The sequence below is a fragment of the Azolla caroliniana genome, unplaced genomic scaffold (genome assembly GCF_043228905.1).
Source record: "Azolla caroliniana isolate FFs.n. ecotype wild unplaced genomic scaffold, voAzoCaro1.0.p SCAF_3, whole genome shotgun sequence".
Taxonomy (NCBI): domain Eukaryota; kingdom Viridiplantae; phylum Streptophyta; class Polypodiopsida; order Salviniales; family Salviniaceae; genus Azolla; species Azolla caroliniana.
This window is the reverse complement of record NW_028230438.1, coordinates 6336642-6408297: the sequence shown is the minus strand read 5'-3', so window position 1 is coordinate 6408297 and position 71656 is coordinate 6336642. Positions and strand designations below refer to the sequence as shown.

General features: G+C 39.8%; 3 protein-coding genes and 12 non-coding genes across 19 annotated transcripts in view; 13 read left to right on the top strand and 2 right to left on the bottom strand.

Moving 5' to 3' along the window:
- LOC147866056 (ABC transporter C family member 8-like) overlaps positions 1-1595 on the bottom strand; it is an 8034-nt gene extending 6439 nt beyond the window's left edge. Inside the window, exon 1 of the mRNA XM_087316417.1 lies at positions 1-1595. This exon is cut by the window's left edge and continues 90 nt beyond it. Coding sequence (XP_087172543.1) covers positions 1-1536 — 1536 coding nt within the window. The 5' untranslated portion in view covers positions 1537-1595.
- Positions 1596-22285: 20690 nt separating this feature from the next.
- On the top strand, positions 22286-22359 carry TRNAN-GUU (transfer RNA asparagine (anticodon GUU)). Its single transcript has one exon. It is a non-coding gene; the product is annotated as a tRNA-Asn (tRNA).
- An 868-nt stretch (positions 22360-23227) lies between these two features.
- On the top strand, positions 23228-23301 carry TRNAK-UUU (transfer RNA lysine (anticodon UUU)). Its single transcript has one exon. It is a non-coding gene; the product is annotated as a tRNA-Lys (tRNA).
- A 239-nt stretch (positions 23302-23540) lies between these two features.
- Positions 23541-23615, top strand: TRNAN-GUU (transfer RNA asparagine (anticodon GUU)). The gene has a single exon. It is a non-coding gene; the product is annotated as a tRNA-Asn (tRNA).
- Positions 23616-25446: 1831 nt separating this feature from the next.
- TRNAN-GUU (transfer RNA asparagine (anticodon GUU)) lies at positions 25447-25520 on the top strand. Its single transcript has one exon. It is a non-coding gene; the product is annotated as a tRNA-Asn (tRNA).
- Positions 25521-25764: 244 nt separating this feature from the next.
- TRNAN-GUU (transfer RNA asparagine (anticodon GUU)) lies at positions 25765-25838 on the top strand. The gene has a single exon. It is a non-coding gene; the product is annotated as a tRNA-Asn (tRNA).
- A 969-nt stretch (positions 25839-26807) lies between these two features.
- Positions 26808-26881, top strand: TRNAN-GUU (transfer RNA asparagine (anticodon GUU)). Its single transcript has one exon. It is a non-coding gene; the product is annotated as a tRNA-Asn (tRNA).
- A 642-nt stretch (positions 26882-27523) lies between these two features.
- Positions 27524-27597, top strand: TRNAN-GUU (transfer RNA asparagine (anticodon GUU)). The gene has a single exon. It is a non-coding gene; the product is annotated as a tRNA-Asn (tRNA).
- A 1480-nt stretch (positions 27598-29077) lies between these two features.
- TRNAN-GUU (transfer RNA asparagine (anticodon GUU)) lies at positions 29078-29151 on the top strand. The gene has a single exon. It is a non-coding gene; the product is annotated as a tRNA-Asn (tRNA).
- A 342-nt stretch (positions 29152-29493) lies between these two features.
- Positions 29494-29567, top strand: TRNAK-CUU (transfer RNA lysine (anticodon CUU)). Its single transcript has one exon. It is a non-coding gene; the product is annotated as a tRNA-Lys (tRNA).
- Positions 29568-29825: 258 nt separating this feature from the next.
- TRNAS-GCU (transfer RNA serine (anticodon GCU)) lies at positions 29826-29902 on the top strand. The gene is given in 2 exon segments: positions 29826-29863; positions 29867-29902. It is a non-coding gene; the product is annotated as a tRNA-Ser (tRNA).
- A 428-nt stretch (positions 29903-30330) lies between these two features.
- Positions 30331-30404, top strand: TRNAN-GUU (transfer RNA asparagine (anticodon GUU)). Its single transcript has one exon. It is a non-coding gene; the product is annotated as a tRNA-Asn (tRNA).
- A 951-nt stretch (positions 30405-31355) lies between these two features.
- On the top strand, positions 31356-31429 carry TRNAN-GUU (transfer RNA asparagine (anticodon GUU)). Its single transcript has one exon. It is a non-coding gene; the product is annotated as a tRNA-Asn (tRNA).
- A 22593-nt stretch (positions 31430-54022) lies between these two features.
- On the top strand, positions 54023-56785 carry LOC147866043 (oil body-associated protein 2B-like). 2 transcript variants are annotated; one of them, XM_087317486.1, is made up of 6 exons: positions 54023-54216; positions 54606-54776; positions 55330-55465; positions 55735-55817; positions 55908-56022; positions 56294-56785. In XM_087317486.1, exons 2-6 carry the CDS (start codon positions 54624-54626, stop codon positions 56563-56565), a joined length of 759 nt encoding a protein of 252 aa, XP_087173612.1. In that variant the 5' UTR covers positions 54023-54216; positions 54606-54623; the 3' UTR covers positions 56566-56785. The 2 variants fall into 2 exon arrangements, with proteins under 2 accessions (XP_087173612.1, XP_087173611.1); XM_087317485.1 differs by having other exon boundaries at positions 54024-54201; positions 54604-54776.
- A 3807-nt stretch (positions 56786-60592) lies between these two features.
- TERT (telomerase reverse transcriptase) lies at positions 60593-71062 on the bottom strand. 4 transcript variants are annotated; one of them, XM_087316413.1, is made up of 14 exons: positions 70718-71062; positions 69862-69939; positions 69669-69788; positions 68356-68551; positions 66559-67355; positions 65816-65903; positions 65356-65479; positions 64822-64954; positions 64637-64706; positions 64247-64543; positions 62981-64077; positions 62271-62896; positions 61627-61899; positions 60593-60948 (listed from the first exon to the last, which is right to left on the bottom strand). In XM_087316413.1, exons 1-14 carry the CDS (start codon positions 71057-71059, stop codon positions 60672-60674), a joined length of 4518 nt encoding a protein of 1505 aa, XP_087172539.1. In that variant the 5' UTR covers positions 71060-71062; the 3' UTR covers positions 60593-60671. The 4 variants fall into 4 exon arrangements, with proteins under 4 accessions (XP_087172539.1, XP_087172540.1, XP_087172541.1 ...); XM_087316414.1 differs by having other exon boundaries at positions 64253-64543; XM_087316415.1 differs by having other exon boundaries at positions 64286-64543.
- Positions 71063-71656: the final 594 nt, after the last annotated feature.

Genomic DNA, 71656 nt, shown 5'->3' with positions numbered 1-71656 from the left:
CCCTCTTCTGACAACGAGATTAATGTCCCTGAGAGTGGGCTTGGGATCATTCGGATTCCAGCTCAGTGTCGCGCCATCAACACGGATGGCATACTCGGACATCCGATAAGAATCCCTCTCCACCACATTGGCCGGCAATTCATCCTCTTGCAAAAAGGCATCTAGCCTCTTAAAGGCAACATGTGCTTGGATGAGAGCCGACAACACATCGGGGACAGTCCGGATGGGGTCTTGTATGATCCGAAACATCGCCAACACTGTGAACACAATGGTCGCAGTGAGGGTCATCTGGAGTAGAATGCATGTGATAAGTACCACTGATGTGACCACTGTCGGCATGAGCCAGTAGAGAATAGTGGCATAGTTCCGCTTTTGCTGCGTGCCAGAGAGCCATTTGAACTCAACCTCTCTCATTCTTTCAATGAATGCTTTGAACTTCTCCTCCCATGCCTGGAGCTTGATGACTTTCATACCACTTAAGACTTCGCTTGTGGCTCGGAGCCGCTCGTCTTGAGCATCCATGAATTTGCCTTGGCATCGTTGCATAGACATGATGAGAGGGGTGATGAGCATTATGAAGAGGATGATAAGGACTAGTCCAGGGATAGTGGCCAATCCGACGATCAGGAAGAGAATCCCGAGGGAAACAAGGATCTCGAAAGGTACAATCCAAGTCCAATGGAGCCACCAAATGAGCTCCGAGAGGCGGTATGCATCTACGGAGATGTAGTTAACAATCTCACCTGTGGCATGTCTGGCTTTTCCGGCACCGGATAGGCAGAGCTCCTTATGGTAGACGGCGGCCATAACTGCCGATTGTACCTTCAGTCCCAACCGCCGGACCCCAAAGTACCAGTGTCTTTGCGAGAAGTTCTCGACCATCTTCACAAGGAACAGGGAGACAACAAGGATGGGGCCCGCGTGTGGGAACATGACATCCCCCGAAGCATAGCTCACAAAATAGTAGAGGAAGATGGGTCCGGCCACGGTACCTGTGGCTTTCAGGAAGGCAAGGGCACCGGTATACAAGATGTCCGGCCAATAGCAATGCCACAAAGCTCGGGCGACCGAGGGCCTTCTCGAAGAAGAAGAAGAAGAGGATGAAGAAGATTTCCTTTGATTCTCCCAGGCTTGGAAGAACATCTCGACATTCTTGGCGGCTCGATCAACCGGGGGGATGCCGGGGACATCAGAGAGGTCGATGAGGCGGCTGTTTCCGAGCTTTAGCAAGGGTTTCATCCAATGGAAGGTGAGGCGGCCCAAGGCCGATGATTCTTGGTAGTAATTGCGGGACTTATTGGTCGCGATGTCTTCTTCTTCACCATCCACCGTGGCAGAGGCAGAAGAAGAAGAAGCAGCAGCATTGCGATGAATTGCTCCGCGAGACGGATAAGAAGAAGAAGAAGAAGAAGTGCTGGTGATTGCTCCATTGGGAAGAGAAGAAGAAGAGCTAGGGCTTGCTCCATTGGGAAGAGAGGAAGAAGAAGAAGAAGAAGAGGGGAGGAGAGGTTTTGTGAGGTCCCCTCCTTTGGCCATGGCCAAACTGGAGAGGAGGAGGAGGAGAAGAGACCAAAGAATGGGCGAATGAAGCAAAATAACAGACAATGAATGGATTGTTGTGCAGTGAAGTAGAAAGTCACACACAGAGAGACAAGAGATATGTACAGAGGGAAGGGCAGAGGGAGGGAGAGAGGTACAATTGGTCTTCTGTTTTGTGTGTGTGTGTGTGTGGGTGGAGGGGGGGGTGTCACGTGAGGAATTAAATGGAGAGGCACGTGAGGTGCGGCAAGGCAAAGCGTTCAACGTGATTCTGGGTTCACATTATGCGCCCCTCTTCTGCCTGCACGTGACCCTTGCCTTGCTTTGCCTTGCTTTGCTTTTGCTCTCTCTCTCTCTCTCTCTCTGCTCTGCTCTGCTCTGTTCTCTCTCTCTGCTCTCTGTTCCCTCTCTCTCTCTCTCTCTGCTTTGTTCTCTGTTCTCTCTCTATCTACTCTGTTCTCTCTCTCTCTGCGTTTTTCTCTCTCTCTCTCTACTCTGTTCTCTCTGTCTCTGCCTCTCTCTGCTTTGTTCTCTCTCTCTCTCTCTCTCTCTCTACTCTGTTCTCTCTGTCTCTGTCTCTCTCTGCTTTGTTCTCTCTCTCTCTCTACTCTGTTCCTTCTCTCTCTCTCGACTCTGTTCCCTCTCTCTCTACTCTGTTCTCTGTCTCTGTCTCTCTCTGCTTTGTTTTCTATCTCTCTCTCTCTCTCTCTCTACTCTGTTCTCTCTGTCTCTGTCTCTCTCTGCTTTGTTCTCTCTCTCTCTACTCTGTTCTCTCTGTCTCTGTCTCTCTCTGCTTTGTTCTCTCTCTCTTTACTCTGTTCCCTCTGTCTCTCTCTGTCTCTCTCCGTGGAGTGTTCGGGTTTAGGGTTTAAGGTTTATTGCCATGGAGGAGTTTAAAGGTTTATTGCCATGGAGGGGTTTAAAGGTTTATTCCCATGGAGGGGTTCGGGTTTAGGGTTTAAGGTTTATTTCCATGTAGTGTTTAAGGTTTATTTCCACATAGGGGTTTATGGTTTATTTCCATGGAGTTTTTAGGGCTTAGGGTCTGCAAAGATGGGGTTTTAATAACGAGAGGGGCGACGATTGACATCCGGTGTGCAAGAGAGGCGACCGTTATTCTCGATATCGCCTCGTGTGAATCTTTGCCCTAAGAGGGCCGCGACAGACCCAATCTGCTACACATTTTGGGATCGCCCTAAGAGGGTAGTAGCTACTTAAATCTCAAGGAACGAAACAAAAACAAACAAATGAAGGATCTTGACTTTAGATGTGTAAATGCAGTTTCTAAGGTTGTTGCGTGAGGGCTTTTGCTATATCAACATGTTGGTTGATGTGGGTATGGTGGTTGTGTTTTCATGTATGAGTTATTTGTAGCATTTGGGCATCTTTCCATTAATACCAAGGTGAATATTCCAAACAAAAAGAAAAGACACATGAAGAAACGAAACGAGGTGGGTTAATATAATTCTATTTGTTTAACACTCCTCTGATCACGTCTGTCACATGGAGCAACAATCTTTTTATCTTGGAAAACCGAGGTGGATCGCTAACTGTATTTAGCTTCGCAGAATCACCTTCAGTCACGTGATCCATTCCTTAAGAAGTTTGTATAGCAATAAATATTTGTGGCGTTCTAAAAGGCAAGAGAGCTTAGTGTGAATAAAATAGAATCGTGTTGCTGCTTTATGGCTTTCTCCACAACCTTCTTGCTTTACCCTCTTTTAGCCCACATGGAAAATGTAGAAATGTAACTCGAAGCAAACATGAATAACTAGCTAATAGTCAAGCATTTCATCCGTTGTGAGCGAACTAATAAAGAGGGGGGGGGGGGGGTTAGGGAAGATAGACATAGACAATGACACAATGACAGAAACACAAACACAATCCCAAAAAAATAGCAAATAGTTCATCTTTAGATTATTCACACATGAAAATGAGTGTTCATGTGTATTTTATTGTGAAAGAGAATATTAAGTTGGCAATACATCATAAATGGGCCAATGTAAAACCGTCAAGCGAAAGTGTTGCTTCTTGTAGTCGACAAATATCCAGGTCTTGATATCCTAGTTAAGGAAGAAGTAAGTATAGTTTACGAATTAAAGGAAATGGAAATTTTTTTCCATATAAAGAAAACTATATATGAAGCCTTCTTATTAGGTGATAATATGGAAGTAACCTACTTTGAGTTTGAAAATACCAATTCTATACTTTAGTCTTTAACTATAATGCAACGATGTCTCTACACGTGATTGTTAAAACCAATGACTCGTAACAAAGACTTCTTTGGTTCAATTCAGAAATATATGCATGTAAAATTTGTATAATTGATAATCATAAAATATGTGCTCATGAATTCAACGTGCCTCCTCAAGCATTTTTATACATTATGATGTCATAATGTTTCTGAATTTGGGACACCCATATCTTGGAATAGTTGTCACAAATATATCTACGATTTTATCTCGAGTTTTGTTAACACTTTATACAGAGAGAACATAATGTGGACTTCTACTATTGTTTGATCTACACGTGGAAAACATTATTTTCTGCCAACAAAAGTAGAGCTCTCACTATCACATAAACTTTGAATAGGTTTTTATGTAATCATTCTAAGGTCATCAAGGGAGTATATTGCTTCACACAACTTTCACAAGTTCCTTGTCCAAGAATTGTATATTCATTTGCAATTCTGCTTGAAGCAAGCGTTGGTTACTTCCTCAACATTCATGACATGGTTGCATTGCTGAAAAAGCACACCATTCCAGATCTCTTTTTTCTCGATGCTTTATCCAATGCTCAAATCTATATCCCAATATAGCTCAAGAGATCATTTTACCATAGTATGCATTGATCTAAATTTTAGAGTCTTTCACATACTAAAAGATCGCCTCGATTGCAATTGTTTGTCCATGCTTAGATTACTTACATTAATATAAGACAATGATAACAATATATCATTATGTCAAGTTTTAAAATAGTGTAAAAAATCGTTTTTATTACCATTTGATGTTATTTTCTCCCATCTATGATTAAGCATGTGTTCTAAAGGTTTTGAATTCATCTACCTAGTAATGTTATCATTTTCTTTTCCCTTCCAAATATTCATCGCAGTTCCAAATAGATTATTAGGCGTACTTTAAATGTCAATAAGGATTCATACCCAGTCCTATGTGTACACTACCTTTTAAACATATGTATCAATTACTTGTGCATGCAACCATGTGCGTTATTGATATTGTAGTGCTTGCTTGGTTATTGGTAGGAGCACCATAGCGATTGGTGGATCTTTAACTTTGCCATTGTTGCAAGATTTAAATCTAGTTTGTGTCACTCACATGCACAAACAATGAATCAACATTTCTATGTAGACTGATTCCTTTTTAGATAAACAACTACAAATTTATAATAATTATTATATTTTTAAACCCCTGTCATTCGAGAACTTTCATTACATGACCATTACTTTAATAACAAGGTTGGCTTTACATTTTGATATAGTTAATGAAAGCACATCCCAATAGTTGTTTGGCAGAAGGCATGAGGATGATTCCCTTTTGCTCTTTTTGTGTTCCTTCAAACATATTGGAGCAATTTAGTCATCCCTATTGGATTCACCCTTATCCATGAGTCATTCGAATACATTGCCTCCTCCCGAGGTCTTTGTGGAGATGTCAACTCAAATTGTTGCTACATCAATCAATTTGATGTTAAATAGGCACAAGGCCATGTTTTTGTTTGGTATGTACAAGTTTTGCTATGTTGTGGTTGTTGTGGACATGTGTGGTAGTCGGTGACATGTTGGTTGGGGAAAAGGAAGCGTGTTTCATTCTATTTTTTTGTTTGTACAGGACTACACAAATGGTTGATGTGGAAAACGAAGAAACTTGGTGAGGATGAGGATAGCACATTTCTGTAGAGGATGATTGACGATGGTGTAGGGGGATGAAGCATAATTTCATGAGGGGATTAGTAGAGTAAGCTCATTTTGTTTTTTTGGTACAGGTTCTCGGTGGTATAAATCGAGATGGTTGATGTGGTCATTGAAGCAAATTCTCTATTTTTAAGGATGAGTGAATCATGGTGTTGGGGGCTGAAGCAATGTTTTTATGAGGGGATGAGGATAGCACATTCACTCTATTTTCTGTTTGTATAGGACTTCAATGGCCAACGAACAGATAGTTGATGTGGAAAATGAAGAAAATTGTAAAGGATGAGTGACGTTGGTGTCGGGGGAAGAAGTGGAATTTCATGAGGGGATTAAGAGAGTAGTGTCATTAGGTTTTTGTTTGGTATGTACAGGTTTTGCAATGCTATGGCGAGATGGTTGTTGTGGACGTTTGTGGTAGTCGGTGACATGTTGGTTGGGGAAAAGGAAGCATGTTTTCTTTGTGTGATAAGGATGAGTGATGAGATTGTTGGGGGCTGAAGCAGACTTTTATGAGGGGATGACGAAATCAGAAGCATTTTCTTTTGCAGGTGTTTGTTGTATTCGGCGAAGTATATTCCGAATTATTATATCTAGAACACTGCGATTCAGAACTTCAACGGAATGCAATTGAAGGAAACAACTCTAGGGCAGCAGGGAAAGTTTGGCTTGTACATATGCAACACCTACTGATTATGTTGTCTTTGTGCTTCCAAAAGCTTGTGATAAACTGAAAGTTGTGAAAATGGCCAACAAATACATGCACATATGGGGCACATATTTGTGGAAATAGGGTAGGGGAGAGTACTGTTTTTTATTTAATGGATATGTATTCAAAAGTTGTTGGGGTAGATCAAGTCAGAGATGTAGTCCATAAGGTCTCGTTTCGTGATGTGGTGCCATGGAAGGCATTACTAGCACCATTGGTCTTCATGATAATTCGAAGGTTTACAACATATGCAATGTCAAGGGATCATCTCAAATGAATAGCTGACATGTTGGATTGCTTGAAAAAGCAAAAAGAGGAGCAAGGTGAGGATGCGTTGATCAAGTCAAGAAGATGAAACTTCAACAAAATTCTGGAGATGAAGTCACATACATGAACAGTTTGTTATGCTTCCCGTTTGAAAGATAGTCTACTACAATGTTCTTATTACAGGATATGATTCCAATTCAAAACCAGGTTGAATCTTGCATTGGAGCATTAGAAAATGGCAGAGAAATGTAGGTAAAGATTGAGGAGATGGGCAGGCTGAAGAGAAACCAGGTTGTTAGCAATGCATTGCTTGATCTATATGATACATGTGGAGTTTTACAAAAAGTACATGAACTGTTGGATATGCTTCCATTTCGAAAGATAGTCTCCTACAATGTTTTCATTATAGTTCAGTGTTTAAGCCAATGATTACAAGTGATAGAAAGAACATTCTTGTAGGTGTTCACAATTCTTTGTACTTTTATACTATGAGTCTTTGTAGTTTTTATTGGTCTACCATGGCTACAACCTTTATAAGGTTGTTAGTGTAATCATTTTGTCATGGATGTACAAGTTTCTACAAATGAAGAAGATGTTTTTTTGGGAAAAAAAAAAGGCACAAGGCCAAGGATATAACTTTGTTGCGCACAAAACGGTTCAAGTTGTTGTTTGCACTCATTTGCACTAGCCCATTATGCAAAACAAATGTCATTGGGGTGGGAAGTGCTAAAGCAAGAACCAACAATGTGAAGCTTCACTCAAAGATTTGCATATGCGAACACCTAGCATGGAAAGTATCTTTGCTTTCAAAAGCTACATTGGTTTCTTAGCTTCATCCATATGTTCTATTTAACATCATCAATGACTATGTTATTTGGTTGCTTGCCTATTGCATTTAGGTAAAGATAAAGACACAACATAAGGCCATTTTACAAATATTGAACCAAGAAAATACGTTAATTCTCTCAAGTATTTCATCTTGAACTCACGTGCAAACTCACTCCTAGTATCATCATTCATGTGACAAACCATTCAATGCACGACACTTTTATGAAACCATTGACCTAAATTACAATTATTGAAATTCTTTTAGGTCGGCTCTTAAAACCACAAATATTTATTGCCCGTACTTGAAACCATATTTTGTAGGCGCTTTTTTAGACACATCATACACATGATACCTATTTGAACCCATATAATGCTTTCTTTAGCTAAAGTTTCCAATTCAAATTAGCTCCAAGTGAAATTATTGATGTTATCATTCATGTGTTTTTTGTAATGGGTGAAAATATTTCCTCATAATTCAAAACATAATTTTGTGCAACATCAATAATAATATTACTTAATTAGATAAGAGAAAATATATATGAATTACCTCATCAATGTTGTGCTTTGTAATGATTAATGTTTGAATTAGTGAGATTGGCCATGCTTTTGTAGTAATTCACACTATGCTTAGTATTATTGTAGCAAGTGTTACTATAAATTGGATGGGTTGTGATGATATAGAGAATTTGGAAGTTTTGATATACATATTTTGTTATGAGACATTAACATGAATATTGAGTGCCGACTCCAGAGCATAGATAAGTTTGCTACTATAATCCACATGTTATCTTGTAAGTGTGTATGAAACTTAGATGGTACATAGAGTATGAAGATTGACTTGGAGGCTTGTGATTCATAGTCATGGAAAGCAAAATCTCATTACCGAGTCAAAAGATAAAATCTTTGTATAGAGCTCAAATGCTATATTGTGGATGATTATACAATATATATTTCCCAACCTCTCAAAGTGACAAACAATTCTCTACATATGTCTCCAAATGATATTAATCTATCAATAACAACTCCCACTATCTCTCTCACTTTTAATATCTTGAGAGAGTGGGAGAATGTTTAATTTTTTGATTTTGGAGTTTTTGCAAGAGAGCTCTTGAAAGCTAGAAAAGGAGGTGATTGCCACGTATGGTTATTTTGGGATTAAAAGCATCCAAACTATGTTGATAGATAATTTATTTCGAGGTAGTGATTCACAAGGGCACATGGGAGGTCTATGTTGATGAAAGGTGACATGGTCGTCAATCGTAAACTCACCAAATCTAAACTCAAGGCTCTTTCCCCAACACGGTTTTGATTTTATTCCTTCATGCACCCTATATAATTATGAGGTTGATTGTTGTAAAAAACTATATTGTATCTTAATCCATCATTTTAAGCATGCTCTATGTTGTTGGTCGGACAAATAATGGTGAATGTCAATTATCAATGAGCAATATTTCTACATAACTTTCTCTCATATAATGGTTTTCCATCGCTAACAAACACTTAATTGTAACAAAGAGTCTAAGCCACTTATCCGTTGTTGTGGCATGGAGGGTTCAAAGGAGGAAAAGTGGGGAAAAGGGATAGCCACAAGAAATGTAAATATGTAAATATAAACTAAAAAGTATAAAATAATAATAAATTAATTTCTAATGGTAAAAGCTATTGATTGTTTAGGGTATGAATTTTGGCACATGTGTGTAGAATGAAAAAGGGGTAGGTGAGCATTTAATGACGTGAGTAGGCCTCCTCTCACTATTAGAGTTGAGAGCCCATTTTGGGTTTTTGGCATTTTTAGCAAGCTTGCGATAATCTTTTTCTTCATCTTGGGTGTTATGAGCATGGACATATAATATCACACGGTGAGAATGTAACGCAATATTCAACACACGTGGATAAAGTGTGAGGGTTAAACGAGAGTGTGAAGAAGGGGAGTATTAGAGATTAGGTACTAAAGTAAGCATAAAATAAGGATATATCAATGATAGATCTAGAAAGAATAGAGAGAAAAGAGAGAAAGAAGGGTGCCGATCCACCCGACCACCCCCGAGCGAAGGGATCGAGACGGACTCGAGCCTCGATCGGCGTCCCATACCACCGCCTTGGCGTCGAGTCGTACCTGGACGATAGCGCGCTTGCTACAAGAGTCGTTCCACTCACGGACAGAGTCTCGACGTAGTCAATGCATGCCCAAATGAGGGTAGCTAGGCCTCTTATTTATAGTAATTCTCAAGGCCCCCAGCCATGTTCACACTTGGCCTCATGGGTTGTCTCAATCCCGAGGATTAAAAGTAATCCTCCCCTTCTTTAGACTCTTTGTTTAACCCTCACACTTATCCACGTGTATAGAATACTACGACAATTCTCACCACGGGATATTATATGGTCATGCCCGTAACATACTCCCCCTCTTTAAAACATTGCACTCTTGCAATGGAAAGTTAGGGAAGTTAGTTCTTAGAGTCGTTTCGCGTTCCCATGTGGCATCTTTGATTGATTTATCCATCCATTTTATTTTAAATTCTCGGATTTCCTTAGCACGTAATTTTTTTGTTTTAACATCGAGAATTCTTTCTGGTACATGTGGTTTAGAAGATAAATCTTCAGAAGTAACCAGAGTTTCAGTTGTAACTGTATTGTCGCCAGAACCTAGAAGTTCTTTTAGACGACTTACATGAAAGACTGGATGGATTCCAACACCATCGGGAAGAGCGAGACGATAGGCTGATGATCCAATGCGTTTGAGGACTGTAAAAGGTCCACAAAACCGTGGGGCTAACTTAGCGCACTTACCCGTAGACAATGTCTTAGAATTGTGAGGTACACGTAAAAATACCTTCTGTCCAGGGCTGAATACACGAGGTTGCCTGTGATGATCGGCATAAAAACGCGCTCTATCTTGAGCTGTTTTTATATTATCCCGTGCAATATGCAACATATCTTGCATATCCCGAAGAAAGTTTTGCGTACTTCGCAACTCATCATGATGTATATTAACATCAATCGGGGCTCGTGGCTGAAATCCATACATCAACATAAAAGGACTATATCCCGTCGACGTATGCTTGGAGCTGTTATAAGCAAACTCCAAAATTGGGAGATAACGTTCCCATTTTGTTGGTTTTGCACCAACGTATGCTCGAAGCATGTCCTCAATAATTTGATTTACTCGTTCTGTCTGTCCATCGGATTGAGGATGATCCGTGGAGCTCATGCTCAACGTAGTTTCTAACTTCTTAAAGACTTGCGTCCAGAAGTCACTAGTAAACTTCGGATCTCGGTCACTCACGATATCCATCGGTAACCCGTAAAAACGAAATAACTCATCAACGAATTGGTAAGCCAATTCAGGAGCTGTTACCGTGGTTGTAGTAGCAATAAATCTGGCCATTTTAGTTAGTCTGTCAACCACAACCCATATGGCATCATGACCTTTTTGGGTGCGAGGAAGGCTAACAATAAAATCCATGGATATACTTTCCCACTTATTATTGGGAATGTCCAAGGGATGTAAAAGTCCCGCGGCTTTAAGTCGCTCGGCTTTGTTAACCTGACATTGGTGACATTTAGTCACATAGCTATGTATGTCAGGACGCATCTTAGGCCAATAAAATTGAGTGGAGATGAGAACGAGTGTACGATGTATTCCAGGGTGCCCTGCTGAGGGTGCATCATGGCATTCAAAAAGAATTCTCTTTTTGACCTCAGGTAAATCTGGAACACAAACCTTCCCATTACGGTAGAGCAGACCGTTAGCAATGTGGAAGTATTCCTTCGAGGGTGTGGTGGTGTCTGTTCCAGACTCGACTCTTGCCCAGTATTTTGCAAAATAATTGTCATCAGGATACTTTCCTCGAAGGTGATCATAAAGATCTGATGTTATTTCAGTGAAGCTAAGCATGTTAACTTCACGGATGCGACTTAGTGCATCAACGACAGTATTCATGGAACCTTTACGATATCGTATGGAAAAATCAAAGTCCTGGATGAGATCAGCCCATCGTGCCTTACGACCTTTCAGGTCTTGTTGGTCACAAAAATATTTCAAGGACTCGTGGTCCGTAGTTACCACAAAGCGATTTCCATAAAGATAATGGCGCCATGTTTTGAGCGCATGTATAACCGCAAATAATTCCTTTTCTTGAACGGTATACCGACATTGAGCAGAATCAAGTTTCTTACTCTCGAATGCTATTGGTTTACCATCTTGATACAAGACAGCACCTATAGCATAATCGCTTGCGTCGGTTTCAACCTCAAAAAGGTTTTGAAGGATCGGGTAAAAGAAGTGAAGGAGCCTTGCATACCAAGTCCTTGAGTTCCTTAAAGGCGAGGTCTAGTGTAGCATTCCACACAATAGGTTTTGTAGACTTACGCGTTTGACCTTTTAGAAGATCAGTAAACGGCGTCGTCAATTGTGAGTAATTACGAAGAGATTTTCGCAAAAATCCGACAAAACCAAGGAATGATCGAACTTCTTGAATATTCCGAAGAGTGGGCCAAAGCTTGATTTTCTGGATGCGAGAAGGATCAATTTCAACTCCTCGTTCGGTTATGAGATGTCCAAGATAAGTAATTGATTTCTTGAAGAACTCACATTTTGAGATCTTCGCGTAAAATTGTTTGTCACGCAATATTTGTAAAACAAAGCGGACATGTCTAGCATGTTCTTGTAATGTACGGCTATAAACTAAAATATCATCTAAGAAGATAACGACAAATTTTCCAAGTTGTTCTCGGAAAATGTCATTCATTTCTTGTTGAAATGTAGCCGGAGCATTGGTCAAACCAAAAGGCATAACCAAAAACTCATAATGGCCGTAGCGCGTACGAAATGCTGTTTTAGGAACATCGTCCTCACTTATTCGTATTTGATGGTAGCCAGTACGGAGATCAAGTTTCGTAAAATACCGAGCTCCCTGGAGACGGTCAATTAGATCGTCAGCCCGGGGCAATGGGTACGAATTCTTGATCGTCACTTTATTCAAGCGTCGGTAATTAATACACATACGCCATGTGCCCTCTTTCTTTTTAACCAAGAGAACTGGTGCACCCCATGGAGATTTACTATAACGTATATAACCCATTCGTAAATAGTCCTTAAGTTGCTTAGCTACCTCATCCTCTTCAGATCGACTTAGGCGATACGAAGGTATACTAATGGGTGCAATGCCAGGTACAATATCTATACGATGGTCTATATTACGTTTAGGAGGTAAACCATCGGGTAGTTCACTCGGAAAAACATCACGAAAATCGTTTACGATTTCATCAAGTTGTTTTTGTTCAAAATATGTTAATTGACCCGAGACATTATCGATATTGTAAACGTGAATGTCCGGATCAAGTACACAATAAAATAACGTAGAACAAGACAACTCGGATATTGATGGACACGAGGAAACAATCGAGAGGGATTGTTTTGTTACACATTGAATAAAATGCGTACAATCGTTGAGTACAAAAGAAATGGAATGGCGAACCCAATCAATAAATAAAGAAGAGCTTTTATTATAAAACCAGGGATAACCCAGTATTACATCGGTGGTACTAAGATTCATTACATGGAAGTCTACTTCCTCTATATAGGTATCAATAGAAATTCCTAAAGAATGAATCGCCCCGTTGATGTGTTGTACTCTTCCATCAGCCAAGTGCACCGTGTAGGTGTGATCACTTACGGTGGGTTGGATTCCCCATATCTGTACCAAACGATCATTCACAAAATTGTGTGAGCTTCCCGAATCAAATAAAAATTGTACGGGAGATCCATTGATATACCCGTTTGCACGTAGTAAATCATTGGGACCCAATACATAATGAGGGAAAGAACATTGACAATTACTCAAATGATGTGTATAGACCTGAAGGACATTAGGAATCTGACCTTTATGGTCTGTAGCTTTAGGTTTGGCGTCGTGCTCTTTTCGTTGGAGCTTACGACATTGCTCTTTTGTATGACCCTTCTTTTTGCAAAATACGCAAAAAGGATGTTGTCGCTTATAATCGCGATCCATGAATTCGTTGGGTGTCTTGTGTTTCCCAACGAATTGCGACTGCTTAGTCCCGGGCGCTTCGTTGGGTTTGTTATGGTCCTTCTTCGAAGTGCGTTGATAGCGAAGAACTATCTCAACGGCCTCTTCGAAGGATTTTGGATCCTTATCGTGCACTATCCAGTGATAGTCCGAATTGGGGATGCCATTGACAAAACAAGCTATTAACCAATTGTCCCCTTCTAGACCCGATTTTTGGATTTGGGTTCTAGCATGGTGGACATAGTCTTCTAGCGAGGAAAACTTCCTGCTAGAGAGGTTCATTAAAGCTTGTGCTGCCTCGGTTCGAGAGGGAGGTTGTAGAAATTGACCCTTGAAAACTGTGACAAAGTCTGTCCAGGTCTCGGGCAATCTCCCCAAAGTTCGGAGCCCACGCCACCAAGCGGCGGCCTTACCCCCTAGTTCTCGGCCGACATATGCAATCTTCGTACTATCTGGCGTGGGATAGAGCTCAAAATGAGACTCCCATCGGCCCAGCCACGTGCAGATTGCTTCTTCGGTTCTTTCCTTTTTATCTCCCGTAAATGGCTTTACGACAAATGATGGTTCACCCTGACGCTCATCAGGTCTATTAATCTCATTTTGGAGACTAATGACTCGTGCCTCGAGAGCACTTTGAGATTGCCGAAATTCGGTCAACTACTGCGCGGTTGAACTAAGGAAATGTTGTACTTGTAAAATATACGCCTCAATGGACATTGTCCCAGGAGGATTTCCTTGAGGTCTTTCCGCTTGAGCGGAGGGCATCGGGTCGTTATTCTGAGCCATTGAATGATTATTTCTGGCAAAGAAATAAGATAAGGTCAGACAAATAGTCATAACATCTTGTCGTGGTGTAAACATATCATGGGCAAACATTAATCGATATCATGATCTCACGTCAATACCCCTCTAGACGTATGAGATGAGGTTCAAGATCAGGTTACTATGGTAACACAGAGGTGTTTTAAAAACCATGGGGGTGACAAATGAATGCCTTTCCCTGATCTCTATATCGATTTTTTCATGGCGGCTCCCCGAGGCTCAACCATGTATGTTCGCGTCATGAATAGTTTATACACGAAAAAAATGTTAACAATAACTATGTTTCTGTGCCCACATATGTGGTTTCGGCTCTTTAAGTCCTATTACGAGGACCCCGAAGTGCACTTAGCCCTAAAGTCTAAACATGTATTATAGTCATATGTATCAACGATGTTGTATGGTGTTGGTCATATTTGAACTCGAGACCTCGAGGACAAATACATTAAACACTTGAGCCAACCAAGTAGATTGCGCATCTTGAATGTTTAATGTTTGAGGCGTATTCGAGATATGCGATGCATTTGCCCCTATATGTTTTTTTTAAAAGAAACATATAGGTCAAGTGGCCTTATTTCTCCCTCATTTATTACCCACTATGGTTGTACGCTACCTACCCTCAAGCCTCGTAAGTACAATGGCATATGCCAAAGTGTAACCTAATGGTCAAGCCGAATGAGCCCTTGTGTCTTCGTAGGCTCATGTGGCCCATCACATGGTCACGTCATTACGAATGGCGCTCGTAAGAACGAGCTCATGGTGGCATCGTATCCATGTAACGAGGGGAGATGTTGGATACGTGTGTCATTAGACCGACGTATTCAACATCATTTTGGCTATACGAGGTTCGTTACGTAACGAAAGATCAAAGTGACCAACGGGAATTTCAACAATAAAAATTGTTGATAAAAGGGATGGTGACAACGCCATTCTCACAAAAATGTGAGGACGGCCACCAAAATCCTCTCCCCAATTAGGAAAACATTTGATATGAATCACGTAATCTAAAATATACACATATGTCAATATATCACATATATACGATCAGAGACGTATATAAGTGACCACATATGCGTATACTAAATGAATCGTTTTTTTTATATAGCCAACAATGATGTATTCGGGATACGTAATCGAGGCATATACCTCTACGCACACGAAACATCCGAAAATAAGGTTAAGCGTAATTCGCAATTGAGGTATTGACCTCTTACGCATAGTAAATCCAACGCATATCATTTCGAACGAATCGAGGTATTGACCTCGTACGCGAACGTAACATATGTTCGTGAACGTAATACGCAATTGAGGTAGTAACCTCGTACGCATACGACACTCATCACATATGATTTATATGTCAAACGAGGTATTGACCTCGTGGACATATGTAAACGTTTAAGATAACCAATTAAATACCACGTCAACATCATTGAATATATGAAAAAAAAACTACATATTAAGTATACACATGTATAGAAGGGAGAAGAAAAATTAGATAAAAAATTAAGGAAAATTTACCGAAGTTCTTTCGCTAATCCTTGTCTGCATGAAGGCGACCGCACAACGATCAATCGCCATCCCACGCGAAGACAAAAAGAAAACCAAAAGAAACGTTAGTACATAGGCTCTGATACCAAATATTAGAGATTAGGTACTAAAGTAAGCATAAAATAAGGATATATCAATGATAGATCTAGAAAGAATAGAGAGAAAAGAGAGAAAGAAGGGTGCCGATCCACCCGACCACCCCCGAGCGAAGGGATCGAGACGGACTCGAGCCTCGATCGGCGTCCCATACCACCGCCTTGGCGTCGAGTCGTACCTGGACGATAGTGCGCTTGCTACAAGAGTCGTTCCACTCACGGACAGAGTCTCGACGTAGTCAATGCATGCCCAAATGAGGGTAGCTAGGCCTCTTATTTATAGTAATTCTCAAGGCCCCCAGCCATGTTCACACTTGGCCTCATGGGTTGTCTCAATCCCGAGGATTAAAAGTAATCCTCCCCTTCTTTAGACTCTTTGTTTAACCCTCACACTTATCCACGTGTATAGAATACTACGACAATTCTCACCACGGGATATTATATGGTCATGCCCGTAACAGGGAGGATTACTTTTAATCATCGGAATTGAGACAACCCATTAGGACAAGTGTGAACTTGCATGGCGGCCTTAGGTTTGGCTATAAATATGAGGCGTAACTACCCTCCTTTCATGATCTCTTGACTACGTCGGGACTCCGTTCTTGTGGTGGGTCAACTCTTGTAGCGAGCACCAAGTACGACTCGACGCCACGAAGGTGGTATGGGATTGGGACGCCATGTTTCTAATGTTTCGTTTGTTGATTGTTTTCTTTTGATGGATGACGATCGATTGATGTGCGATCAAGCTTGATTTAGAAAGGCATTAACAAAGTGAATTTCGGTAACTTTTTCTTAATTTTTTTCTATTCTTTCTTCTCCAAATCTAATAATGTATAATCAATATGTGTTTTCTTTTAATGATTCAATGATGTTGTACTGGTAATTAATTGGTTGTATAAAACGTATACATATGTGTATGAGATCAATACCTCATTTGACATATATTTGATATGTGATTTGTGCCGTATGCGTACGAGGTTAATACCTTGATTTCTATGTAAATGATATGTGATTGGTGATTAACCTCGATTTCTATGTAAATGATATGTGATTGGTGTTGTATGCATACGAGGTCAATTGCGTATTACATTCACCCTTATTTTTGGATGTTTCGTGTGCGTAGAGGCTTATATGCCTTGATTACGTATCTCGATTTCATCATTTGTTGGCTATTTTATGTTAGTTTAAAAAAATAAAATACGCATGTGTGGTCAAATACGTTGTCGTGCCTTTCGGCTCCGGATCGTTGCGTGAGTCGGGTGGGAACCACCGGGGTTTTGGACTAGGAGGAGGAAGAATTTGAGACTATTATAATTATGAGTAGATTATTAGAAACTTGTGAATCCCACAAGTATAATGTATTTTATTGATTAATATTTATGTAAGAATATGTATTTAGATTGATAGAGAAAGATATAGAAATCTCGTGAATCCCACGAGTATAGTTTGTTAATTGGTGTTTTAGGAAATATATCCAATTTCCCAAATATTTCACACACAATTACATTGTGCTTCCCATCCTTATGTAGTGATGAGGAAGTCTTAGTAATCCATGCTTTTTCTCTAACTATAGACCCCATGCTTTTCCTATAGATAGACTATATGCTTTATCTAAAGTGATCATGCTTTTTTCTAACTTGTGCGTTTTTTATCATGCACGCTAGATGTGTATGTGTAGCTTTTTCTTTTGTTATGCGTTTTTCTAATGTTTATCCTAGCGTGAATTTACCTTTCTATGTGGGACATCTATGCTTTAACACTAATGAAATGCTAGTGTAATGGTAAGACATTACATTATTAACATGGAGGTGCAAGGTTCGAATCTTGCCCTATGCATGTTCCATTTATTTTGCTATTTTCTTCTATTTCTTCATTTTTTTATTGAATCTAATACTATATACGTTTTTCACGTAGTGTACAAAATACACTACGACACTCACCCCCTCCAAACCCGCACATCCTCCGGTATGTGCCGAAGTTGTTGGTGTTTGTTAGTCTCCTCCGTCCGGTCTCTACCCGATTGGTTTCGTTGCCGGCTCGTAGTACCCTCGACTTCTCTTGTTATGTTGACTTTGTCTCTCCATTTGGAGCACATCCATTCTTTCCACCCGAACCATTGTCGACATCCGATCCACCATAGTCTTCGTTCGCTTTTTGCATGGCTCGCTTGGTCCTTGTCATCCGCGGTAGTATCTTTTCTTGCCCTCTTTCTTTTCTTCATCAATCTCGACTTCTTTTCGGATTTTCGGTTTAGTCGGATTAGCTTACTTCCGATTCGGTCTCGTCGGATCGTCTTTCGTTTAGTTCGGCTTCCTTTCCGATTTGTATTCGGTCGATCCGGACTCGGTTGATCGGTTTTTACCGATTCAGTGCTCTTTCGGGTCGGTTTCTTTTCTTTTCTTTTCGTCCGGATTTGCTTTCTTTTCTTCGTTTTCACCTGCCTTGTCCGGTTCGACTTTCGGCACGTCTTTCCGTTGTTCGCTACGTAGGTCCTCCGATATGTGCTCGTTGTTCGGTCCTCGTGTGGTTGTAATGCATGCTTCTTTTCTCGCCGTAGCGCGTGCTTCTTTATTCGCCATAACACGCGTTTCTTTATTCGCCGTAGAGCGTGCTCTGTATTACGCGCTTCTCCCGTCGTAGACCCGACCTCCGCATTGTCGCACTTTCTTTTAGGTTGGAATTTCGGATGGATCATTTTCCATCCGAACCGACTTCCGACTTTACCTTCCTCGCCGCCATCTCCCGTCTCTCCGGTCTCACGTTGGTTCTCGGACACAACCGCCGAAGTCTCTAGATATTGTTGGCATGAATCCTCGGTATTACCTTCTTTCGTAGTTTCACCCTTAGCATTCTTCTCGGCTATCTCTTCATCGTATTCGTCGGCTTCGACATTCGTTTTCTCTCCGCCACCTTCCGTCTCTTCGGTCTCACGTTGCCTTTCGATCGCAACCGCCGGAGTCTCTGGAATCAGTGGTGGGGAAGTCTCGATATGGCAATCCGCCATTGATTCGTCCATAGCCACCTCCGATTCGATTTCGTCTTTTGTGGCTACCTCCTTAATCACATCCGCTTCACACTCTTTATCTGCATCAATTATGCAAACATCTATTATGCTTACCCCTTTTTGACCCGATGTCTCGGGCACTTGTATCTCGAAATCTTCTTCTACACTTGAATTATCGGCCTTATCCTTCGCCATCGTTCTTTCACAAGACGAGTGGGTGTCTTGTTCCACTCTTTCTCCCGTGGTACCATCATGTTGTATTTCGGCCTTCATATTGGCTTCATCGTTTTTCCTCAATCGACCATCCTTCATGGGCCATGTCGTTGTTGACGAGATTCTCAGCTTCCTTTCATCATGTCTTCGGCATACCCTTTCGACTTTAGCCCAATCCTCGGTAAGACCGTTCGCACCGTCATCATCTTCGAGTTCGATCCCGATGTCCATCCTTTCTTTCCGATCGATCGATCTTACGAACATTAAGACTTTATCTCCTCCCACCAATCTTCGTTCCCGCTCCGAGAGTCGAGCAAAACGATGCTCGAACTCTAGGAATGCTTGTGTTGCACTTCGGTGGGTCTTCTCCGATGCCACCCATTCGTCGAATTTTCGCCGATCTTGTCCCTTTGATCTCTTGTAATCATATGCCTCTCGTAAAGCTTCTTCGAATGACCCCCATGTCGAGTTTTGTTGCCGTATCTTGTGGATTCTCTCTTGTAGCTCATCCGTGGCCACCCGATTGAAGGATGTCACTTGCAATCCTTCCGGTATCCCACATCGTATCATCTCTGCCTTGTAGTCATGTAAATAGCGTGACAGATCGTTTCCGTTGAATTGTCCGTTTCGTTGTACGAGCCGCTTTACTACCGCCGTGATCTCCGACATCGCTCGTTGTTCTTGTAGCATCCTTCGAACATCATCATCATCGTTATGCTCATTGCCTCTTGTTGATTCTCCATCTCCTTGCCACCCGCCTTCACGTCGGGTTCACCAACTGTGTCGTGTCTTTCGGCTCCGGATCGTTGCGTGAGTCGGGTGGGAACCACCGGGGTTTTGGACTAGGAGGAGGAAGAATTTGAGACTATTATAATTATGAGTAGATTATTAGAAACTTGTGAATCCCACAAGTATAATGTATTTTATTGATTAATATTTATGTAAGAATATGTATTTAGATTGATAGAGAAAGATATAGAAATCTCGTGAATCCCACGAGTATAGTTTGTTAATTGGTGTTTTAGGAAATATATCCAATTTCCCAAATATTTCACACACAATTACATTGTGCTTCCCATCCTTATGTAGTGATGAGGAAGTCTTAGTAATCCATGCTTTTTCTCTAACTATAGACCCCATGCTTTTCCTATAGATAGACTATATGCTTTATCTAAAGTGATCATGCTTTTTTCTAACTTGTGCGTTTTTTATCATGCACGCTAGATGTGTATGTGTAGCTTTTTCTTTTGTTATGCGTTTTTCTAATGTTTATCCTAGCGTGAATTTACCTTTCTATGTGGGACATCTATGCTTTAACACTAATGAAATGCTAGTGTAATGGTAAGACATTACATTATTAACATGGAGGTGCAAGGTTCGAATCTTGCCCTATGCATGTTCCATTTATTTTGCTATTTTCTTCTATTTCTTCATTTTTTTATTGAATCTAATACTATATACGTTTTTCACGTAGTGTACAAAATACACTACGACAACGTATACACGTGATAAACATACATATGTGTATATCAGTTATTACGTGATTTTGTATATCGAACGTTGTCCTTTTCGGGGAAAGGATCTTGGTGGCCGTTGTCAAATTTTTGTGAGAATGGCGTTGTGACATCCTTTTTTCAACAAATTTTTTGTTGTCATCCCCGTTGGTCATTTCGATTTCGGTACCTGTTATAACGAAACGATCATAGCCACAATGATGTTGAGAGCGTAGGGCTTGACCCACTTCATGTGAGGTCGCTCCTATGACACATGTATCCAACATCCCTCCCTCGTACATGGATACGATGCCACCATGAGATCATCATTACGGAAGGCATTCGTAATGATGTAACCACGTGATAGGTCATGTGGGCCTACTATGAAAAGACGACTCATTTGGCTTGACCATTAGGTTGCACTTTGGTGTATGCCATCGTAATTATGAGACTTGAGGTTAGGTAACGTACCAACATAGTTTTGTAGTAAACAAGGGGGAAATAAGGACTCTCGACATATATGTTTTCTTTTAAAACACATATATGGGCAAATGCCTTTGCACATAATTTATACACATAAAATATTAAATATTCAAGATGAGCAAATCGATTTGTTAACTCAAGTGTTTAATGCATTTGTTCTCGAGGTCTTGAGTTCAAATATGATCAAGACCATACAACATTGTTGATACATATGACTATAACACATGTTTAGACTTTAGGTCTAAGTGCACTTCGAGGTCCTCGTAATAGGACTTAAAGAGCTGAAACCACGTTGATACATATGACTATAACAAATGTTTAGACTTTAGGTCTAAGTGCACTTCGGGGTCCTCGTAATAGGACTAAAAGAGCTGAAACCACATGCGTGGCCATAGAGACAATTTATTGTTAACATTTTTACGTGTTTAAACTATTCATGATGCAAAAATACATGGTTGCGCCTTCGGGAGCCGCCATGAAAAACAATCAATATAGAGATCAAGGAAGACATTCATTTGTCACCCCCATGGTTTTTAAAGCACCTTTGTGTTACCATAGTAACCTGATCTTGAACCTCATCTCATACGTCTAGAGGGGTATTAACGTGCAATCAAGATATCGACTAATGTTTGCCCATGCTATGTTTACATCACGACATGATGTTATGACTATTTGTATGACCTTATCCTATTTCTTTGTCAGCAAATATCATTCAATGGCTCATAATAACGACCCGATGGCATCCGCACAAGCGAAAGGAAATCAAGGAAATCCTCCTTGGTGCGATTGTACAAACAAAAGATTCTCAAATGAGATTCAAGATTTGAACCTATAAAGCGTCAACTACAAATCATGATTCAATTAAACTCTTCATATGGCACTTGAAATTGTCCTTGAAGTGATTTTAAACGCAAATGGAACTTGACCCTATCAAATATGAACTACAAATCTCGATCATTGATACTAGATATTTCAATTGTTTGTAATATAACATATTGCTTCAATAACTCAATTGGTTAGAGTGTATGGCTGTTTACTTTAAAGTCAGAGGTTCAAGCCCTCCTTGGAGCGATTGTACAAATATAAGATTCTCAGATGAGATTCAAGATTTTAACATATACAACGGTAAGCAACTACACATCTCGACCACTAATATGGAACAATTCACCTATGCATATGGCCCTTAACCATAAGTTTGGCGGTTAAAGTTGTCTTTGCAATGATTATACAAGAAAATCATTGTCAAATGGGAATTGATTCTATCAAATTTGAACTACAAGTCTCAATCATTAATAGTGAACATTTCAATTTTTGGTCATACAAAAATATTGCTTCAATAGCTCAGTTGGTTAGAGTGTATGGTTGTTAACCATAAGCTTGGAGGTTCAAGCCCTCCTTGGAGCGATTGTACAAACAAATGATTCTCATATGAGATTCGAGATTTGAACCTATAATATAACAACTAGAAATCTCGACCACTAATCTTGAACAACTGAGCTATGCATATGACCCTCTACCATAAGTTTGGAGGTTAAGGTTGTCAGGCGACAACTACAATTCTCGACTATTAAACAATTCAGCTAAGTATATGGCCCTCAACCATAAGTTTGGAGGTTAAGGTTGTCCTGACAGTGATTATACAATAAAATCATTGTCAAATGGGACTTGACCCTATCAAGTTTGAACTATAAATCTCGATCATTTCAATTTTTTCTCATACAAAAATATTGCTTAACTAGCTCAGTTGGTTAGAGCATATGTTGGAGTTCCAAACCATGACCTACTAGAGAAACTGGGAAATAGAATACGTGGTACCTACGACTCACGGCCCCTCAACTAGGTACAGACCCCGCATTGGAACTGTCCTACGCAGGGAAATAACTATTTAGTTTGGGAGAGGCGTTCCCGAAATAATGATCTCTAAGAGCAAAAGTTGAGGGTTCGAATCCTATTTTCTCTTCTTTGAATTACTGTTAATCATAAGGTCGAAGCCTCAAGGGCAAGCCCTCCTTGGAGCAATTGTACAAACAAAAGATTCTCAGATGAGATTCGAGATTTGAACCTATAAAATAACAACTACAAATCTCGACCACTAATCTTGAACAATTGAGCTACGCATATGGACCTTAACCATAAGTTTGGAGGTTGAAGTTGTCCTTCCAGTGATTATACAAGAAAATCATTGTCAAATGGGAAATGACCCTATCAAATTTTTACTCAAATCTCGCTCATTAATAATGAACACTTCAATTTTTTGTCATACAAAAATGTTGCTTCAATATCTCAGTTGGTTAGAGGGTATGGTTTTTAACCATAAGATCGGAGGTTCAAGCCCTCCTTGGAGCTATAAAGATTTCACCTCGAATGAGATTCGACATTCGAACCTATAAAGCGACAACTACATATCTTGACCACTAATCTTGAATCAATTCAGCAATGTCATACGACTGTCCATTAATCATAAGTTTGGGGGTTTCCTTGAAGTTATTTTACATGCAAACGGAACTTGACCCTATCAAATATGAACTACAAATCTCGATCATTGATATTAGACACATTTCAGTTGTTTGAGATACAAACATATTGCTTCAATGGCTCAATAGGTTAGAGCATATAACTGTTAATCGTAAGGTCGGAGGTTCAAGCCGCTCCTTGGAGCGATTGTACAAACAAAAGATTCTCAGATGAGATTAGAGATTTAAACTGATTTGAACCTATAAAGTGACAACTACTAAGCTTGAAACAATTCAGCTATGCATATGGCACTTAACCATAAGTTTGGTGGTTAAAGTGGTGCTTGAAGTAACCTTGACCCCTACTTTTGAATCGATTCAGTTATTCATATGTCAGTTAACCATAAGTTTGGAGGTTAAAGTTGTTATTGAAGTGATTTTAGACGCAAATGGAACTTGACCCTATCAAATATGAACAATAAATCTCGACCATATACACAAAACATTTCAATTGTTTGTTATACAAAAGTATTGCTTCAAATATGAACTATAAATCTCGACCATTGATATTAAATATCTAGATATTTTGTAATACAAATGTAGTACTTTAATAGCTTAGTTGGTTAGACCATATGATTGTTAACCATAAGGTTAGAGGTTCAAGCCCTCCATGGAGCAATTGTACAATCAAAAGATTCTTAGATGATATTAATGATTATACAAGAAAATTATTGTCAAATCAGACTTGACCCTATCAAATTTAATTTACAAATATCGTTCATTAATAGTGAACATTCCAATTTTTTGTTAATGCAAAAACATTGCTTCAATATCTTAGTTGGTTAGAGCGTATGGCAAACCATAGGTCAGCAGTTCAAGCTCTCCTTGGATGACTAATCTTGAATCAATTCAGCTCTGCATGCGGTACATAACCACAAGTTAGGTTGTTAAAGTTGTCCTTGAAGTGATTTTAGATGGCACTTAACCAAAAGTTTGGTGGTTAAAGTTGTCCTTGAATTGATTTTAGACAAAAATACAACTTGATCGTATCAAATTTGAACTCTAAATGTTGGCCATTTTACAGTACATTTCGCCCTCCTTGGAGCAATTGTACAAACAAAAAGATTCTCAAATGAGATTCGTGATTTTTTGAACCTATAAAGCGACAACTACAAATATCAACCACTAATCTTGAACAAGTCAGGTAGTATGCATATGGTCCTTAACCATAGGTTTGGAGGTTAAAGTTGTCCTTGCAGTGATTATACAATAAAATCATTGTCAAATGGGATTCGACCCTTCTGGTTAAGGGCCTTAAGTGTAGCGCAGTTGTTCAAGATAAGTGGTCGAGATTTGTAGTTGTCGCTTTATAGGTTCAAATCTCGAATCTCATTTGAGAATCTTCTTGTTTGCACAATCGCTCCAGGGAGGGCTTGAACCTCCGACCTTATGGTTAACAACTCTATTAATGATCGAGATTTGTAGTTCAAATTGATAGCCTAATTCAAGATTTGAACCTATAAAGCGACAATTACAAATCTCGACCACTAATCGTGAACAACAGTGCTACGCTTAAGGCCCTTAACCAGAAGTTGGGAGGTTAAAGTTTTCCTTATAGTGATCATATAATAAAGTAATTGTTAAATAGGAATTAACTCTATCAAATTTGAATTATAAATCTCGATCATTAATAGTGAAAATTTCAATTTTTTCTCATACAAAAATATTGCTTTAATAGCTCAGTTGGTTAGAGCGTATGGTGGAGTTCCTAGACATGACCTACTGGACAAACTGAGAAATATAATACGTGGTACCTACGGCTTGCGGCTCCTCAACTATGCATATGGTACTTAATGATAAGTTTGGTGGTTAAAGTTGTCCTTGAAGTGATTTTAGATGGCACTTAACCATAAGTTTAGTGGTTAAAGTTGTCCTTCAAGTGATTTTAGACGCAAATGGAATTTGATCCTATCAAATATGAACTCTAAATGTCGACCATTTTACAGAACATTTCCATTGTTTGTAAAATAAATGTATTGCTTCAATAGCTCAGTTGGTTAGAGCGTATGGCTGTTAACCATAAGGTCGGAGGTTCAAGGCTTCCTTGGAGCGATTGTACAAACAAAAGATTCTCAAATGAGATTCGAGATTTGAACCTATAAGACAACTACAAATCTCAACCACTAATCTTGAACAATTCAGGTAGTACGCATATGGCCCTTAACCATAGATGTCCTCACAATGATTATACAATAAAATCATTGTCAAATGGGATTTGACCCTACAAAATTTGAACTACAAATCTCGATCATTAATAGTGAACCTTTCACTTTTTTGTGTAACAAACAAAAATGTTGCTTCAATAGCTCAGTTGGTTAGAGCGTATGGCTGTTAACCATAAGGTCGGAGGTTCAAGCCCTCCTTGGAGCGATTGTACAAACAAAAGATTCTCAGATGAGATTTCAGATTTGAACCTATAAAGCGACAACTACAAATCTTGATCACTGAGAGCTTGAACAATTGAACTACGCATATGGCCCTATACCGTAAGTTTGGAGGTAAAGGTTATCCTGACAGTCATTATACAATAAAATCATTGTCAAATCGGATTTGACCCTATCAACAATGAACTATAAATCTCGATCATTAATAGTGAACGTTTCAATATGATACAAAAGTATTGCTTCAATAGCGCAATTGGTTAGAGCGCATGGCTATTAACCATAAGTTTGGAGGTTAAGGTTATCAGGCGACAACTACAATTGTCGACCACTAAACTTGAACAATTTAGCTACGTATATGGCCCTCTACCATAAGTTTGGAGGTAAAGGTTATCAGGTGACAACTTATGGCCCTCTACCATAAGTTTCGAGGTTAAGGTTGTCAAGCGAGAACTACAATTGTCGACCACTAATCTTGAACAATTCAGCTATGTATATGTCCCTCAACCATAAGTTTGGAGGTAATGGTTATCCTAACAGTCATTATACAATAAAAGCATTGTGAAATGGGATTTGACCCTATCAACTTTGAACTATAAATCTCAATCATTAATAGTGAACATTTCAATATGATACAAAAGTATTGCTTCAATAGCTTTGTTGGTTAGAGTGCATGGCTATTAACCATAAGGTCGGAGGTTCATGCCTTGCTTGGAGCAATTGTACACACCACTGATTCTCAGATGAGATTCGAGATGTAAACCGATATCAACCTATAAAGCGACAACTACAAATCTTGAATCAATTCAGTTATACATATGCACTTAACCATAAGTTTGGTGGTTAAAGTTGTCGTTGAAGTGATTTTAACACAAATGGAACTTCACCTATCAAATATGCACTCTAAATCTCGGCCAATTATAAAGAACATTTCAATTGTTTGTGACATAAATGTATTGCTTCAATAGCTCAGTTGGTTAGAGCGTATGGCTGTTAACCATAAGGTCGGAGGTTCAAGCCCTCCTTGGAGCGATTGTACAAACAAAACATTCTCGGATGAGATTCGAGATTTTAACCTATAAAGCGAAAACTACAAATCTCGCTTGAACAATTCAACTACGCATATGGCCCTCTACCATAAATTTGGAGGTCAAGGTTGTCATGTGACAACTACAATTGTCGACCACTAATCTTGAACAATTCAGCTACGTATATGGTCTTCATCCATAAGTTTGGAGGTAAAGGTTATCCTGACAATCATTATACAATAAAATCATTGTCAAATGGGATTTGACCCTATCAACTTTGAACTATAAATCTCGATCATTAATAGTGAACATTTTAATTTGATACAAAAATATTGCTTCAATAACTCAGTTGGTTAGAGCGTATGGCTATTAACCAGAAGGTCGGAGGTTCATGCCTTCCTCGGAGTGATTGTATAGACCACCGATTCTTAGATGAGATTCGAGATGTAAACCGATATCAACCTATAAAGCGACAACTACAAATCTTGAATAAATTCAGCTATGCATATGGCACTTATAAGTTTGGGGGTTAAAGTTGTCATTGAAATGATTTTAGACGCAAATGGAACTTGACACTATCAAATATGAAGTCTAAATCTCAGCCATTTATACTGAACATTTCAATTATTTGTGACATAAATGTATTGCTTCAATAGCTCAGTTGGTTAGAGCGTATGGCTGTTAACCATAAGGTCGGAGGTTCAAGCCCTCCTTGGAGCGATTGTACAAACAAAACATTCTCAAATGAGATTTGAGATTCAAACCTATAAAGCCACAATTACAAATATCAACCACTAATCTTGAACAATTCAGGTAATATGCATATGGCCCACGCAGTGATTATACAATAAAATCATTGTCAAATGGGTTTGACCCTACAAATCTCAATCATTAATAGTGAACATTTCATTTTGTTATACGAAAATGTCGCTTGAATATCTTAGTTGGTTAGAGTGTATGGCCCTTAACCATAAGGTCGGAGGTTCAAGCCCTCCTTGGAGTGATTGTAGAAACAAAAGATTCTTAGATGAGATTCGAGACTTGAACCTATAAAGCAAAAACTACAAATCTCAACCACTAATCTTGAACAATTCAGGTAGTACACATAGGGCCCTTAACCATAGGTTTGGAGGTTAAAGTTGTCCTCGAAGTGATTATACAATAAAATCATTGTCATATGGGATTCAACCCTATCAAATTTGAACTAGAAATCTCGATCATTAATAGTGAACATTTCATTTTTTTGTCTAGCATGCAAAAATGTTGTTTGAATAGCTTAGTTGGTTAGAGCGTATGGTTGTTAACCATAAGGTTAGAGGTTCAAGCCCTCCTTGGAGTGATTGTACAAACAGAAGATTCTCAGATGAGATTTGAGATTTGAACCTATAAAGCGACAACTACAAATCTCGACCACTAATCTTGAACAACCGCGCTACGCTTAAGGAGCTTAACCAGAAGTTGACAACTATAAATCTCGACCACTAATCTTGAACAACCGTGCTACGCTTAAGGTCCTTAATCAGAAGTTGGGAGGTTAAAGTGTTCCTTACAGTGATTATACAGTAAAATAATTGTTAAATGGGAATTAACTCTATCAAATTTGAAGTATAAATCTCGATCATTAATAGTGAATATTTCAATTTTATGTCATAGGAAAATGTTACTTCAATAGCTCAGTTTGTTAGAGCGTATGTTAAAGTTTCTAGATATGACCTTCTAGAGAACCTGGTAAATAGAATATGCGGTACCTACGGCTCTTGGCCCCTCACATATATCCAGACGCCGAATTAGAACTTTCGTATGTAGGGAAATAACTATTTAGTTTGGGAGAGTTGTTTTAGGAATAATGATATCTAAGTCTTCAAAAGTTGATGGTTTGAATTGCATTTCTCTTCTCTAAATTACTGTTAACCATAAGGTTGGAGTTTCAAGTCCTCCTTGGACTGATTGTACAAACAAAGATTCTCATATGAGATTCACGATTTGAACCTATAATATAATAACTAGAAATCTCGACCACTAATCGTGAACAAGTGAGCTACGCTTATGCCCCTTATCTATAAATTTCGAGGTTAAAGTTGTCCTTGCAGTGATTATACAAGAAAATCGTTGTGAAATGGGACATGAACCTATTAAATTTGAGCTACAAATCTCGAACATTAATTGTGAACATTTCATTTTCTGGTCATACAAAAATCTTGCTTCAATAGCTCAGTTGCTTAGAGCGTATGGTTGTTAACCATAAGGTCGGAGGTTCAAGCCCTCCTTGGAGCGATTGTACAAACAATAGATTCTCAGATGAGATTCGAGATTTGAACCTATAAAGTGAAAACTACAAATCTCGATCACTAAGAGCTTGAACAATTTAACTCATGGCCCTCTACCATAAGTTTGGAGGTTAAGGTTGTCAGGCAACAACTACAATTGTCGACCACTAATCTTGAACAATTCAGCTACGTATATGTCCCTCAACCATAAGTTTGGAGGTAAAGGTTATCCTTGACAGTCATTATACAATAAAATCATTGTCAAATGGGATTTGACCCTATCAACTTTTAACTATAAATCTTGATCATTAATAGTGAACATTTCAATTGTATTTGATACAAAAATATTGCTTCAATAGCTTAGTTGGTTAGAGCGTATGGCCCTTAACCATACGGTAGGAGGTTCAAGCCTTCCTTGGAGCGATTCTACAAACCACCAATTCTCAGATGATATTCGAGATGAAAACCGATATCAACCTATAAAGCGACAACTACAAATCTTGATCCCAAATCTTGAATCAATTCATCTATCCATATGGCACTTAACCATAAGTTTGGTGGTTAAAGTTACCCTTGAAGTGATTTTAGACGTAAATGGAGCTTGACCCAATCAAATATGAGCTCTAAATCTCGGCCACTTATATAGAACATTTCAATGGTTTGTCAATACATAAATGTATTGCTTCAATAGCTCAGTTGGTTAGAGCGTATGGCTGCTGTTAACCATAAGGTTGGAGGTTCAAGCCCTCCTTGGAGCGATTGTACATACAAAAGATTCTCATATGAGCTTCGAGATTCGAACGTGTAAAGCGAAAACTACAAATCTCGATCACTAATAACTTGAACAATTCAACTATGCATATGGTCGTTTACCATAAGTTTGGAGGTCAAGGTTGACAAGCGACAACTACAATTGTGAACCAGTAATCTTGAACAATTTAGCTAGTATATGGCCCTCAACTATAAGTTTGGAGGTAAAGGTTATCTTGACAGTCATTATACAATAAAAGCATTGTGAAATGGGATTTGACCCAGTCAGTCATTATACAATAAAAGCATTGTGAAATGGGATTTGACCCAGTCATTATACAATAAAAGCATTGTGAAATGGGATTTGACCCTATCAGCTTTGAACTATAAATCTCGATCATTAATAGTGAACATTTCAATTTGATACAAAAATATTGCTTCAATAGCTCAGTTGGTTATAGCGTATGGCTGTTAACCATAAGGTTGGAGGTTCAAGCCTTCCTTGGAGCGATTGTACAAACCACCAATTCTCAGATGAGATTCGAGATGTAAACCGATATCAACCTATAAAGCGACAACTATAAATCTTGATCACTAATCTTGAATCAATTCAGCTATGCATATGGTACTTAACCATAAGTTTGGTGGTTAAAGTTACCCTTGAACTGATTTTAGATGCAAATGGAACTCATATGGTACTTAACCATAAGTTTGGTGGTTAAAGTTACCCTTGAACTGATTTTAGATGCAAATGGAACTCGACCCTATCAAATATGAAGTCTAAATCTCGGCCATTTATACTGAACATTTCAATTGTTTCTGACATAAATGTATCACTTCAATAGCTTAGTTGGTTAGAGCGTATGGTTAACCATAAGGTTGCAGGTTCAAGGCCTCAAATGAGATTCAACATTTGAACCTATAAATGACTACTACAATTCTCAATCACTAATCTTGAATAGTTCAGGTAATACATATATGGCCCTTAACCATAGGTTTGGAGGTTAAAGTTGTGGACACAGTGATTATACAATAAAATCATTGTCAAATGGGATTTGACCCTATTAAATTTGAACTACAAATCTCGAACATTAATAGTGAAATTTCATTTTGTTATACGAAAATGTCGCTTGAATAGCTTAGTTGATTAGAGCATATGGCTGTTAACCAGAAGGTCAGAGGTTCAAGCCCTCCTTGGAGTGATTGTAGAAACAAAAGATTCTCATATGAGATTCGAGATTCGAACCTATAAACCGACAACTACAAATCTCAACCACTAATCTTGAACAATTCAAGTAGTATGCACGTGGCCCTTAACCATAGGTTTAGAGGTTAAAGTTTTCCTTGTAGTGATTATGCAATAAAATCATTGTCAGATGGGGTTCGACCTTATCAAATTTGAACTACAAATCTCGATCATTAATAGTGAACATTTTATTTTTTTGTCTATACAAAAATGTTTCTTCAATAGCTTAGTTGGTTAGAGCATATGGCTGTTAACCATAAGGTCGGAGGTTCAAGCCCTCCTTGGAGCGATTGTACAAATAAAAGATTATTAGATGAGATTTGAGATTTGAACCTATAAAGCGACAACTACAAATCTCAACCACCAATCTTGAACAACCGCGCTATGGTTAAGGCCCTTAACCAGATGTTGGGAGGTTAAAGTTTTCCTTACAATGATTATACAATAAAATAATTGTTAAATGAGAATATTGAAATATAAATCTCAATCATTAATAGTGAATATATCAATTTTTTGTCATAGAAAAATGTTACTTCAATAGCTCAGTTTGTTAGAGCATATGTTAAAGTTTCTAGACATGACCTTTTGGAGAACCTAGTAAATAGAATATGTGGCACCTATGTTCCGCTTTCGCATAGGAAATAAGGCGGGACCGCGGGGACCCTGAACCGAGGAGCAAGATAAAGAAGAAGACGGGGTGGGAGGAAGAGCGCACGCGCAGGACCGGTTAGGCCCGCTTACAACCGACAGCGCTTGCCGACCAAATGAACCACTAACGTGTATATCGACTTGTTACCGGCTGGCAAAGGAGTCCAGAGTGGGAAATGGAGAGCTAATTAAGTAGTAGGAATGTGGTTGTAATTAAGCTATGAGTGTGGACGGACGGACCAGAATCGGTATGCCGTTCCGGATCCGGACCGATCCCGAACAGGTGCGGATGGCACCGTTTTGTAATACAAACCGGAAACCTATTTAAAGGCCCGGATACAATGTAATAGTTAGCGGTTAATTAATGAAAGCTTAAGCATTGTTATCTCTCTATGTTAATTGCCGTTCTGTCTTAATTGTTATATCTTACGCGTGTTATGAAGACGATCCTAATAAGTAACTTGATTAAGTCGGATTAAGCGTTGAAGTCTAATCCGGTTGCCGTAACACCCTTTGGTGAAGTGTCTCCTGTAGACATCCTGTGTTAGGCCATTGTCCGGCCCGAAGAGTTAACATAGGTTTTGGCGACCACGATTCCTGTTTTTGCAGCGAACGACGACACGGATGGATGTCTAGATCAACACACGACCTGGTTACAGATCGAACTCGACGCCTTGCCGAAAGGCAAAGGAGACGCGAGGCTTTCCAGCAAGCGGCGCAGGAAATTAGAGCGGATCGCTCGTTTTCCAACGTAATCCGGACAGTAGCGGAGGACTCCCTCTGGTTACAGCAAACATCGCACCCGGACGACGACAGCAGCCTAAGCAGCCTCCGGGAAACCGAATCCCTTCTCCACGCGTTGGCAAACGGAGAAGGCGAAGTAGAGGCCTTTTCAGCATATGAATCGGACTTCGAAGGGGAATACAACGTGCACACGAACTACCGTAGCAACAACGAAACCCCGGGCGGGCCGGAGGACGAAGGATCGGATACCTTATCGACACCGGAACCGGAACCGGAAGTGCTAACGCTGGAACCCCCGGAACCAGCAGAAGAAGAACGACCTCCGACACCGGAAGTCGAAGAGGAGAGGCCTCCGTCACCAAAGGAAGAGAAACAACCGACACCGGAATCAAATCGGGAAAGACCACCGACACCGGAGAAAATTCCGGAACGAGCACCAACACTACCAGCCCACGCACCGATACCGGACGACGACATGCCGTTCCAGTACTCCAAGTATAGAGATGATCCGGACGCGGAAGCTCATGTGCACGCCTTTGAACAGCCATGGGAAGCCAACCATGTGTCCCAACAATTGACCCTAGAAGAAGAAGAACGCTCTAAGATAGCAGAGTTTGGCGTCACATTGGAGGGACTGGCAGCAAGATGGCGCCGGACGCAGGACCCGTCTACCATCAACACCTTTGCAGATTTAAAAGCTAAATTCATGCATTTTTTTCAAAAGGAGGTGGACCAGACCGTAATGGTAGGCTTATTTTATACCATCCGGCAAGAGGCAGGGGAGAGCATTCCCCAATTTGTCATCCGGTTTCAACGGATGCATAGTCAGCTTGCCCGTGCACCCCTGGAGGAGGAATTACGGACGATATTCCTAAACGCACTCCAGGAACCCCTACGCACGGTTTGCACGGTAATCGATTTCCGCACAAGTACCATCGACCAGGTCATTGACCGGGTGAAAGAGATGGAAAAGACAAGCTCCTGGCTCACACTGGGTGCACTTCAACGAGCGTTATCATCCGATGAGGACCTTCGGTTTCGGCAAGCAATACAGTGCACAACCTGCTTGAATTCCGGACACTCGGCTCTAGAATGCACTATGAGGACGCAATGTGTAATCTGTCAATCCAAGAGCCATACGACGGATAGGTGCGAGTATAATCTGTTGACTCGGCAAGCACCGCCCGTCCGACAAATTGAGCCACGCAGCAGCCGGGATGAAGAAGACGAACGCTAGCGGCGAATGGACCGTGACCGACCGGCACAGGATGTCCGGTATGGCGAGCGACGGGAAAATGATGTCCGGTACGGCGAGCGACGGGAAAATGATGTCCGGTACGGTGATCGGCGAGATAACTATGACCGGCATGATCGGTACCAGGATTACAATAGACGATACGAAAAGTACGACCGGGAGCACTCCCGCGGGTATCGTCAGCAACGGGAGGAATACGGCAGATATAACGGTCAACCCCGTCAAGAGTACCGTAATAAGAAAACCTATAACAAAAAACGGCATTTTAAAAAAGGCGGCTACCCCCGGGATCCGGAACAAGGAGCTCCAAGTAGCCAACCGGTACAATACCCCGCGCGTACCGTAGGACCTGCCCCGGGCACAACAGACAATGCCAAATCTAGCAATACCCGGAAGGCGTACTGCTACTACTGCCGACATGAAGGCCATTATAGTAACCAATGCCCGGTGAAGAGCTATGAAAAACGACCGGCGGTAAATATGGTACTCCCTGAGGTGGCAGACCTGCAGCAGGTGACCACAAGGTCGAAGGGCATGGCCAAAGAATGGGAGACACAGGAGACCATCCGCAAACAAGTAACGGAATGGGTAAAGAAAGCAAACAAGCAGAATGTCACAGACTTACAACAGCAAAAGGAGAACACCGCAGGGCTTGCCGGCGGTAGTCACTCCGAGAACGAGACATGGCAGGCGTTGCAAGAATGCCAGGTTACGTTACCACTAGGAAGACTCCTACAACTCGTGCCTAGATTCACGGAAGGACTGAAGACGGCCATGACGGCAGGAGAACCATCACCGGCACCGGTACTCTTCTCGAATCCGGAGGAGGGAGCAACAGTGGTAGACACCAGCAGTTCGGTAATCACTGCCATTGTAAAAGGGAGAGAACTCCCCGGCACAGTTATAGACGGAGGCTCTGGGGTAAATGTAATAAGCCTCCGGACGTGTGATGACCTAGGAATCCACGAGTGGGAGCCGTGTCCGTTCTGGTTGCGGATGGCCGATACAAGCTCAGTGCGGCCGACAGGATTAATACGGAAATTAGAAGTGACCGTCGGCGGGCATACATTTCACATCTCGGCCGTAGTGGTACAATTACAGGCACAAGGCGCATACCCGCTATTGCTGGGGCGGCCATGGTTGAAAACGGCACATATCAAACAGAATTGGCGAAAAAATATAATTACCTTCCGGCGAGGAAAAGCCAAGGTACGGGTACCAACACAGCCAAGGACGAGCACTGGCAAGGAATGTACACCGTTGTATGCGGAATGCGTCAACATGCTCGAAGGGTTAGCGGACGAAGAAGAAGCTCAATACCTGCAGGAAAACCCGAAGATCATACCCCTCTTCGAAATTGACATTGCTGAAGCCGTAGCACCGTACTTACCGCAACCGGAAGAGGCGGAAGTAGAACCGGATAAAGACGCAATCCGGGAGTTACGGCAAGCGCAGGAAGCGTTGGAACGGGAAATGGCCGTTTCACAGCGCGTAAAAGCATCGCAACTGGAAGAGGTGAATTTAGGCACCACGGACGAAGCAAAACCATTGCACATCGCCAAGGAGATGAAGTCCGGAGACAAAACGGCGATGATAACACTTCTCACGGAATTTCGCGACGTATTCGCCTGGTCATACGAAGACATGCGAGGACTCGACCCTCAGTTATACTAGCATCAAGTGCACTTGAGCAAGGACGCAAAACCAGTGGCACAAAGACGGTACCGGATGAATCCCAATTATGCTACCAAGGTCAAGGAAGAAATCGACAAACTGCTAAGAGTTGGCTTTATCCGTCTGGTAAAGAAAGCGACATGGCTGAGCCCGATCGTAGTCGTACCGAAGAAGAACGGAAAAATTCGAGTTTGCGTGGACTACCGGAAACTCAATGCGGCTACGGTAACAGATGCGTTTCCACTTCCGTTCACAGATGGAGTGTTGGATGCCGTCGCCGGCCACGAGGTCTATAGCTTCCTAGACGGATTCAGCGGGTATAATCAGATCCGGATGCACCCCGACGACCAAGAGAAAACGACATTCATCACCGAATGGGGGGTGTTTGTGGCCGTGGTGATGATGTTCGGACTCAAAACGGCACCGGCAACGTTTCAACGAATCATCATGGAAATCTTTGGTGAATATATACTGGCTTTTATGCAGGTTTTCCTTAACGATTTCGCCGTCTATAGCCGGGAGGAGGACCATTTTCAGCACCTCCGTCTTTGTCTAGAAAAGTGTAGAGCGTACCGGCTAAGCTTGAATCCGGCAAAGTGTGTATTTGGCGTGTCCAGTGGAACTTTATTAGGACATATCGTGAGCCAGGAAGGTATTGCAGTCGACCCGGACAAAGTGAAAGCCATATTAGAAGCATCGGCGCCGGCAATGGCAAAGGCATTAAGCCGGTTCTTAGGCTAGATCCGGTGGCACAGCCGGATGGTCCGATACTTGGCCGACCTGGCTACACCGTTGCATGCCGCCGTACATCGGACACCATTCCAGTGGACCGATACTGAGGATAGGGCGTATAAGGCCCTCAAGGTACTATTGTCGCAGGCACCGGTAGTACAACCTCCAGATTGGAGTAAAGAATTTCACGTGTTCGTGGACGCCTCTGACATCGCAATCGGAAGCGTATTGATGCAGCTTACGGAACCAAAGTGGTACCGGCCAGTGTACTATGCCAGTCGGAAGCTATCCCAAGCAAAACGGAACTACTCTACTACGGAACGGGAAGCTCTAGGAATGATCTACAATGTGACAAAGTTTCGGCACTATTTATTGGGAAGGAAGTTTTCCTTCCATGTAGATCATTCGGCACTCCTTTACCTGGTGTCCAAGGCGTCACTCACCGACAAATTGGCCCGGTGGACCTTATTGTTACAGGAGTTCGAGTTTGAAATATTCCACCGACCCGGTATACAGCATGCTGTAGCGGATTACTTAAGCCGATTGGAGTCCGGAGAGACGGGTGACGGAGTACCGGATGAGTTTCCGGATGCGGAGCTGTTTCGAGTCACTACGGAGACGGCAGCAGATGAGACAGTGGCCCAGGAAGACAAGTGGCTCACAAATATGCACCAGTTTCTGAGCACAGAACTGCCTCCGGAAGAGCTGAATCGGGACGAACGGAAACGCCTGGTGGTACAAAGCCGACATTTCTGCTTACTGCAAGACACACTGGACCACAAGGGCGCTGACGGCATATGGAGACGGGCGGTGCGCAGCGATGAAAAGGAACTCATACTGAGGGAAGCCCACTGCGGAGTTGCCGGAGGTCACTATGCCGAAGATGCGACAGCCAGAAAAATATGGCAAAGTGGCCTATGGTGGCCAACGACATTAAGAGATGCGGTACGGTACGCAAAAGAATGTGACCTATGCCAGAGAATGGGCCAGCCAACGGAGCAGGCTCGTATGCCACACCAACCGGTACTACCACTCGAAACACGTTCGCGTTCACAAGTGGAAGGATTGCGCATTCCACTTGTAGAATCTTCTTAAAACGAAGCAAATACACCCTCTCTACAAAAATTGGATGCACTAGTATCACATGTTCCTCAACTTGATGAGAATTTGCAAATATAAAAAACCATGATAGATCTACGAGTGGAGATCATTAGAAATCATGCAAGTTTAGACATGTTGATAAGTTAATGTAGGCATAATAAAGTTCAACTATGGCTCAATATGTCACTACTGTGCGACAAGGGAAACACTAACTTAAAGACTTATATTAATTAGGTAAGTTTTACAAAAATATGAGGTGTACTTGTATCCATACTAATAAAATGAGATATAATTTATACTTTGACCCATACGTGCATGTATGTAATTGTGGAAAATGTAGGATAGTGCACATTAGGATAAGTGATTGGAATAACTAACTTATTAAAGTATTCAATACTTGTATTTAAAGTTGATCTAATCTATTCCTCAGTTTGTTCATATGGGATCAAACCATATGTGTATAAAATTGTGCACAATGTAAGGCGGTGAACTTTAGGATAATGTCGTGGAAATAACAAACCTATTAGGCTTTCATACCTGTATTTAAAATTGATCTACTCTATTGCTTAGGTGATTCACACAAGATCAAACTCTGAACGATAACGCAACTGGAACCATTATCAACACACTACACAATCTAAGCAGCAATGGAATAGAAACATAATAGTTTTAACAATAGAAGACAAAGATCCATAATAACAACATGGACAGTCATGGCAACAATTATAGGGCCATGTTCTGTTAAGGTTAGCTTGGACCAAAATCAGCCTCCATTTAAACTAGTTCATGTTTCTCCATAAGTTTGGTAGTCAGCTATGCACGCGGTGAAACCAATATCATAAATCTACTAATCAAGTATATAAAAATAAAATTGAAACATATAGAAGATTATAAAGAATAGAATCCACTAGGTAAAACCCAAAATTTGTATTAATAATGTGAAATCTTAACAAATCGTCAGTGTCATATTCTTCATAGAGTCTATTACATAGCAATCAATTCATCAACGTCATTTTCTTCATCATCTTGTGTAGAACTGTCTTCGGCTATACGTGCATTGGTTTCCCCTGTTAGCCGAGCCAACGAAATATCTTCTATAAGCTCATCATCAAGCTCTATTAGCTCCCCCGGTTCGCCGGCTAATAGAGGAATAGGCTCTCGCGAAGCAGGTTGAAACCTTTATGTATTGGCGAGGTTCTTTGCACCGACCTCCTCATCCTGGTCTGGGCACTCCCACAAAGCCTTAATCCGCATATTAATAAATATAACTTGGTCCTCGTCTTTCTCCAATGCAACTGTATTTCTAAACAGCTTCAATGCACATGCTGACGTAGTTCCTGTGATGTAAGTAACAAGAAGATTTAGTTGTCAAACGAAAAAAAAGTGATTGGTTATCTCAAGATCGTTACCCTAGTTCGAGGAATACCTGTGCCAGAAAAGAGATCTAATATCCAGTCTCCTTCGACAGAAAACATCTCGATCAAGCGCATCATAAGTCATTGAGGTTTTTGGTATGGGTTGACAAGTCCCCGTTCTGTCGTGGTGACATGTCGCAATTTCCGAGTCACTGTTGGATATACCAACAGATTTGAACCTCCCACTTCATTAGAATGCTCTTTGATTCTCTATTTCTTAATTTCATCGAAGTAGCCAACCGTTATGTATTCAATGGCATTAACGAACCGAAAAGTTGGCCCTCTATTTACATTGGTCTTGATTCTATAAAAAATAATTCATCGAGTTAAGAATAGATTCAACAACCTTAAGAAATGCAATATAGTGAAAGACACCTATAAATAATCCTTACCATGCAAGGTTCTCGATGCCATGGCAACGAGATCTCAAAGCTTGAGCTACCGAGTACCCTTGGTCCATACTATGAAAGACAACTATTCGCCACAAGGATGCGGTCGTTAGCTTAGCGAAATCCTTGACCATCTTCTCCAATTGTTTAAACCTAAACGGTTCATCGTCGTATGATGACCCAACCATTCGAAATCCGTAAGGAATATCCGCAATCATTAGCGTATATTCCTTCTTTGGCATCTTCTGGATCAAGTCGATGACATCACCGCAAACCACATTGTAGTAAAGATCTCTCGTAATATCTTTTTTGTGGCTAAAATTTTTAAACGAGCCATCTTCCTCCATTTCGTACGCCTTGACTAAGCGACGATCCTTTTCTTTTCTGGCTCGCTCGAGATGTGCAAGGAAGGATGTAGGGAAATCGTGTATATCCTTAACTTCTCCTTGTTTCTTGCCTCGACACGGTTTCTAATTGAAGCAATAGGACATTAGGTATTATTATACAAGCTCTACATATGATGAAAGGGTAATGAAAAAACATGAATACTAACCCAATCCTTGAATGCAATAAAATACTATGATAACGCCTTATACGAAGACGTTAGAGGATAATCCTCGGTCACTTGTTCCCAAGTTATACATCCAAGTTGTTTCATCATAACTTCTTGGATCTTCATGTACACCTTATGACTGTAAAATTAGAAATCAAGATTAGAACTTTGAATTACACCAAATAGACTACAATTTCAGTATTTGAAAGACTTACTTATTGAACTCAGTGACCATTTCTTCAAGGCTTAAATCTTTCGCCACAACCCTTGACAAAACCGACACAAGAAGCTGCTCGTCCTTAATACCTTGCATCGCTCTCCATAGAGACAGCTTCATGTCATCTGCCGCTTCTTCAATTGTCAAGTCAATTTTCTTGGCGGCTTGTGACTAACTCTAGTTGAGGGTCAACCCTACATTTCTTTTGTCGTTGACCCTTTACCTCCTTATTCTCCCACATTGAGAAGATTTGATCTTGTAGGTCCCATACTTCTCCATCTCTAAACGCCAATTGAAACCAAGACTCATACTTTCGAAGACCATCGGACCTAACATTATCATCTACCACAATGCCGACTTCATGCAGACATTGACGTCGAAGGCCTGGATGTAACTTCACACCAAACTTTTGTTTCACATCTAAATACTCGTGGTGGAAGAACCGTATACGCTCAATGGACGACATTTTCTGCCTATAGTCATTATCATTATTATGGTCCCATGCCAACAGCTTAGCCTCTTTGGTTGTGAGCCCAACATAAATTTTGCACTCGGCATACTTGAAGAAGAAAGTGGTTGGATGTTCTCTCACAAGTTGCCAACGTGCCTCTGCTTAATGCGATCCACCAATGACAAAATAATTATATTGATCATGCTTTCTAATATCAAAATCTTCAATGGTTTCACATTCTTCAGGATCTACCATAACAATAAAAGGCACCACAGTGGCATGAGGATTAATTTTCATTTTTTTCTTGAGATTTTGAACATGCATGCGGTGAGGCTCTCTAATCTCAAGTGGTCTTCGACCTGTTTTTTCATCAATAGGGGGCCGATGGATGTGTGTTATAGGCAAATTAAACACTTGCCCTTTCCTGACCAACTTCCGTTGCATTAACTCTCTCCTTATTTTATTCTGCTCAGATGACAAAACACCCGAGGCCAGCTCAGCTCCTGGCGTCCCCTTATTATCCTCCTCTTCGTTTTCACTTGTTGAATCCGTATCCGACATTTTGGTTGTCTTCTTCTTTGCTGGTCTTGACTGGACTTTGGATACCTTTTTTGTGGCCTTCAATGGGGAGGGCACTTCATTTCTTAGAGTTACATGGCCTTGTATATAAGGCCTCAAGGTAACAATAAGGTTTTGTGAGCTATCAAGTGCTTTTTTGAACACTTCTGGCCCACAAGATTCCTTTACTAAAAGGTCTTCTGAAAGGAACACTTTACGTACCCCCTTGGAGCACTCTATCATTACCAGTATGTTTGCCGAATCTGCATCTTCGTAGTCAAATCGTAGAATACGGCCATACATAAATGGGATTTCCTTTCCAAGCTGCCCCTCACCCTTCTTCTTTGATGTATACAATACGACTTTTTTCTTTGAGTCGACATATTGCATACACCATTCCTTGTCCGTTAGATCTCGGTCAGGAAGGTCTTCACCTCCAGTAGCGACGACAAGTTTCTTTTGGCTAACATCACTATGTGGCTGAGATTTTGTCTCTTCGTTAAATAGAAGCTTTTTTCCTCTCTTTATGGTCTCAGGAGCTACCTTGGTCTGGGCTTCAATTGGAGAACCTTGTATGCGAAGCTTTATTTTCTTCACGGGTTGGTCCGATAGGTTCTCAAACGACCTATTTAAGAAAGTATATGCAAAAACATAAGTTAGGTAGTCACGTAGATTAAGGTTGTATATTATAATGAAGAACAGTTCCCAGGAGCAGTCCTATATTCAAAAATCTATTATAGGCAGGGCTATTCAACCTAGAAAATATATATCGTAATAAGTAAACAGGGTTATATATTCTTTTAAATAGTAGGTATGACTTATATAGATTCTAAACCTATATTGAAGAGAATTTGCTATCGTAAAGGCAATTTGTGGATCATTTTCTACTATTTTAAGCTAAAGTAGGTCATAAAACACCTATAATTAGAGCATGTTTTTTTTTAAAAGTAAGGAAAGTCAACATAAAAAAGACTGATTTTGCCAGACAATTTGATATCTTTTCCACCCCATAATTATTTGTTACCCCAAAAACACAATTTTTCTCTCTCAAAGCCTTCTTATATACAGGAACTCAATACGCCGTATCGAGTTCCTGTTTAATGTGGGTATTAAACAGGAACTCGATACGGCGTATCGAGTTCCTGTATAAAAAGCAAAAACAAATTATGAACTCGATACGGCGTATCGAGTTCTTGAGAAACGAAACATATTTACAAAAATGTCCATAGTGTCAAAGGCCTACCTGGAGTCCTCGCGCTCGATTCTCTTTGAAGACATCGTTGATCGTGTGGAAGTGGAGGCGGAGATCGCGCTTTCGTGCTTTGTGCTCTGTGTGCTTTGTGTGCTTTGTGTGCTCTCTACGTTCTGTGTGCTCTGTACGCTCTGTACGCTCTGGTGAGTGAAATATGACGAGGTCTTCCTATTTATAGGGATTGACCACATTGGTTAAAGTAACCATAGTCACCTTAACCAAGGTTGGTAAGTTTGAGGATAGTTAGTTGGTAACCACAGTCACATTAACTAGAGTAACTTATGATTGCATTAATGATTACAAAGTCAAACTAACATATTGATCAATCTTTTATAGTCATAACAACCTGCAATGACTTCAAAGGTTATGAAGGAGACAATGATAGAGGTTCATGAATGTACCAATGATTGATTACTAAAAGCAACAAATTTTATGACTCTCAAATGCTATGTATTAAAGATGTTGGCATGAATTAACCAATGATTGATAAGTCTAATATTTAAAATGGTGAGCATTAAAGAACCAATGATTGAGACGTTCTATATCAAAATGGGTGCCATTAATTAGCCAATGATTTTAACATTAATCCAACATATTCATGGCTTGTTAATGATTAGTTTTATATTTTACTTGATTTAACTTCATATAGATCTAGTTTATATAATAATTGATATTTTAAGTACAATTACTTTATTAAAAATAATTTTTTGATGTATTGTATTAATAGAATATTACATAATATAGACATTCTATTGATTTGGCTTTTGTTTAGAGAGAAGTTTATGTTTAGAGAGAAGTTTATGTTTAGAGAGGAGTATATGTTTAGAGAGGAGCTTATTAGTTTTTTTCCTTACCCTAAGCACATAACTTAGAGAGCCCTATCTAGACCTTAAGCCATGAGTGAAGATTCACCGTTCTCGATTGAAGAATATTGTTTGTCATCAGACCCATCGTTTTCTACTGAAGAGTATTGTTTGTCAACAGAGTCACCATATTCGATTGAAGAATATTGTCTGTCGACCGACTCACCATATTCTATCGAAGAATATTGTCTGAGCTCATCTACAGGGAATGTAAATAATGACACATGTGAAGAGTTCTCTATTGAAGAATACGATATTAATAAAGATACCGAGAATGAAGGAAGTGCCCAGGAAACATTGAATAACATTGGCGATGGTCACAACAGAGAATTAGACTGTAACAAGGTTACACCAACCTCTATGCAGGAAGAGAAATCTGGGAGCCCTATGCATATTAGAAGAATCCCACGAAGAATTCGTCTGGCTAGATTTAGCTTGGTGACATCAGATAAACAGATTGGATTTGATGTCAACAAAATATGTTGTGCCCGTGGTTGTATGTCTATGATTGGAAAATCAAAGTTGCGAGAATTAAGGCGATACTATTTTTCGATGACCGGTGATGAGCAAGACACTTACCTCGGGTCACATATGCAACTAGTATCTGACAAATGTACGGGGATCAAAGTATCATTCGAGTATTATATCTTCCATGCGCAACAGATATGTAGAGTTGCATTCAAAATTGCGTTATGTGTTAGTAACATGCGGCTACATAGAGTACAACAATGTCTACTTAGCGGGGATCAGATGCTCAATTGTAAAGAGGTTCCAAGTATGAAAGGTGCAATTGGAAGACTAGCTATTGGCTAGATAAAAACTTACTTTCAGTTAAATTGTGAAGTAATGCCCACTACAGGTAGGATGCATCTTTCTGATAATTATACACGTCGGGAAGTTTATGATGTCTATCGATCTGATATGCTGGGTTCACGTAATAAGTCTATCACCTATAGCCAATTCACAAGATTATGGAGAGCTCGGTTTTCAAATGTTATTATTCCTTGTAAAGTACGTATGGGGTATTGCTCCATTTGTGCAAATCTTAAAAGTTTGGCTAAAGGTGCAAAGACATCCATGGAAAAGGATACGAGTAAGAAGTTACTACAAGAGCATCGTGAGGCACAATCCTTAGAACGAAGGAAGGCGATGCATCATAGAGAGAAGTGTTTGAAGAGGCCCGAACAATACATGTGCTTAATGATAGATGGCATTGACCAGAAGAAGACATGCTTGCCGCATATGCGGAGGCTCCCCAAAGATGTCAATGATGAGTGCCTTGTTCAAATGCACTTGGTGGGATGCTTCGCTTATAATAGGTCTGTTCGACCTCACGTCTTCATTACTTACCCCAATGTTCACAATGACCCTAACCTAACAGTTACAGTGATTCACCGAGTTTTGATGTCTTGGGGACAACCTTTCCCCCCTGTTCTGTACATTCAATTGGACAATACTGCTAGAGAGAACAAAAATTCAACTGTATTTGGCTATCTAAGTATGTTAGTCAACCTAGAATTGTTTAGGAAAGTGAAAGTCAATTTCCTTTTGGTTGGCCACACACATGACCATATAGATCAGATGTTTAGCACATTCTCCAGACAGTTGTCTCGGCATGATGCTTTCACTTTACCTAAACTATATGATGTCATTTGTGATGCTTATACACCACGCCCAAAAGTGTTACACTTGAAGGAGGTATATGACTTTAAGAGATATATATTAGATGGGGGTGGTGGGAATGTTAAAGTGCTTGCTCAGTTAAACAATATAAGTTCCAATCACATTTTTTTGATAAAGAAAAATGGAATAAGTGGTTCTACACTTTTGTATGCTAAACAATATTCATCTTCTACAACATGGGAACCTGAAGGTGGTTGCCAGTTATTACTTTGTATGCCGAGTACAATTGTCCATGGAGCTAAGCAAATGCCAATTGAGAAGAAAGGACAGTTGCAGAGCGACTTGGTATCAGAACAAAAACGGTCATGGGTCCAAGCCTTGGAAGAAAAAAGAAAGCATATTGAGGCCGCCAAGAAATATGCCGCACAACAAGACACGTCATGGTGGGATGTATTTTATAGTGATCAGAAAGAAATTATAGACAATTGTGTATCTGTTGATAATTGGAATTTGGAAACGCCATTCACATGGTCGCTGCAACATGATCGCGTAAATAGAAGTCCGGAGCAACTAGTAAATGCGATTAATGACAGCTTGGTCCATCCACAACAAAGAGACATTTATTTGGGACCAAGGATGACGAAAGCAGCCGAAGCTAGATGGCAAGGAAATTTGCAAGAGCTCACCGCGGGGATGTTGATTGCAACGCCGGCTGATGAGAACTCACATGGCCACCAATTTTGGGTTGGTAAAATTCTAGAAGTGCTAATGCATGAAATAGAAAACACGATCAAGTCTATAAATGTTCATTGGTACAACACTAGAAGTGCAAATGCTTTTACAGGTAAGTATACATTGGAGATGATTGAATGCCAAACAAGAAGGGGAGGTAGGAAGAGGAAGCGAAACATTCGTAACACCTCGACCCTTGATATCTCTGATGTGGATATCATCGTGTACGACTTCACACTTACAAAAGCCGGACGATTAAGGAAGTCAACAATAGATATAATAAAAGAAAAATTACCAGGACTACAAGGTGGCTCGAGTCAAAGGCAAACGAGATCTGCTACATATAATCTAGAGTCAAACCATTTGGTTTATGACGAAGATAATGCACTGATTGGTACATCCGAGGATGATGAGGAGGAATCGTCATTGTATATTAGTTATAGTAGTGATTCTCCGTAAAGGAGTGATCATGAATGTATATTTGGCTATTAAGTGTAACTACATTCCGCTTGTAACAAATCGAGTAATATAAAATCATGTGTTTTGAATTCTTATGATTTCTAAAAAATCGTTTCTTATAAAATAACATTGGTTGTAAAGTTTGTGATATAAATTGAGAATGTATGTTTTTGAAATTCGTCTTTTTTTAGTTACTTCTAAATCACGAAAATAGTGGATTTTTAACCTTTTTCATAGTATGTTTGAACTTGTATGATACTGGTATCAATGTGTTTTGTAAAATCATTGAAAAACCCCTAAAATTTCCCTTATCCTTCCATTTATGCGCGATCCTTCCACTTGTGAACGCGAACGTGTTTCGAGCCATTCCAAAAGTGGGGGCTGGACTTTGTAGGACCATTCAAGCCACCGGCAATGAGAACGGGTAATCGGTACGTTATCGTTGCTACGGATTACTGCACGAAATGGGTGGAGGCCAAAGCTTTACGGGATAACACCGCTGCGTCAACGACAAAGTTTCTATATGAGTACATCTGGTGCCGTTACGGATGCCCCATTGAATTGATAAGTGACCAAGGGGGGCACTTTCTCGGACAAGTAGTGGAAACCCTAACGACCTTCTATGCCGTGGTCCACAAACGAAGCACACCTTACTATCCACAGGCGAACGGATTAGCGGAATCAACAAACAAGACGCTCCAGAACATCCTTCGGAAGATCGTCAACGAGAACCGGACGGATTGGGACACAAAGCTACATAGCGCGCTTTGGGCATACCGGACGGCATACAAAACGAGCATCCGAACAACACCGTTCCGGTTGGCGTCCGGACTCGAGGCGGTCATGACGGTAGAATTTCAAGTACCTAGCTTACGGATCCAGCTACGAGAACGGCTGAACGAGAAGGAGTCGGAGACAATAAGGTTGACAGCGCTGTGTGAGCTGGAGGAACAACGGTTGGCCAGCATCCTACATTTAGAATTGGAGCAACGGCGACGGAAAGCATTCATCGACCGGCACAGGAAAGGTAACGAAAAAATGTTCGCAATCGGCAAACCAGTGTTAGTATTCCAAACCCGGATGGGCAAGATGCCGGGTAAACTAAGGTTTAGATGGACCGGACCATATTGGCTAACACGAGAGTATAATGGGTCCTACCAGTTGGGGACACTTGCCGGCGAAGTGCTGGGCAAATGGGTCAACGGATTCCGGTTAAAGGCATATAGAGGACCGATGCCTAAGAACCCGTTTGAGCAAAGGACCGACGGCAACCACCAAGCCGGCAGAGACGGCAAGCCGGGAACCGGAGAGAATGAGGCCGGTAAGGGTCCGGGAGGACCAACGGACATGTGACGTCACACTAATAATAATAATAACTGGAAAAAAAAAAAAAAAAAAACAATCATGCAAAAGCGAGGAATGAATGGATGAAAGAGCGTGGAGCGAAGAGGTACGTAGTGGGCATTTAAAGCGCCACCACAGGACATAATGCTATTTTAAGTACGCGACATGCACAAACTCGAAGAATGCGCCAGAATGCACAAACAAAAACCATTGCGCGTAGAGACCCTCTACTTTCGCACCGAAACCAGGAGCACAGAAGCACCGAAATGCTGCAAGAACATCAGACGAGAACTTGCGCACAGAGAACCCCCGCCTTCTGAACTCTCTCTTTCTCAACCCCGCTCTCATCACCATCCATCCTCGTCACCGCAATCCGACCCTGACACAGAGATGGACCTGCAAACGCTGTCGGAAGCCGCCAAGACATGGCTGAAGCAACACGGGCTCGAGGGCTTCTTGATGATGATGGAAGTACCGCCACACAAAGAAGCCGACAAAGTGATCAAGGAAATCGATACAGAGGTCATAATGGCAGAGGCGATTCGAGCGTTAACAGGCCTTCCGGAGGGAGGCATACTCACGATCGACAATCCAACCCCGGAGCAACTCATCAGGTATTTTGGTGAGTACTCTCTAGACAGCAAGGGCTACCGGACACAGGGCGGCGGAGATATGTTGTTCCGCGAAATTGCTCGTGTGCTCCATGATTACGGCCACGTATACCCTAGACCCCCTGTCATGCCGCAGAACCGGGCAGGGATGATCATCGCCACCTATGAAGGGATCAAGGTGGATTGGCCGGTATTGATTGCAGACGGGTTATGTGCGGCGATCGAGATCGTCAGAGGCAAAGACGGCAAAGAAGGCCGAGACGGACGAAGGATATGGCACGCCGTAACGCAGTGGCTCACCTTGCTGGTGCCACCCGTTCAGACCGTCCAGCCCAAGAAGCGAGGAAGAGTGTTGGACGGCACCCCAAGGACGGCTTCCAAACGGCAACAGTTGTTGGCCTCTAAGGCCAGTAAGGGAAAGGCGGTGGATGCAGAACAGGCGGCAGCAGGAAGCGGAAGCCGGAAGCGCCCAATGGAGGCGCAGGAGGAACCACCGGCACGGCCCGTAAAGGTCACACTCCGCCGACCGGTGAATCGAGAAGTGGACCCCTTGGCGGCAAAACTCAATGCCGGAGCTCAGGAGGAGGAAATAGAGGAGGAGCCTACAGAGCACCTCCAGCGACGGTCGTCGGCAAGGACCGTTGAGGCAGCCGGGAAACGTTCGGACCCTCAGACAGAGGGAACACCGGCTCCCCATACTGAGACTCCTACGCCAAGGAAGGAACCAGAACCGGTGCAGATGGCACCGGAAACAGAAGCCCCGGCAAGTCCCATCCCACCATAGCCGGAAAGGTCACTGCAGCCTCCCTCGGTCAGCCAAGAAGAAGCGCAAGGGGAACCAGGACAGCAGGATGGTCCACGGGCAGAAAAGGAACTGCAACTCGGCGCAACCAGGCGGGACCAACCCTCTACAAGTGAGCCCATCTGTCAAACCTCCGTGCAAGCACAACAAGGCACCGGTAGCCTGTGGCTCCGGTGGATAGGCGAACAGATAGCCGGAGCAGTGGGGTATATAGAGGCGGAAGAAAGAGCGCAAATCGAACGGTTGCTCGTCACAACCAAACAACTAGAGACGGCCCGGTCCAGAATCCGGTGCCTTGAAAAAGACTTGGATCAGGTCACGACAGAGATGGCCAAAATACGGATCCAATCACCGGTGACTCCGGTAAGTGTACAGAATAATGAAACGGAACGACCTCTACATAGGAATAAGACCCCGGCAACGGAAACCGTTCCGGCGAGAGATGCGGCGCAAGATCAGGAGCTTGCGGAATTGAGAGAGGAACTTGCTGCACAAGAAGCGCTAAGGAGCTGGGAACGAGAATTGAAGACGACGGCCGAAGCCGAATTAAAGAAAACTGCTGAGAACCTTGCCGGGCAGAGGAGAGCCTCTGGAAAGGCCATCAAGCGTACGACCGGCTAAAGGAGGAGAAAGACAAAGTGCTGCAGGAAAAGGACAAGCTGCGGAAAACGGCGGAAACAGAGATTGAACGGCTAAAGGAAGAGCTCCGCCAGCAGAAGGACCATGAGGACCGGGCCCGTCGTAAGATCAACGCACGGCTCAAGCAAAAGACAGATGATTTTGAGCACCTGCACCGGGACTACAAACGGCTGGAAATGGAGCATAAAGAACGAATGGCCGAGCTCCAACAGGCAGTTGATCGGGCCGCGACGGCGATCGCCGACGAACGGGCGGAAAATACAAGACGCTTGGAAGAGGCGGAGAAGGTCCGGATGGAGCTCCAGAGGCAGCAGCAGGAAGACAAAGAGAGAGCGTCAATAGTATTGCAGAAATTACAAAGCACATATCAAAGGCAATTGACGCATTACAAGGCGCAGGCGGAGGACAACGTAAAAATCATCAAACAACTGAAGGAGGAACGGCAAGCGGCGGAAACCAAATCGCAATTGGGAACGAGCCGGATTCAGTCCATCCTCCGGGCATGACGAAACACTTGATTGATGAAAGCTCCGTAAAATGGTGGACAAAGTGGGCACAAAACGCGGCGGAACTCTAGTTGTTACGGGCGGATGTGGCAAACCGGCGGAAGGAAGGAGATGACTGTTATACGTTGACTTCCGAGGACTTCACCGCCATACGGGACGAGCTGGCCGACGACTTCCAAGTCCTGGCAGATGAACAGCTGGCGCAGGTCAGGCAGCTCATAGCTCAGCTGGACGATGATAGGCTGGACGCTCAAATCCAGTTTGAAAGCTACGAGCGGTCCCGGGTGCGAGAAGAAAAAGCACGGGAAGCTACAACGGTTAACCTTAGTGATGAGGAACCGTCGCCGGCTGAGGGCCAGCCGGGAACCAGTCAACCGGAGACCACCACGATGCAGGGAGCAACGACGGAGACACCGGTGTCAAAGCCACAACCGGAGGAGCAGCCGCAGCAACCATCAACGGACCCGCCGCAGCAGACAGCAACAACAACCACTTCCAGATGAACCATTGGAGCCTCTCGAACAGAGCATTCTGGACATCTTGGACGAAGAATAGCAAGGGTCGGTTGTGGATTCGACATACAAGGTACTGTCCCACGGGCGTGCCATGTGTTACCAGCCGGCAAAGGAGTCCAGAGTGGGAAACGGAGAGCTAATTAAGTAGTAGGAATGTGGTTGTAATTAAGCTATGAGTGTGGACGCACAGACCGGAATCGGTATGCCGTTCCGGATCCGGACCGATCCCGAACATGTGCGGATGGCACCGTTTTGTAATACAAACCGGAAACCTATTTAAAGGCCCGTATACAATGTAATAGTTAGCGGTTAATTAATGAAAGCTTAAGCATTGTTATCTCTCTATGTTAATTGCCGTTCTGTCTTAATTGTTATATCTTACGCGTGTTATGAAGACGATCCTAATAAGTAACTTGATTAAGTCGGAGTAAGCGTTGAAGTCTAATCCGGTTGCCGTAACACCCTTTGGTGAAGTGTCTCCCGTAGACACCCTGTGTTAGGCCATTGTCCGGCCCGAAGAGTTAACACAGCTTTTGCCGACCAAATGAACCACTAACGTGTATATCAACTGAACAAGATGCACGCTCGCATAAAGGGGAGACTCACGGAAACACAGAGAGAGAGAGAGAGAGAGAGAGAGAGAGAGAGAGAGAGAGAGAAACAAGAGATTTGAGATTCCAATATCAATAAATGTTATAGAGTATGCAAGATTATAACTGGATAAGCAGCGACTGACCCAACCTAGACAACCACACGCCCACGCACACACACAGTAGAGCCTTGACAGAAGCACACGGCTTTCCTCGAAGTAGAGGCAACCAACTCCGAACCTGCAGAAAACAACGAAAGAGGAGGAGAGAGCTCGGTTCCCAGTCGGACAACACCTTGTCCTAGCCAAAATGCGATACCTTCCTCTGTCTTCTCCCCTCCCCTTTTATAGGCCGCAAGGGAGGAACCGTTACATCCTGTCGCATCACCTTTATTCTCTGTCCCTTCAAACAGAGATCCACATCGATTTCCTAGTTAATAAATCATTACTACCTAGTATATGTACATCAGCCCACCTACTCCTATTTATGTACCCTTTATCAATTCGTGTGTCCGTGCGTAAGGGCCGGTTCATACACCTTTTTCACCGATTCCGCCTAAGGCCTGTTTTCTTCACGACAACAGCTCTTGGCCCCTCGACTATATCCAGACGCCGAATTGGAACTTTCGTACGTAGGGAAATAACTATTTAGTTTGGGAGAGTTGTTCCAGGAATAATGATATGTAAGTCTGCAAAAGTTGAGGGTTGGAATCCCATTTTCTCTTCTCTAAATTATTGTTAACCATAAGGTCAGAGGTTCAAGTCCTCCTTGGAGCGATTGTACAAATAAAAGATTCTCATATGAGATTCGAGATTTGAACCTATAATATAACAACTAGAAATCTCGTCCACTAATCTTGAACAAGTGAGCTACGCTTATGGCCCTTATCCATAAATTTCAAGGTTAAAGTTGTCCTTGCAATGATTATACAAGAAAATCGTTGTCAAATAGGACTTGACCCTATAAACAAAAGATTCTCAGATGAGATTCAAGATTTGAACACATAAAGCGACAACTATAAATCTTGACCACTAATCTTGAATCAATTCAACTATGCTTATGGCCATATGTTTGGTGGTTAAAGTTTTCCTTGAAGTGATTTTAGACGCAAATGAAACCTGACCCTACCAAATATGAACTACAAATCTTGACCATTGATGCTGAACATTTAAATTTTTTGTGATACAAAAATATTGCTTCAATAGCTTAGTTGGTTAGAGTGTACGGTTGTTCAAGCTCTGCTTTGAGTGATTGTACAAACAAAAGATTCTGAGATGAGATTTAATATTTGAACATTTAAAGTGACAACTACAAATCTCAACCTCTAATCTTGACTCAATGCAGCTATGCATTTGGTCGTTAACTGTAAGGTTAAGTCGTCCTTGAAGTGATTGTACAAGCGAATGATTTTCAGATGAGACTTGAACCTATAGAAGAATAACTCTTGATCATTAATATTGAATACTTCAATTTTTGTGATACAAAAATGTTGCTTCAATAGCTTAGTTTGTCAGAGCGTATGGTTGTTAACCATAAGGTTGGAGCCTTAAGCCCTCCTTGGGGTGATTGTATAGACAAAAGATTGTGAGATGAGAATAGAACCTATAATATAACAATTACTAATTTGGATCACTATTACTAAACAATTCAATTTTTTTGATGTCTCGAGCCTCACTCTAATTTTTAACTAGGCTTATGGTTGCTAACCATAGGGTAGGAGGTTTAAGCCCTCACTCCATTTTTCAACTACGCATATGGCTTTTAACCATAGGGTAGGAGGCCCTCCTTGGAGTGATTATACAAACAAAAGAGTTACGATATTAATTTAATAGCTCAGTTGGTTGGACTGTATGGATGTTAACTATAAGCCTAGAGGTTAACGCCCTCCGTAAAGCGATTGTACAAACAAAAGATTATCAAATGAGGCTTAAACCTATAAAATAGCAATAACAAATTTTGACCTCCCTATGTTGAACAACATAATATTGTTTCAATAACTCACTTGGTTAGATTCAACGGAATATTGATTCTATTATGTTATTTTCCTCAAACTGATTTTCATGTAAGTCATCAATTCGTCTTGATATGTTGAAGATCATGTTGACTTTTCTTCTTCAATCATAGCTAGTCAATTGAAAGCATCCACCGATGTCGGAAAAAACTCATATTGATTAATTGTTATTTCTCATTAGGTGATAACATTTCCTCTTCAAAGTAGATTATCCATGGCAAAGCGAAGTGAGGCATGTTTAGTTTTATGGGGGACAAGAACACTGGGTCACATTAAAATGAAACATAACAAGTAGGGTAGCAACTTGACCTCCAATACTCACAATGTGCAAATTTAATGTACAAATCCCCATCAAAGAAAAATGTTTTCTAGGTTGCCAATTAATGTTCATTAAGAAACAATAGAATTTTTTTGTACACAATATTGTGTAAGAAGGTGCAATTCCTATTGATTACTAGAATGTTTTGAACACAATGGATGAATTAAGACTTATAAGCATGTCGATGTCCAAGAGCCTTTTTTTACACTAGAGCAAGGCATTCCATGCGTAGGATATCGAACTACAATGATCCGGAGCTCATGCCAAAATATTAAATTTGCAAAACCATGCAAGTAGGCTCTCAAAGAAACTAGATGTGGGGATTACATATATAATGTGTAAAGCCAATGTTCCTGTCTTGTTCTTTAGCATGCAACTATGGTGTGGTTCTACAAGTCTCAATGTTCCATGTTGGAATCGGCGACGGTTCGGTTTTAACTTAAATGGTTTGGGAGTTTCCAAACCTAAACCGAATCAGATCCTAAACCGATTTAGCCAAGCTGATTAAGCCTTAACCGGCTTGGTAATCGGTTAGCCTAAATTGGTTTGGCCAAACCGATTAAGCCTTAACCGGCTTGGTAACCGGTTTGGTAACCGGTTTGGCCTAGATCAATTCAGTTCGGCTTGAGCCATCCCAAACTTACCTACAACCGGTTAAGCTCAAGCCTAAACCAATTCGTTGCCGATTCCTTACTTCCGTGTGGACTCTCTCTGGGTCAAAAAACGTTTAGTGTGTCTATGGACACCCAAGTCCTATGGGTACTTCATGTATAATGTGTATATATATCTCATAATGAGGAAATTAAGTTCTCATGTGGTGGCAGGTAGTCATATGAGCCCTTTGTCACGTGGAAAGATGAGATGAAACATGCAAAAAAAACATAATCTTGAAGCAAATTGGTCTGGTTCATTCCAAAGGCAGGCTAGAATAGCAATTTTTCTAGTTCCAAGACTCTAGTACACAAATTAGATCACCATCATTCCTGATGATGATGAATTTGATTCTCTTTGAGAAAGACCAAGATTGTTAAAAGAAGTGGGTTCTACATAATTCAAGTCTCAATTTTATCAAAGTCTGTTTTGTTTTTATGATTTTTGGTATACTCACTGGCTTTTTGCCTTTGGTAAGATTTCCTCATTTTCTTTTGTGTGTGTGTTTGTGTGTATATATGTGGTATGTGATCATATATTATGCATCAATTCAAAACAGGGTTCCTTTCTATTTGTCTTGATGATTTCACTGGCTTTTTTCTAAGATTTCCTCATTTTCTTTTGTGTGTGTTTGTGTGTATATATGTGGTATGTGATCATATATTATGCATCAATTCAAAACAGGGTTCCTTTCTATTTGTTTTGATGATTTTGGTGTATTCACTGGCTTTTTTCTAAGATTTCCTCATTTTCTGTTGTGTGTATATATGTGGTATGTGATCATAATATATTATGCATCAATTCAAAACAGGTTTCATTTCTATTCAGTATGGCATCGAGTGACCAGGTTCCGGGAGGTGGGAAGCCATTGATGTCCCTCCCACAAGATGTTCCGGGAGAGCCCGTGTCTTTCACTTCTTCGGTCCTCGACAAATCGGCCAAACTCTTGCAATCCCTTACACCCGTCAAACAGTTCCAACAGGTGCTCCTTTAAAATCCAGTAATTTCTGTATAATCTACCCATTCATTTCCAACAAGACTCTTTTAATCTTGTGTTCCTATCTTGTTTCCTCATCAGACTTTTATGATGTTAATCCTTCAATTGGATTTTAAGCTTGCATTTTGGATTGGGTTGGATTTCACATTCTTTTGAAGATTCAATATTGCTTTTTGTTTCTTGATTGAATTTGAACTTGTGTTTTGGTGGCCATGGTACCATTGAATCTTTATTGAATTGTGTGCCCATCATGATCATTTCATGAATGCATTTTGATTGAATTTGTTCTAAATTTGGATTGGACTATGGCCACATAAGATTCATGAAACTTTTGAATCGAAATCGTGTGTCCATCGTGATCCATCGATGCTATTTGAATGGATTGAAGGACTCCGAATTCAATTGAGGTGCCCATGATTCATGTCGGATTGCATTTACCCATGATTCATTGACCTTTCAAATTGGATTTAATTTGAGAATTGGGTTGGATGTACATTCAAGTAATCATCCGTCTAATTTTCTTCTTCCATTTGGTCAGCATGTATGTACTTGGGCTTTGTACTCTCATGATATGAGTCGCAAAATCGAGACCCACCATTATGCTTCGCGGTTAAGCGAAGACTTTCTGCAGTGTGCAGTGTTTGACTCGGATCAACATGATGCTAGGCTCATAGGTAAAATGTCTAAATCCAAGATTAAATTCAAACACAAAGATTTGAAGTTTTTAATGGTCAAATATATTCTTAATCTTGATGCATGGGTTTGGGTTCTAACCTTAGTATTTCATCATGTGTACATACATGATAAGTCTCGTGCAAAGTTTTAAAGCTTATTGAAGAATAAAAATCTCATTTGAGGTTAATTTTCCATCATTTACATCGAGACAATTTGAATTAAGAATGGTTTCATCAAATTAATTTGTCATTCCATATTTGTTGAAAAGGTGTGGAATACATCATTTCGGATCGCCTCTTCGATGCACTTCCACAAGATGAGCAAAAGTTATGGCATTCGCATTTCTATGAGGTGATAGTATTATGTATGTATATAGATATAGTGGTTATGTTTGGTTGTATTCTAGAAACATTAGTAATTTTGAAAATGATGAAATATTAGATTAGAGCAGGGCTTTGGGTAAATCCGGGTGTTCCAGAGTTGATACAAAAACAAGAGCTCAAGAAACTATCGAGAAGTTATGGGAAGTTCTGGTGTACATGGCAATTTGATAGGGGTAATCGTGTTTATTTGTTCTTACTTTTTTAGCACATGCAATAATTGTCTTGATTCTACATTTTGTTTTGTGTTTTGCTAAATGACCCATTCGTTGAAAAAGGTTACAATCCTTATGTGTTGGTCACATGCACATTTAACGTAGTCATAGTAACTATGTGAGTGCGTCATTTCTCTAAACACTTAGAATCTCGAAGTTTATGTAACCTCAAAATCACAGCATGTTTATCATGCAAATTGTCAAATCTTACGAAGCTACACTAAAAACGTAGGTGATACTCTTCCCTTGGGAGTTCCTGCCCTTATGATGTCGCCTCAAGAAGTGCCCATGGGGCAAGTTGATGATGAATTAGTGAAGAAGCGTGATAAGAAGTACGGCATATCAACACATGCTTTGGCTACTAATCGTGAAGATATTTGTCAACCCGAGGTAATGAATCCCATGGCTGATGCTTGGCAAAAGACTGGGAAGGGAATGGTGGTGCAATTGAAAGAGGTGGATATGGTGCTTGGTGCAGGATCACCTCTAAGAAGTTTGGTTTGAGTATTACGGTCACCTTAGGAGTCATCTTTAATGAGAGATCACCTCTATGAAGTTTGGTTGTATTAGGGTCACCTTAGGATCCATCTTCAATGAGAAGTTTGGTTTTATTTTGAGCCTTGAGGTCATCTTATTGGGTCAAAGAGTATTCAAGCTTCTCTTCTTTTTTCACTTATAGCATTTAATGTATGGGTATGATAATAAAACTTTTTCTAAATTTTTCGATCATCGAAATCATGGATCAAATGTTTTGTTCGCTAACGTTAAAGGTGGAATTTATAGAAATCGACTCTAATAGGATCCATCTTCAATGAGAAGTTCGGTTTTATTTGAGCCTTGAGGTCACTTTATTACGTCAAAGAGTATTCAACCTTCTCGTCTTTTTGTCGCTTTTTATACATTTAATATATGGGTATGATATTAAAACTTTGTCTAATTTTTTCAATCATCGAATCATGAATCCAATGTTTTATTCACTAACGTCAAAGGTGGAATATATATAAAGTTTGTCTAAATTTTTCAATCATAAAATTGTGGATCAAATGTTTTGTTTCACTAATGTCAAAGGTGGAATATATAGAAAGCTTCTCTCAATTTGTCAAATATTGTATTCACTAATTTCAAAGGTGAATATGTAGAAAGTTTATCTAAAATTTTCCATCATCGAAGTGTGGATCAAATGTTTTATTCACTAACGTCAAAGGTGGAAAAGGAAGGAAGTCGATCCTATTTTCTAGTATATCTTCTTATGTTGCAAATGTTCATTCATCATAACATAAGTTTGTCACATTTTGTTATACTGTTGATCAAACTCACATTTGTCGTATGAGTTTTGATGTACAAGATGATGGTAAGCTAATCGGCCAAACCAATTGATAAATTTTTGAAGCTCCAACAGGTGTCAACGTCATAAAGGATTGACGTATCAAAGGCTGCGAAATAGAAGCTAATTCGCCTCTTCTTGAAGGTACTGGGTCTGGAACTACGGGTTATAGCAAATGAGATTCATTTCTTTCTGCTAATGAAGCGTTATTAATTGGTACTTCGAGAAGAAAAAAGGTTTTATGTAGTGATGTCATTGGATTAACTTCACATAGACAACATTCAATTGTTACTTGTATAGGCAATAAGGAAAATGATTTGTTTAGGTTTTGTTTGCATAAAGAAGTGAGGGTGATTGCAAATGATGGATCAAATTGGGTCTTAGAGTCGGATCCTCAAAAGGTGAATTATTTTTGGAGGATTTAGATAATGGAAAGCAGACCAATATCTAGATTAACTTGGGATCGTGGAGAACTATATTGGAAGGTGTGGGTGCAAGATCACATCAAATACGTGCCGTTCTTTTAATATTTTGTGAAGATTGGTAGGAAAATATTAGGTGCTAGATCATGGAAAGAACCAACTCCAAACAACACCAAATGTTGTTTAGAGACGAAATGGACTTTCTCCACAACATCTCAAACAATTTTGGAAATGGCTATGGGGTATAACGATGAGTAGGAAAATTGTTTGTTTTCGATGGTTGTTGGTTCATAATGCTATACCAGTTAATGAGGGGCGAAAAGGAAATGTAGACAAGATGTGCCCTTTCTATATAAATGTAATAGAGACTGCTAAACATTGTTTGTGGAGTTGTGGTTTTGCTCGGGACATATGGAAACAAATCATAAAATTATTAACTCCAGCATATCCTAGAGCAGTGTATACATGGGATGGGATGGGATGGGATGCAGTATTATGGGCAGTGGTACATGATAAACCTATGGTATATGAACAGGAGGAGGTTGCAGATGTTATTGTGATGAGACGTGGTTTGATGGAAAAAAATTTGATCATCCTGAAACCACAAATACAAACTAATAAACCTCAAATATGGCAATTGGTAAGTAGTATTACAATTTGGTATGTTTGGAAGGCTCAATGTTTGAAGGTATTTCAAAATGTGACTGAAAGACCTACCCAAATAATTTCGGGAATTTGGATAGAGATTGTGCATAATCTCAAAGGGTTTTTGGATAGTTTAAAAGGTAATACGCATCAAGCAGAGCTTAAGCGTTTGGGGTTTCATGTCATTTGGGACATAGGCATATTCTATAGACGACATTTTGATAAGGCGGTGTGGTTCTACTCAACACCAAAGTATTTATTTAAGCCGATGGTTAGAATATAGAAAAACATAGGGGATCGGCGGTATATCTTGTATGTTTAGCTTTATGGTGTTTTCTAATACTAATATAGTATCTTTTTTGGGAAAAAAAAACTCACATTGTCATTCCTCATTCATGCATGCATTTGTAAATTTGGAGCATGTTTATTTGAAGGCTTTTATTATTGTAATTTTACCAATTAAGTATCATCTGTGGCTATCAATGCACCCATGGGTAATTGCAGTCTTTTATTATAGTAATTTTACCAATTAAGTATCCTCTATGGCTATCAATGCACCCATGTGTAATTGAAGGCTTTTATTATAGTAATTTTACCAATTAAGTATCCTCTATGGCTATCCATGAGATAGTAGCTTTGGTAATTTTTGCCATTAATAATCATCTTTGATGAGCAATTGCAAAATGGATATGGTTCCGACATCGGTGCCTTGGATACAAAAAATCAGTAGCATAGAGCATGATATTTTTGGGTGGATATATAGGAGGGATAAGCAAAACATGGTAGGTTTCTTTTCTCATCCCGCATGCATCCATGGTTTTAGATTTTTCTCCGAAGTTGGTAATTGAGACATTGGGGGTGGCGATCCACCTACCTATTAAGTTGATGCGAACATAAGATGGTCATGTTTTCTTCCAAATAGTTGGCCACACCACATCATGTACATAACCCACTTTTATTTCAGTTTCACAATCATTGCATTAAGATTTTTTGCTAAATGAAATAATAAAACTACTAATTAACAAGACTAGTTGCATGATGCAAGGGAGATCAATAGAAAACTGTCTTCAACTTTGATGCTCATAATCCCTCTCAAAAAATTGCCTTCATTTTGGTGTGGTATGTGTACTATGGCCATGCAAAGTAAAACATGTGGCTTACATGTTTGTACATAGCTCAAGAATATCTTAGTTTTGAATATCATGCTCTACACATTTTGCTCCATACGCATGGATCACAAATCAAAAGTTTTTCCTATTTGATTTAATGATCAAAATGCATTGCATAAGAATGATGTAAAAATTCTTAAACCTATGTAATTAAATGATCAATTGCATAATGTAAAATTCTTAAACCTACTTAATTAAATGATCGATGGCATAGTGTAGCAAAGATTTAGCATAAGAATAATAACGCAAAAATTCTTTAAACCTATTTGATTAAAATGATCAAAATGCATGTCATAGCAAAGTTTTAGCCTAAAGAATAATCATGTACAAGTCCTTTAAATCAATTTGATTATAGTTGCTCTTTATTAGTCTTCATCAGAATGATGTTGTCAATTGACCTTTTCTCACTTAAATAACCATGGAAGGTTATGATGATGTCATATACAAATATGCGTATGGTGTGCAACACACCAACAAGAACATCATTTCAAATGACAAGTACATAATGAAAGAAACATCACCGACATGAGATGTAAAGATGAAGTCATTTTAATTTTGCAGGCAACCTTGAAAGTAACAGCAAAATCCTATGTTTACAGTTGTAACATAAGGATCACAGCATAAATACAATTATATGGCCCAATAATGCTGGAAGACCAATTAATTGATAAACAAATGGCCCAAGGACGATGAAGTTATGATTGTTATCACCTCTTCATTTTATCACTTTTATGATTTTCACTTCAAATTGAGGATTTCCAACCAACAATATACCTGTGGAATTATAAATCACCAAACATTCATATGCACATTCTGGACGTGCCCATCATTACAACAAACAAAAAATAATATCCAGAAAATCAATCACATTCATGCCAGCTTGATGTACTATCACCACTCATAATATTATAGAAACTATGAAAACCTATAAGTGCATAGAGAATTGTGCAATACTGATGATAAATGTTACGTTAGGAATGGAAATTGCTATGATTACTTGAAATGTTATGCACTGCCACGACAACTTAGTCTATGAATAATTATGAGTTGCTAGTAAACAACATATTTGAACATCGAGGATCGACGAGCATCTAATGCTGAAGTCATTGCAGGTGCTGACCGGAATTCATTATATCGATGACACTGGAGTTCTTCTTCAATGAATCTGAGCAATTCTTTATATCTCGATTGCTTTTTCAGCAATGCTAGATGAAAAGCACATAACGCAAGCCATTCAAATTCTTTGGCATGCAACGAGATTAGCGGCTTAACTTGAGATAAACTTGAAATCTTTCTTGTTCGATGCTCTAAAAGAGAATGCATGTACCTGAAAGAATGTATATTAGAGAAACAGAAAGCAAGAAAAGGCATGTTATGATACAAAAAGTAAAGGGTACAACATGATTTCATATAATAACTCAATCCATAAAGGAAATGCTTCTGTTTCTTGCTCATGAACAAAAGAGAGATAAGGATATATATGCACGGGATTCAAAGTGCTAGTGTTTATTTAGGTTGGTTAATGAGACAACTCGAAGTATAAGAAGGGATTTTCTCTGAATATCCAATATAAGGGCCAATAATGCTGAAATATAAATGTCATAATCAATGGAATCATTTAATAGCTATATGATGTAGGATGATATCGATACATAAAGCAAGCCATGATGTGGTATGAGAAAGAAAGAAAGAAATCTATATTAACATTGTTTAAGAGGCCAAAACAGCCTATAAGACCGGACAGCAGATTACATCCCAAAATGTTTTCTCATCTTCGAAAATAACAAACCAAGATTCTGAAGTTAGATCAATTTCCAAGTGAGACACACAGAGAGAGCGAGACAGTCACCCGACATTCACAAGTGGCATTTACTGAATTACAGCAGTTACTGATATTTGGACCGAGGCGCATGGGTTTTAGTATAAACATCGCCTATCACTAAAGTACATCCATAATATGACATGAAAACATATAAATAAATAAACAATAATACTAAAGAATCACCTCGCAGTTTTCTTGATAGCTTTAAACCCAAATTCAGGAGTGCACTTTCCATTGCAGGGAAGTGAACGATTATATGCATGAAACTTCATTGCACACAAAAGAAAGGCTTGATAGGCATTGAGAAAAGCCGTTGCTGGTGAGTTAATGTTGGTGTCATAAAATATAGGATGGCATTTGGGTCGCATAAACTGGCATAGCTTTGTCATGAGGTGACACCCTTGATTGTTTCTTCTCCATACCGTCAATGTTGATTGTAGATTAATACCCGCATACCTATGCATACATTACACCACAAAAACTTTAATTTTCTGATAATAATAGTAGCAATCAAGGGAGCGCAAGTTTGAGCTAAAACACAGCTTTATTTAAGATAATCTCACTGATTTGGGACTGGAATTGATGACATTGTTCCTGACATATCTTGTATACACAGTTTTAGGTCACTGATTCGGGAATATAATGATGACATTGTGTCTAACATACATCTTGAGTACATTTTCTGAAAATAATTCTAAGAGGATATACTAATGAAGAAGTTTCTAATGATGTCATATGTGACTATTGTCTGTTTTGAATGCATTTTATACAAAATTATACAAGTGGAAATTGGGGAATTCACAAATTATCTAATATAGCATTGCTACCTGGTATAATCAGCCTGAACCTCAAGCGTGTTGCAATTGATGAGCAATCCACTCCATCGCATATAGCATGCCCCATCTTCAGTTCTGTAAACATTCATTTTCAACTGGGATCCGCCTATATGTCCATCAAAGCTTAAAGCTGTTTTTCGCCTATTTGCCACACAATTATAATCAACAAATCCCTTGTGCATTTTTATGACAAAGTCAATTGCATTGTCTTGAGAATCGGAGATAAACAAGAAATCATCAACCAATCTCAGAAGAATATTCCGTGGCCATTCTGCTCTGATACAAGAGTTTGTGAGAAGACTGCAATCACTACTTTTATCGAGACATCTGGGAGCATCACCAATCTTCATGGCAGAACTTTCTCTTTTATGACCCGAAGGGGGTGGTGGGTATATTTCTGCATTGCTTCTGTTTTGATTCAGATGCAGAGGTAATGCTAACCTATACCTTTCAAGATGTCCAAAGTATAATGAGCAAAACAAGGAAGAGAGTATGCTTCCTTGTGGGATCCCCACCACTTGCAGATAGAATTGTTGGCCTATCTGCACCACATTCCTCATTATGTGCTCTTGAAGAATGTTTTTAATGTACTTTTCTTTCATGTTAGTTGTGTGTGCCTGAAACAATAAACCTTGTTTGCTCTTACGCGTGAAAAAAAAGAAAAATGAAATCATTATAACTACTTAAGATGAGCTGCACACCTGATCAACACAAACAGCATTTACATGCTTTGCAGCCATTTGTATGAAATCTTCCAAAAAATTCATCCTTTTTTCCATAGACATTGCAGATCTCTCACGCCGAACCTTTATGGGCTTCAGTGGTGGTGATGCAAGAGATTTCAAACTTCGTGATGTATAGCTATAACGCCTCACACAATATTCTGGTTCTTGTATGAATTCCTCCATGATATCAATCAGTTTGTCCTGCTTTATAGTATCGTATGCTTTGAGGATGTCGCATACTACTAGATATAATGGAGAGGAAGCTTTTTGGCTACTTTTGAAGTCTACAATGAATGGTATTAGCTTGAGATAGATGTCGTTGTAATCGAAAACAGAACATCCAAGATTTGCACTGTGATTTTCTTGCTCAAACTTAAGACAATAATGTACATCTCGTAAAATAATATTGATGGGCCTGAAAACCAATTTGGATCGGAATGTTTTTAGCTTTACACCCTCCTGAACTGTTACTAGCTTTTTATCCATGGCCGTTGTTGATTGTGCTGCAAGCCTTTCATTTTTTTGAGTTAATATCTGACTTTTGCTAAAACATTTTGATGACGCAATTGAACCCTGACTACTGCGTGCTGCTACAGAAATTCTTTTGACATTCTTCTGGTTGTTTGAAGGATCTGGCAAAGCAGAAAAACTACCCAAGTTTGCAATCAATCGCATGCCTGATTTTTTTGGAAGTAGACGAGCCCTTGAGTATCCCAGAGCTCTATCCTTCAGCAATTTGACAGTGGACTTGGTACTCATTCTTGTAAAATTAGATTTTAGCATATCAGCAAGGGCCACATTTTTCATCTTAGCCCACACACACTTTCTATAGAAGAGTACATCTTGCCTGTACTTTTCACTTTCTGTGACATAAAAATGAGCCTGAAGCAAAGGGATTAGTAAGCTGGAGAATAGCCATTCTATCCACTTTTCTAACATGATCCTCCCTGACCTTTGTGAGCTGAAGTTTTTCTTCTTGCCTCTGTGTATGAAAGATTCCCTCATCACACATTTTTCTGATTTAAATTCCCTTGCATCATTAACCACTCCATGCATCAGCAAATTCTGATATTCTACAAGAAAAAAGAAACGAGCATGTTTCATCGTGCACTCCAATGAAAACTCTACCAACTAGCTTGAATGTTGCATTTAAAACTATTTCCTTTTGGAAACAAAAAATGGGATAGTGTAATAACAATATCCAATATAGAAATTATAAAATATCTTTCAAGTTTAGCATACCTTCACCAAGATCATCTGAAGTAAATATAGTTTTGTAACCTGCAAGGCTCTGCTCTTGACACCAGAGATACCCTGAAAGTTTGAGCTTAAACATGCATTGCTGCAGAGTACAGCATTCATACCTCCGGAGATGAACAAAATCAAAGATATTTTTTCTTAATGTTCTCCAGTTAGCTTTTGAGCCTAGAAGGTCCTCGGGTATAACTCTTCTACAAACAGCCCATAGGAATGCAACGACTTGACTGTGACTAGAAAAAAGCTCGGAAAAATTTGTTTCAGATGAAACAACATTATTCTCTGCGTTCATGTATGAATGTTAAATCAATAAGAGAATTCGCAATAGAGAATAAAAGGACAACTGGATTTTCTCACATGACCAAAAAATCTCACCACTGCTCGAAGTAGTACACAACTTCTTGTTCTGAGTCACAGAACCTTTCAGATGGCATAAAATGGTTTTCTACAGAGAAAACGTTCTGAGTTTAAATACAACCACACAAGAAATTCATCCAAGAAATGCAACCATACAACGAGAAGAACAAAAACAAAACTCAATGGAATAGAAACTTGCACACCTTGCATTTCAGAGGCTGCATTGATGCTTTGAAATGTATTGCAGGGCAATGGCGTTCAAGAAGACAAGCATATTGACAATGTTTAGCATTTGAGATCAGTTTTCTAAGTAGACAATACATCCATTCTTGATATCTGGACATTCAAGATAGAACGGTTACATTTCTGCTGATTGATCATAGAATCAAGTTGAATCAACACATAATAAGTCTGGACGGCAAATAAATAAATATTTGATAAAGATAAACATAAATCTTAAAGAGCACTGTTACGACTCCAATATAAAGCATTACATAAATTAGTATCTGTCACCTACCAAAAATAGGCAGAAAAAAAGATGCTTCTGAAAACCCAGCAATTCAAAATGGCCTAGACAACCCAAAAGACTTGCAATAATAGCATTACAAAAACAGTTTTGAGAATTCCAATAATAACATACAGCAAGATTAAAACACTGCAGATAGTGGCTCTCATTACGTGATAAATTTTCAAATGATAAGCTTAATTTGAATCTATCAGTAAAATACACGCCTTACTTCTTAGAAAACAGACAACCACATTGCCCAGAATCATTCAAGTTGCATACACTTTGCTGCCCAAAGATATCTTTAAATAGGATTGCTGCATCATTATATGTACATTTTAGCTTGTGTAATATATCTACACCTCCAGTTAAGGGTCTAGACTAAGAGAAATACTTCTCAATATCGAGGTCTATGTAATAATCTGGCTTTTCCAAAGAAAACGGTTCATTATTTGGATAATGAGTTCTCGAAACTCACATAACTGATTCACATAAAGAGAGTAGGTATATGACATGCATTCACAAGGGGCAATCTAATAACCATTCAAAAACAGTAAAGAGGTACCTATTTTTGAGATAGTATGATAAAAGCTTCTTATTGTGTATGATCATACATAAGGAAGGTAAGGAAGAAAATCAGAGTAATACTGCTCTCATACAAGAAACAAAAGAGAACAGAATGGAAAGGATACGGTTCTTTGGTAATCCTGCATGGTGTGGAAATTTTGCTTTATAAAACATTCTTGCACGATCAATCACCTTTCTTCCCATTTCTGTCCCCTGTTGATATGATTAGAATTATATTTTCAAGATTCCTATTTACTATTACAAAATAAATTCTACAAAGTTTGATTAAGATTTCCTCCTAAAAGAACTAATTGATCTGTTTCAATATGGTGATTTTATATTATTGATAGCTCACTGAATATGAGCATAATGGATTTGATGCAGACAACTACTTGTATGGCATCTACACAACACCTCACTGATTCATCATTCATTCTTATCGGAGGCCATACTAGTCATTGTATGTAACTTTGGATATTTATTTCTAGATCCTCTAGTTCTTGTACTTATAGTATCATCCCTACTATGGATTCTGTGTCAATTTAATGCAAATTTGAGAGAATTTCCATGCAAATAGACAAACATAAGAGAGTATTAACAAATAAAAACTTTTATAATAATATCATAATACAGTGGATGGTAGTGATTATAATCTAGGACAAGTAGCAGCTTTTATAATAATATCATAATATATTGGATATAGTAATTACAATCTAGAACAACTTTCAATATTCATTTATTTTAATCGATACTCACACCTATAGATCCTATGAAAATGAAGAATGAATGAAAACATTACTATAAAACTATCAACAACTCTGTACAAACAGAGATGAAATGGTTTAATGCAGATCTAGAAATTACAAACCTGTGATTCAGGCATTGCCTTAGCTTTTAAGGTCGCCTTAGATGATATGGGATTCTGCGTTTCCATAATCTGCTTATCACTTTTTTGGGTACCATCCTGATCTGCACTGATTTGTAAGAAATGTTTTGGGTGCATTGGCAGATACATTTGCCGCATATCTGGGTGCCCACATCCTATTACATTAGATGGGAAAAAGCTGGAATTGGCCCAAATTTTTGATCCATTTAAACCTTTATCCGTTCTTTGAAAGCATACATCTGTTTCTATCTCAGACACCAGAGTTTCAGAAAATTTAATCGCGGTAGCTTTTTTGTTAAGATGTAGTTTCACACCATCTTCCATACAGGAATTTGTTGATAGCGAAGCATTGCAACAGCTGACAGATATCTCTGCTTCATTAATTTTATTTGCACATTGTAGAATTTCATTTCCTGAATTTGCCATGACAAACTCTTGGTTCCCATGTCTCCTCATTTTGCGGCGTTGCCAGCTAGAAGGCCTTGAACGTTTTCTGGAAGATTTGGAAGTTGATATATCATTTGAACATTTTGTAATAGTTTGTTTTACAACAGCTGAACTCGCCACAACAGTATCTTGGTTGGCACATCTCATTTTGCAACACTGCCCACAAGATCTTGGACGTTTTCTGGAAGATTCAGAAGTCATTATCTCCATTGAGCATTTTGCAATAGCTTGTTTGTTCTCCATGTCCATGTCGGCATTAGTATGGGACATATTTGAATGTAAATTGACTTCGTGAAGCTCTTGCTTTGATGCATTTTGCACAATTGAAACCCCTGAGCACCACATGGCATGTAAAAATTGAAGGGTCATGTTGTGGTCCTTCCAAATCTGTCAAATTATGTGCAATATTCAAGGAGAATAGGTTACACAAACTATGTAGGAGCCCTCTCCATCACCACAATGTCAAATAAGTTATGCTACACTATTTATAGTCCATAATGGTTGCCAACTTAGGGTTCACATTGTTTCCCTTGTGCTAGATCACTTTATTAACAATTGTACATCATTAAACATCAGAGACTGGTTCAGAACTTCAGCCCATATAGGTGCATGCATAGATGTGTGGATATATATATCTTAAGCAACCAAAAATGCATTTCAGCAGTGTCCATTCTACGTTTTGTACTTATTTTATTCAGCAGTTATGATCTTTAACCATGAATTTCGTACTTGACAGACATATTATAAATCTACTTTGGCCTTTGTATCACATATAACATTTTGATACAAGATTCAACCTTTATCTTTGTGGCATTTCATGATTTCAGGCTAACTGAAATTTGTGCATTCAGTAAATTCCAATGTTTTATTTTTAAAAAAATTAATGAGACAATACGTTTCCAACTTGTAGATTCCTTCACAAACAATTTCACCTCAACTGCCATCTACTTTTAAATGATGCTAGAGGACTTGCCACCACAGCTTTTGACAAAATCTCAATCATGAGAGATCTGTCTGCTCTCACAAGCATGCCAAGAGATTAAGGTTTCGAGAAATAAATGTCCCTAGAACAAGTGGGAGTGCCTATTAACAGCTACACCTAATTTTATGGAATAGGTCATATCTACTTTCATCAGTGCTGTTATGCAGGATCCTGCTAATAGTAGAGGTTTGATAAATATTTGGTTAAAGAGAATTCATATGCTTTAGCATCAAAAAAGTGCTTAAGCTCTATCTCTAAAGAAATTTTTTGATAGCAAAAATAACTACATACGTTACATATCAGCATGTATTGACATTCTTGCATAGCAAAAAAATTTGAACTTGCTTTACCTTTTCTACTTTTCAAAATACCTATCCCTTTCTTTCCTCTAGAACTCCCCAGCATATCTGAATTGAATGATTCACTAGTAGAATGTTCAGCAGCCAAGATTACGGAAGTGCCTGCAACCTGTACAAAACATCTGCGAGGAAGAGGATGAAAAATATCTGTGTGTGATAGAAGATAAAGCATGATGGAGTCACCAACCTGCAGCATCGTACAAAATAGAACGATATAAATATATCATTTTTGTTACATCCAACAAAGATTGAGCTTTCAAGATTTCCAAATAAAAGAAATAATTCACACGAGGTTCGAGACAAATTTGACAGTAAGAAAACACAGAGCATGGAGGCTAGTTGGACGAGAACAAATTGCATGATTATGAGTGTGCCCTGCTTGTGCATGTTAACATCCACCATCAATTAAATACTGCCATTGTGATTGAGTCAGTAACACAATCAACGAATATCTCGAGGAATTTCCATGAGTCTACCAAAACGAAACTTATACCAAACAATCACAACTACCCAAGAATACAAAGAACAACCTGGAACTCCATGGCATCCCAGCTTTAAATGTAGAAGTTACATGGATCATCTAAACCTATTTTCCCGCATATAGTCAGTTTCTCTCTTGCAGAAATCATCAATGTGAATAACAGTCTTATTATGACTAGAGAAGTACTAGCTTCGTGCTTGTTTTCAGTAGACTGGTATAGCCTACTAAGTCTTTACAAAAGAGGCTGATATAGCCTATTTATACAAAATTGGGGAATGTGGGTGAAATGGTTGTTTGGTAGTTAAGTGAGCCTTGTACTATTAAACAGGTACAACAAACTAGGAATAAGGGGGAATATCTTAGAAAAAGTCGAAGAGGGAGAAGGCATTTAACGCATTGCAGATTCTAAAGAAAGAAGGCATTTAAAGAGTTGCTGATTCTAGCGAGAGAAGAATCTAGGAAGAGAGAGAATGTAGAACAAAGATAATAAAGATGAAAGAGAGTGCAGGTCTGGAGCTGCCACCCTCAAACATGTCTAAATCCTCTGATATAGAGATTAACTTCAGTGTTAATCGCTAGTACACTCTTCCTATCATCTATGACTAAATGAACTTGTGCATATGCATAGTGTCAATGGTAAATATGTGACGTTTAGGGTTCAGCCAAACCAAATGGTCAAGAAGTTACATTGCACATGCCCTTTGCATAACGCATTTTATTGGACTAAAATGCCCCACTTCAACAAATTCCACATTTTCATACTGCATTATCCTAGAGATAATAAGATTTTGTCAAAACAAATATGCATATTTGAACATTATACCCTGGAATGGATTTTGTTCCATGCTTGACAACTCAGAATTGCAATTGCAGCACTATCAGAAACACACGCAAGGCCAGAAGGTGTGATTCTCTCTGTCCCTAAACTTGAGCTTGGCCGAGGCTGCAAATGATTGGAGCATAAAAAATAGGAAATAACAAGCCATTTACACTTGCTGAAACAAACATGCGGTCACCTGCTGAAATCCAAAACATAACACATTCGAAGTATTATTCCCTTGTCGAAATTGTATTTGTATTGCTCTTTCAATAACCTACATTATGAAATATAGCTTTAGTCTAAAATCAGAAATACAACTAAGATAAGGGGAGAGAGTATTGGATCATAAATAGCCCTACATTTTCTGTGAGACTGATGTCTTGGAAGTTAGCAAACTGCAATTAAGGACATTTTTTCCCAAAAGGAAACAAACAAAGGTATACAAAAGGATCTCAGATGATACAACTTTAACAATCTGTCATAGTATATAAGCTCTCCACCGTTCCAACAGTTAAGTTATTTAGAAACTTCAATAGCTGGAGTTCTTATAGTGAAATTAATTTTGATTTCTTTTATCTTAAACGAGAATTGACATTGAAAATATGATTTGACTTTTGAAACGTGATCATTACTCCCATTTCTATACATCTTTTGAATGATTGACCTCTATCTTCGACAAGTTCACATTTGACTCCATGTCTACCAAATCCCATGCAAAAAGCTGCCTCCTTGCAATGTCATCTCTATGAGACAAGGGTGAAGTAATTTAGCCATTCCTATATTCATAGCATAGGGCATAATCTAGCCATAATGATATGTCCAGTCCTTTCAATCATGGAAAAATTAAGACAAAAATGAGTGTGGTGTGGTCATTCCTTCTTTCCTTCATAACAAAAGATAAATTTCATGTCTTCATACCAGAAACAGGTTTGAACTAAAAATAAGAACCAAATTCATGTTACTCATAGCAACACGAAGAAGAAGAAGATGATGATGATGATGAATATGACTTTGGAATAGAAAAATGGGAGGAGGGTGCCCAAGATGGATACCTCTTGATGAGTCCATTTTTCCTCCAAAGAAGAAACACCGATGGGAGGAGCAGAATCGGAAAGGATTCCATAGCCATGTTGGAGCAGAGAAACGTATTCTTCAGGGTCATCCTTGTGGATAAGGGAAGCTCGGGCTGATTCTGGTGATGGGAAGCTGGGAAGGAGGAGGGAGGTGAGGAGATCCTTCAACGTGAGGAGACGGTGGGGAGGATAGAGGGACGAGAGGATGCACAGCTTCATCTTATGCTTCCTGGACATTGACATCTTCTTCTTCTTCGTCTTCTTCTTCTTCTTCTTCTGTTTCATCGTCGTCGTCGTCTTCTGTATGTTCATCTTCTCCATCTCTGTTTTCGCTTCTCTTTCTTTTTCCCTGTGCCCCTGTTTCTGGAGGGAATCCTCTGTTTCTGGAGGAATCGGCAACGGTTCGGTTCAAGAGGTACAAAACCGAACCAGTTTTAAACCGAACCGTTTAAATTTTTAGAAACCTGAACCGAACCGAAACATTAAAAAAGTTCAAAGTGTTAAAACCATTAAACGGGTAAAACCGCGGTTTCGTGGTTCGGTCTCGGTTTTCAGCTTAGGTCAAATTTAAATTTTGAAATTTTTCATTATTTAAATTTTCAAAATTTTAAAGATTTTCCTAAAATGTGAGAATAAGGCATGAAAATGAAAAGATTGTTTAAAAACAATTTTTTAAATTTAAAAAATAATAATAAATAAATAAATAACCATTAAACTATTTAAACCACGGTTTCGTGGTTTGGTTCGGTTCAAACCAAACCGTTGCTTATTGTTAAGAAGAGCCATGAATGAAGAACCCAACTACCAACAACAAAAAGACTAAAAGTTTGAATAATAGAAAATGGACCAACTCTAACACCAACTCAGCTAACATGGAATAATAAGTCTGTATAAACCCTAAACCCTAGCTCTAATCCT

Excerpts from the sequence above, each read along its gene's own strand:
- LOC147866043 (XM_087317486.1), top strand. The coding sequence starts at position 54,624 with ATGGCATCGAGTGACCAGGTTCCGGGAGGTGGGAAGCCATTGATGTCC. Across the intron at positions 54,777-55,329 it reads CCGTCAAACAGTTCCAACAG|CATGTATGTACTTGGGCTTT; the intron begins GTGCTCCTTTAA and ends CCATTTGGTCAG. Across the intron at positions 56,023-56,293 it reads TACATGGCAATTTGATAGGG|GTGATACTCTTCCCTTGGGA; the intron begins GTAATCGTGTTT and ends CTAAAAACGTAG.
- TERT (XM_087316413.1), bottom strand. The coding sequence starts at position 71,059 with ATGGAGAAGATGAACATACAGAAGACGACGACGACGATGAAACAGAAG. Across the intron at positions 64,707-64,821 it reads TGCAGCCTCTGAAATGCAAG|AAAACCATTTTATGCCATCT; the intron begins GTGTGCAAGTTT and ends TTTTCTCTGTAG. Across the intron at positions 64,078-64,246 it reads TTCAGATGATCTTGGTGAAG|AATATCAGAATTTGCTGATG; the intron begins GTATGCTAAACT and ends TTTTTCTTGTAG.